Raw genomic sequence first — 72,089 nt, forward strand, 5'->3', positions numbered from 1 at the left:
TTGATAAAAAATGGGTGGTAATAAGAGTGTTTGTGGGTAGTAATAATAGGTAGGTGGTGATAGTATTAGTGGAAAGGTGGTAATAGTAGGGTGGTGGTCATCAATGGATGATGGTACGAGCGGGTAATGGTGCTTGACGGTAAAGTATAATGGTTATCTATCAGACCAAAGCATCCACGCCAGTAGAATAACATAGACAAAGCAATAACCAGTGGAGCACGTGTTCACCCAAGAAAGTTGACACACCCTACAGTGACCTAGGTGAGATTAGAACCTGACCCAAAGGAGGTCAAGGTCACATAGGGAACCAGAATTCTCACTGCCACGCGATTAGATTAACCCGGCGTCATGACCGTGTTAATTCAAGGAACTGCTATCCAGCCAGCACCTCTGTTACCTGACCAAACAGCCGGTCTAGACACACCCAGGTTAGTGTTAAGTAAGAGAGTTCATCTGCCGACTTGGGCTCTCCAATATAAGGGGACTGCTGGACCCGGAGCTGTAAAGACTTGCCTTTTTCTCTGCTGCGTGGTTGAGCAATCTGCAATCTGCAACCATCTTAAACTTAAGCGAACCAATACACGACAAGGTAATGATCAGTATGATCCACGCACATCTGTACAATATCACTGCAACCGGATCATACAATGATGAATTAAGGAAAATTTTTAAATTGTATAACCTACCAGAGATGATATTCCCAGAGAATCTAGAATCTGAGAAATTATTTCAGGCAACATACTCAAGTGAACTGAAAGAAAGGCTACAGCTAGGAAAAAGGTATGAGCAATGAGCAACAGCTGATACACAAGAAATACAAGCGACTGATAGAGACCCCAGACAAATGACTAGAAGTGACAAAGAGAAGACAGAAACAGCAAAAGGACAGTCTACAAGACAAAGGATAAAGAAGAGAGAAGAGAAGATGGAGACTGATCACAACAGACAACCTGAATCTGCTGAAGATATTGGATTGAAAGTCATCACTACACCAACACAGGAGGACAGGTCTCCACTACAACTGCCACAATCTAAGTTTGAGAAATAATGGACAACAGACAAACAGTAAGAACTTTAAGAATAATACAACACAACGTAAGAAACTGGAAGACTGATACAATTAACCAATGTAATATATATCAAGAAATTGATCCTGACATTATACTAATAAACAGTCACGGTGAGACAGACAACAACAACAGAAAACTCTTTAACTATTATGTAAACCAAAGAAATAAATCCGGCGAGAGAAATGACGGAGTAGCTATAGCGGTTAAAAGAAACTTAAAATATAACCTAATCGATGACTTCCAGGATGAATTTATAGCAATCAAAATAAATACAACTCAAGTGTTGGTTATCAGCATATACTTGGATCACGCGCAACTATAGTGATTTACTTGCATATATATATATATATATATATATATATATATATATATATATATATATATATATATATATATATATATATATATATATATATATATATATATATATATATATATATATATACTGTATATGTGTGTGTTTGTGAGTGGCACTTATGTCCCCTCTCTTACTCGCTGAGATGAAGGTTTTTACTCTTGTGAACAATAATTTGTAACATTAAACGTACTGTTTAAAACATACTAATATTAGCATTTATTAAAGTATGGGGTATCGTTTGCAATGTCCTTTATATGTCAGCTCATTTAAAATAAGGACACTGGAATATTAAGTACATCAGGATGAAGAAAATAAAACAAGTTTGTTTAGAAGTGAAAATTTAATGTGAAAAGATAGAACAGCTGCCAAATTTGATCTTACATTTTTTCTATTACTACTATACTGCTAAATCTTGATGCTGTTATTCATCTTCTCGTTATGGTTTTCAGTATTCTTATTGTTCTTCTCAGAATGGGATTTGAGGATCAACATGTTCAGTGAGTAAGGACAGAGCCATGTACGGCTGGGTGTGGTGTAACTTGTAAGGTTAGTAAGGAGGTGATTAAGTGTTATGTACAGTACAGTACCTAGCGAGAAGATGCGTGGAATGAACTACTGGTGTAAGATATTTAAGAGTCACATGTAGAAAGTCATGGGATAAAGAAAGCAGAGGGGTAATGGGAGTATCGCTAAAGTGAAAGTGCCAGTAACGGATGGTCAAAAAGGCAACTTTCCATAGCCTGTCTCGCTGGTAAACAACGAGTAACCTCACGAACAAAAGACGAAAGATACAACAAAACACAGGATTTTAGCTCACAGAGAATCTATGGAAAATTGCAGAGGACCTGTGTAAGCATCTGTTTTATCCATAATAACTCATCAATAAAGAGTGGTTTGTTTAAGAGACGTAGTTAGACAAAACGAAAAATACAAGCTTTTAGATGTAAAAAACTTCCTTTTTTAGTAAACGTGTTATAAACCTTGAAGCTGTATCAATGAGATTAGGGGATATGTAGTTTTAATTGGAGTTAGGAAAAACCTCTCTTTTTGATAAGAAAATTGGAAGAAAGATATTAAGCACGTCTTTCAGGATTGGTTGATGGCCTCAGCCCTTTTTGCCGTTGTACAGATCAAAGAGGATCACCTCACAGGTGAAGAGGAGAGCAGAGAGAAGCAGACCCAGGGCATAGATGTAGAAGACTCCCTGCAGGTGGTGCAAGGTGAGGCTTAGTTGATTCCCCTCCAACACTACCTCCGTCTCCCCCGACAACGCTGCAGCTGCCTGCCCGCGGCCCCAGGAATAACACAGGTGAGACTGTTACATCTATGTTATAACTTACATCTGTCCCTTACACGTATGTTATTATTCACAATCTGTTGGTTCACACCTGTTCCCATACACGTACTGTGGCCCAGTAACAACACAAACCTGCCCTGACCCAACCCTTCAACCCCCTCACACAGACCCTGTACTCCTTGGTATGCCCTTACTTACCGTGGCCTTCCTGCGGGTGGCCAGCGTGTGCTCCTCGATCAGTTTAGACATCCATCTTGCAGGAAAGCCTCCACCCAGCAGCCGCTTGAAGACTTTGTCAAAAACTCTCTGTGAATATGAGATTTATTTCCATAAGTTCCATCACACAGAGAAAATAATTTAGCAAAGCAAAAAAAAATTATTGTCATTCATAAAATGCAATATTGTGGCAATGTTAACTCTCACCTCTTTGACCTCAAGAAACACATTCTGGAATCAGGACACTAAAGTTTCAGCGTCTACTGAATCTTGACCTTGACTTTCAAGATATCACCATTAAATGGTATTACTAATGATTACAACTACAACCATGAGGAAATTTAGTAAAGGTATCGTGAAGCTTATTATCATACCTTGTTCTTAGAGTTATTAGTGATAAAGGAAGTTATACAGTTACGGTTTTATTTTCGTGATTCTTAATATTATCATTATTCTTAACATTATTTATGTTATTATTTGCACCAAGGGCTTACCTTCATGGGTGATCCCTTTTGTGTAGCGAAGGCGACGTCAATTGGGAAGACGCTCTGCTTGGCCAGGTACACCTGTGTGTCTCCGTTCTTGTCAGTGAAGAACATGGCGATGGCGTCCCGCAGGTAAATTTCAAAGGAGATGAAGGCGAAACGTTCGTCCAGGGTTTGCTGTATGCACTCTACGAGCGACGGGCAGAACGTCAGCCCCCTGAAGATCTCTTGGTACAGGGGCACCTGTGGCGCAGACCAGAGTAGGTATTTAAATGGTCCGCAGTAGTGATAGACTGTAATCCTTATAATCTCCACCTTCCAACTTACGCATTATAAATGAAACCCACTATGATTAGAGTTAGCGTTGTAGTCGAGACCACCAAAATCCGGGAACAAGACAGAGTCAAAGACCTACTACCGGAAACCGAGATCCTTAGAAACTAACACGACAATTCTAGGATTTGAATTTGTGGTACAATGTGTTTTATTATGTAAGGCCGTTTTCATCACATATGTGGCCCTGGGCAAACATTTGGTGGTGGACCAGTGTTTCGCACCGCTGCACCCATGGAGGTATAATAGGGTGGAGGCGGCATCCGCACAGAAGAGTGAGGTGTTTTTTTTTGGGGGGGGGAGGGGGGGCACTCCCCTACATCATTGTGTAAGGTGAAGCGCAGAAGCGTTTACAGCGCCCAACAGGGAAGCATGCTAAGTTCATGCTTGCCTTTATGTCTCATGAGTCAAGGGCGTAGAAGCACTCTGAGTTGCTGGCGGCCAATTGTGGTTGGCAAAAGAGGCAAAGTCGCGGCCGTGCCCCGCCAGTTAACAGTCACCAGCTCACGAATGGACATGTTTATCTTTGTGTGTATAACATATAAAAATGCCAGTATCGTGTGCTCTTTATGGATTTACTGCTAGGTTCGACAAGGAAATTTAGTTCAACAGCGTTTAACTAAGCTTCATTCAGTATGTGTTACTGTTACATCCCTAACTTTTGACGGAGTCGCATCAAATTTGTCTCTGATTAAGCACTTTGGTTGCAGTCTCGAGCATGAGTCTAAAATCATCTTTTCCACACCCAGTGACACAGCAGCCAATTTATGTATTTCTTGATCCTTGTCACATGTTAAAGCTTGTGAGAAATTCTCTTGGAGATAAGAAAGCCTTCAATGATGGTCATGGTAAGTTTGTGAAATGGGAGTACATTGAACAGTTGCAAAACCTCCAAGAACGTAAAGGACCTCATTAAGGCAATAAACTGAGAATTGCACAAATAGAGAGGAAAGAATGAATGTGAAATTAACTGCACAGATACTTATTGAATCAGTTAAAAGTCCTTACGCTTTTTATTAAAAAATAAGTGAATTTTAAGACTGTGCAGCTATTATTGATTCCATTAAGATTTCTAATACACTGTTTGACATAATGAACTCAAGATATTTGCATGCCAGTAACTATAAATGTCCAATTCCAAAAAACAATGCTGATGAAATCATAGTTTCCGAGAAAAGCAGAAACATGTATCAGATCATTAAAACTCCCTGATTGTTAAGAGCTACTGAAGTCCAATCGTAAAACTGGTTTTATTGGTTTCATATTTTGCATCCGGAATTTGCAGAGTTTATATGAGAATTTGGTGGCATGTCCTAATCCTGTTTTAAGCTTTTTGTTGACATACAATATGAATCAAGATTATATTGAATTGTTTTCGGAAAAATTAGAAGCATGGGATGATGTAATAACAACCTCACAGTTAGGCAGTTTTCTGCTGCTTATAAAGAGATCATGGTACATAATGACATGAATGATATAGTTCGTGGCAACTGTTTACCACTACAAACTGTACCAATACTCACTGTGCCTAGCAGCTGTGTAAATAATGTTAGGGTAGACACACTCTCTGTGAATGCTAATAATACCTCTGTTTTGAAACAGTTGTAGATAGCGTGTTGTCCCAATGTTACAACAAAATTGTTATTTATATATATATATATATATATATATATATATATATATATATATATATATATATATATATATATATATATATATATATATATATATATATATATATATATGCTGATTAGTTGAGTCTGCTGAAGATATATATATATATATATATATATATATATATATATATATATATATATATATATATATATATATATATATATATATATATATATATATATATATATATATATATATATATATATATATATGTACAGAGAGAGAGAGTTGGCTTGGTTGTGTTTCGGTTAATGAAATCTCTACAATGTGAAGCTTGTGTTGATGCCTTAACAAGCACTAATGTTGCCCAGATGCATTCTCTGATTATGTTGAAATCCAAAGGGGGCCGGAGATATCCTTCAGATGATGTTATAGATATCTGTGTTAATTGTGAAAAAAAAAGTTTAGAGTAACCATGTCATGCAGACAAAATACAGATCTAGCTTTAGGAAGAGTAGATTTTCACTGACTTGTTCATTCAGTGTTATTAAGTTACACTAACAGAGAAGTATTTCCTAAACTACCTCACCACATGTTTGATACAGAACCTATGGCAAATCACATACATTTATTGATTAAAGCAGTTGCCGAAAGCTATTTGCAAGTAAGCTTTGCATAAGCTGCAAATAGTGGACTACTAAGTTACAAATTCAAATTAAGGTAAAGAGTCGACAGATATACACAAAGCTCATTCATTTCAGTGGCCAGTAGGATTATGTACTTTATAGACATCGTATTTACACAGATATTTATTGTATTATTTGTACATATTTTTTTGAGTAATAAAGGTTAATGAATTTTCTCACTTGTTTACACTTTAGCAAATGTATTTATGAATGAACAGTAGGGCAATAATTCATGTAGACTAGCAGTACGCACGTCGTTAGCTGGTGAGGTGTGGAGGCTGGCAGCTGGCTCTTGCCAACCACACTTTGGTGGCAGCCCGGCTGGCTGGCTTCACTCTCGACACGGCTATACACTGCTCACGTTGATGTTGATGTTGGGGATTACTGGCCTCTTCGCCGTTTGGCTATTTCGGCCGAAGCTGATTGGTTGAACTTCTTTCTTTTCTTGTTTCTTCTTTTGCTTTTCACTTTCCATTCTTCTTCTTCCTGGTCTTCTTCTAGAATATTGTCATACACGTCAATAAGCGATGTTAAAGATAGTGTAATGTTATCGGGTTCCTTGATCTTGTTCTTGTCTTGCTTGTTCTTGTCTTGCTTTTTCTTTTCTTGATTTTTCACTACAAGGAGGGCCTCCCTGTAGCTCAGTTTTTCTTTAGCCCGCAGCTTGGCCACCCTGCACTCCTCCCTCCACTTGGGACACTCCCGTCGGAGGAGGAGTGAGGGCCACCACAAGCTGCGCACTTCTTCACGGCCGCCAAGCAGTCAGCGTCAATGTGCCCGGGTGTCCCGCAGCTTGAACACACCTCCCGAGCACGACACTTCCGCGCCAGATGGCCGTACTTCTGGCATTTGTAGCAACGAGTAGGTCTTCGCTGGTACGGTTTTACTGGGATTTTCTCCCAACCCAGCAAAACGGAGCTAGGAAGTTCCTTTGGGAAGCCAACCAGGGCAGCTGTGCTGGTCAGCTTCCTAACTATTGAGAGCTGATCTCCGATCAGCTCAGCAAGTTCTTCTTCTTCGAGATGTTCGATTTCTGTGTGGGAGATGACTCCCAAAACCGAGTTGTCCTTAAAGGAGTATGCAAGTTGGATCTCGATTCCATTGATTTTTTTAATGTGTTTTAATTGCTTGGCCTCTCCCCACTCCGCGAAGGTGACGATAAGGTCACCGCTGTCACTGCGGACGACCCTTGTCACCCCCGTGATTCCCGAGGAGTCAAAAAACTTCCTCAGGACAAGGAGGTTGAGTTCCTTGCTCGAAGGGCGCTTGACCAGAAGCAGTCTAACGACCTTCGCCTGGTCGAAGGTGAACATGGTCACACGGTACCTCGGGAGCAGAGAGAACCTACCTCGCCGAGGTTCAGTTCTCAAGGTCTGCTCACCCCGCCTCCACCCTATTATACCTCCCTGGCTACACCGGCCCTGAACTGACTATGACAACACTTTGTTATATGGGCACGGTTGACCCTGACACGCCTCTGTGTACGGTACCAACGACAGTTTGACACTAAACATGGTGTCAGTAGAGGCCCCATCGGTCTGTGATGACCTGACCACACACTACACGTTACACACACGTTCAGGAAGGCGCCACATGGGCCCCTGACGCTGTATTAAGTTACCCACGTGTACTGTTCATCATAACATTTATAACAAATGAAATCATTTGGTATTCGGCATAACACATACCTATACTAGTTGGTAAACGCTTCCATGTTTTCCTAAAACACTGAATCTCCATCTTCCATGTATTTTAACCCCTCAAAGATATTTGATCACCCGAAGATTAGACACAGCAGCTTATTTCACCTGATGGCTGAACACCTTAACCTTATCAAACATATCATGACCTAACCTGAGATAATCTAATATAATTTTATATAAACTTACCCCGCCATGCAGCGTTAGAGTGTTAGATCTGCAGGTGAAATAATGTGGGTGCCTAATTTTCAGATATTCCAACATATCATACTTGTATAAACCGAGAACCAAATTTCTAACTAAAAAAAAAATACATTTTGGCTTATGCACATGCATATAAACAAAAGCTAAAATTGCATTTAGTATCGGTCTTGATTTTTAATAACCTCGGTCTCAGATGACATGGATAAAATCGTGGCTCACCGATAGAACACAAAGGGTCAGCGTAGATGGTGTTAAATCTCAATGGGGCTGTGTAACCAGTGGGGTTCCCCAGGGGTCAGTACTGGGCCCACTCTTGTTCATAATCTATATAATCAACGTAGATACTGGGATCAGTAGTGACATAAGCAAGTTTGCGGATGACACCAAAATAGGGCTGTAGATTAATTCAGGGCAGGATGCAAATGCACTACAGGAGGATTTAAATAAACTGCAGCAGTGGTCAGAGAAGTGGCAAATGAAATTCAACACCGGCAATTGCAGCGTACTTAATGTTGGTAGAACAAATACTGTCAACGTATACAGCCTTAACAACATCAACCTAGAGAGGTCGACTTGTGAAAAAGACTTAGGGGTACTTGTAAGCCCGAACCTACGGCCTAGAAAACAGTGAGTTAATGTTCCAAATGAGGCAAACAGAGTATTAGGTTTTATATCTAGAAGGTAAGTAATAAGAGTGCAGAGGTCTTATTGCAACTATATCTTGCGTTAGTCAGGCCGCACCTCGATTATGCGGTTCAGTTCTGGTGCCCTTATTATAGAATGGATATCAATTCACTGGAGTCGGTGCAGCGAAGAATGACGAAAATGATTCCGGGACTTAGAAACCTTCCATATCAAGATAGGTTAAAGAAACTAAATTTGCATTCCCTAGAAAGACGAAGAGTGCGGGGAGATATGATGTAAGTATTTAAGTGGGTGAAAGGAAAGAATATAGGCGTTATAGATGAAATTCTTATAATATCCGAGCAGGATAGGACTCGTAGCAACGGATTTAAGTTGGATAAGTTTACGTTTAGGAGGGAGATAGGAAGGAACTTGTTCACAAATAGGGTGGTGGACGAGTGGAACAAGCTTAGCAACTTTGTAGTAAGTGCTGGAACGCTGGAGAGTTTTAAAAGGAGGCTAGATGGATTCATGGATGATAGAGAGTGGTAGTAACTCTCGACAGGAGCTGCCATGCACAGGCCAACCGGCCTATTGTAGACTCCTTATTTTCTTATGTTCTTATGTATGCCTTGGCCTCAGATATAGTGGTCTCGACGGCATCATTGATACATACGAATATATAATTTCTTGGTCTTTTAGTACTTACCTCTCTGTCACACACACAATTCCTTTCATTTTGTCCTGTACATTATATTTAACCCAATTTATGCGAACCTTTATTTTAATGTTATTACTTGAAATATCTTCTTAGTATCATAATAATTTTATTTATCATTATTATACACATACCTTGCTGGTCTTAAAGAGCTGGTAGTCAGCAGCGCCAAAGTCATTAATGCCCCACACAAAGTCGGAGTCTATGAGTTCCTCCAAGCTGTCGACGGTCGGGGAAAGGGCCGGCACAGTGAGGAAGGCTGTCAGGTTGCCCACGTAAGACACCGTCACCACCAGGCAGAAGAGAAGCCACGAGGCAGAGTACACCCGCACTGCCGAACTGGACGGCCATCGTCGACCCTGTCCACGAAATCAAGTTATTTTAGTGAAATGAACTACAATAATGTTCACATACTCGACACACGGGCACCAGTGATCCTGACGTCTCCCGCCCCCCCCCCACCCGATTCACCGGCTCTCAATTCAGAAGACGTCACTTATCAGCCAATCAACTTCGTGTATAGCAAGTCATCGATTTTCCATGTATCCGGCCACCTGCTTAGAAGACGAGAGTTCTACACACAGGCAGGGGCGCTTGTAGTAGAAGCGGTACCGCTCTTACCTCGCAAGCAAGATGTCACGGGTTCGATTCCCGGGCAAGCGGAAGTTGTTTGGACACTCTTCCTAGCCCCCTTGGTCCCTGTTCACCTAGCATTAAAGTAGGTACCTGTTGTAAATCAAAAGGTTGCGAATTCCTATTCAGGGAAAGTTGTTGGAGCTTCTAAACTTGAACTGACACAATCCGAGGAGTGGTGACCCGAGGATCACACACCCAACACAGACAAAACTAAATACGTAGGCTATGAGCTAACCAAATAAACGCAGTCGTGTAAAGCCACGGCACTATCTCTCCCACTACAATTCCCTTCCTAATCCCTGCTCCTTCCTCTGTCATCTTCCCCGCTCTGACTTTCGCTACCAACAACTTTTTGGAGCTTCTAAACTTGAACACACAGGCTGTTGAAGGAAGAAGTCAAAGTCTCAAGCAATCTCTGCCCTCTTCCTTCTTGCCTCAACGTCCAGTGAGTAGAACTGTCGATTCCACATCGTATCAATTACTTTACGGCTAAGTGTTCTTTGTGTATTTTACCTCTATCATCTAAATGACCTTTTCAGCTTCATGTGCTACTTTGATGCTTATTTGTCTTACTTACATGATACTTATTTGCTCATTATGTGACTTACATGCTCTTGCCAGTGAGCCGTTATCATTACTCCTCATCTATTAGTGATATCAGGTCTGAGACTCTTATTGTTGTTCTTTATGAGCGCCATTATACGGGACCACCACAGTGCTCTTATTATTCCGTCTACTTTTGTAATTTATTACTTTAAATTCTTGTGCTTTTGACTATACCTAGCATAGGAATGGCGTTTTGTCCATGACCCAGCCTATCCAATGGATGTTATTTATATATATATATATATATATATATATATATATATATATATATATATATATATATATATATATATATATATATATATATATATATATATATATATATATATATATATATATATATATATAAGACCAATTATAAGCACTTAGCTGTTGATGTCTGTTTAACTGCCCTCTTCATGACTGATATTTAAGAAATACTGACTATTGCTTTCCTGATACCTAAATCCACTGGGAACACCCTACAATTTGTTCACTAGAGGAACTTCTAATTAACATCTTACATAGATATTTCAGAAGGTATTTATTGAAAGTTGAGTAAACTTTAAACTGTTGACTAAACGTTTTCAATACGTGACAGAGGAAAATAATGGCACAGCCTCTAGAGCTACACAGCGTAAATTTAAGAGCCGCTTGAGCACCACTTGAACATGGGAAAAGTGCAGTGTCACTTCAATTTCTTCCTAAGTTAATTTACTCTACCCCACAAGCAAAATGAAACCACTAACCATGCTCAACTGTTTATGTATATACTGTAGGTAATCAAGGCACCACAGCCCACCACACAACAGATAGGAGCCAATGATGTTCGACTAGGTAATCTAAATTAAAACTATAACCATGTAGGATATGCATCCATTCACAGATAGAGGGAGGATTGCTTATTTAGCAAAGCGAAGGTAGTTCTGCCCATTCTGCTAATTTAACTACGCTGTATGCAAACAGTGATCTCAAAAACACGTGAGCCGCTGCACCCTTCATAGAAGGAGGCAACTGTACATCAACAGAGACAAATGGCACGCTATTATACACACACACATACACACACCTGAGTGAGCATGGCACCATACAAATTGAAGGTGGCCTCTAGGAGGGGCTGGGAGCTGCCCGACAGCTTCTCCAGGAGCCAGTAGGTGGGTCCAGTAGCGGCCAGCATCAGCAGGAAGGAGAGCCACACATACGCTTGGTAGGGACGCACCAGAGCCAACCATTGTGGCAGCGGCTACCAACAAGGAAATGTTGACGATATAAACTTAGGAACTTGTATAACCCTTTGTAACTTAAATTACGTTAGTAGTATCATTATCTCTTAGAATATTTAATATTTCCATTAAGGAAAATAATATTATAAGAAGTATTAAAAGTTTTATATAATCTAACATGGATTTATATAAGATATCTATCATTTACCGTTGAATATTTATGGTTTAAAATAGGATATATAAGGAAGGCTTTGGTGGAAGAAGTTTTCATCAAGTTTTAGGTTCGTGGAGGATGATGACGATCTTGTGGTAAACATGAAAAATGACCATACAATCACCTTAGGTTTCCTGGTGACGAAGGTAATAGGATCCGATATGTAGCCAATTGTGCAGTCGGTAACTTCCTCCCTCTCGGCCGTTAAGGAGACACCAAACGAGAAGTCCTTCCGGTAGTGCTGTACATCGCCCAACACCCCAGTGAAGCTGCCGTTATCCAGTTGGTAACCCCACATTCCATCAGCTGGCTCATATACCTGTCCACAACAGTAGCAGATGGTACCCCTCAACCCATCAATAGGTCTGCACAATACCAGATGCCAGAGACTTAAGACTAAATTTAAATGAACCTAAAGATGGCGGAAACAATAGAAAACATTCACTAATAGATTAAGTCAATTTGAAGTTGTAGCCATCAGTGGTCAACTGCACTGGAGAATCGTATTTCAATTTCATGGGCATCCCGGTACTATAGTACTTAACACGTCTTCTAAATATATGTGAAAAGTATTTAACAAACCGATTCTCTTCAATCAAGTTTTACCATAATTGTGACATAAAAAGTGTCTTTTGAAAAGGATGACAAAATTCAACAAACACAGGGTTATGTATGATAAATCGAGTATCTAATTGAAAAACGTGTTCTGCTGAATCACGTCTTATTATATTCACAGATTAAGGGCAATTAATTATAAACCGAAGACTTAGTTTAGTTATGTGTCCTTCACTCATGTACATAATTATCTTTCTGTAATTCTGGAGGAAAAGTGAAGGTCTAGTTTCTACAGCAACTATAATACGATTAACCCTATAGCCGTTTAGAGAGCAGCGGTGCACTTACAGTACGTATTTTATTCTGACTAAAGCCAGAAAATTTTATTCAGCTGAGAGAAATCCCTGCCCTCTAGAACAGCGGGTCTCAGTAAATTTATCCTTATGGGGTTAAAAATCTCATGGCTGGAGTAAATATACCAATTTCAAAATAGTGCAAATTTTAATCCTTTCTCCTTTCACCGAGAAAATAAATTTATCAAATAGATAAAGTGACAAAGGCGAAGCAGTAGCATTGTTCCCATTGGCACTCTTATTGTTGGTGTTTTAAAAGTGTTTGATATTGATTGACAAGAATATAATTATATGTTTTTCTTTGATTACAGTTTATTATTGCTCATCACTACGATAATGAATGCTGTGCACACACATATATATATATATATATATATATATATATATATATATATATATATATATATATACAAGTAAATCATGTAGGTGCGTGTGTCAAGTATATGCTGATAACCACACTGCGAAGGTCGTGTAATTAACTCAGGGGTGAGTACAGTCTGTATCACCCCGAAGATGTGAATTACACGAAAGTGCTGAACTTCGTGTTTTCTTTCCTTGTGGTTATCAGCATATATATATATATATATATATATATATATATATATATATATATATATATATATATATATATATATATATATATATATATTGTTACGACCGTGTCGTATTTTTCTTTTTTTTATATATAACATGCTCCCATGTTCCATATTATTCCTGTAATGATGTGTTAAATTTACTATTATATATTCTAGTCACCTTACCCTGTGCTGTTAAGGTTTTACTGTCATTATTTGTTCAAGCCCATCTTATTTCTTTATTTTGTATTGTAACCAGCATTCTTTGTTCTCTAACGACCATCTGCATCGTTAAACGACCCACCGGCGGGTCGCGTGGCGGGAACCGACCTTATATATAGGACCCACCAACTGACTTGAGTCAGTTCAGTCCTCTTGTCATACAGTACACATCCTTTGAGTGTCACTTGTTACTTAAACTTAATTTATTTGTGTTGTTCCTGTCGCCACCAATGTGGTATATCTATGTGAGTACCTATTTATGTCTCTGTTTGTGTCCATCAGTATTTGCTTAGTTGTATTCAAGTAATTCAGTGTTGTTTCACGTTAGTTAATTTCAGTGATAGTTTTTATATGTTTATGCAGTGTTAACGTAATCCAATGCTTTATTTTTATTCTTTCGATGTTTCGATGTTTTGTATCACTTGTGTCTTAAAAGTTTCGATGGTGAATCAATTTGTTGTGACAGCCTACGAGGCTCTTTATTGTGATAATATTTAATCAATTAAATTCTTAAAGGTTTACTTTATTTATTTTTATTCTCTTATTTACTTCACTTTTTGTTTGGTTACGCCTAGAACCTGGATATTTAAGTAAATTAAGAGACGGCGTAACAATATATATATATATATATATATATATATATATATATATATATATATATATATATATATATAATTTTTTTTTTTGGGGGGGGGGGGGGTTAAAATTGCACAACCAATCGTGAGTTGAAATAGCCCAAGGGGTCGGGGTAAATGGCTGGTCATGCCGAGCTCAAAGGGTAAATGGTGCAAAAAAGGTTAAAAATCCCTGCTCTAGAGGGTTAAAGTTTGGAAATAATATGAGTGATGACACAGGGATAGAGGCATTATGTCTCGCCCTCAAAACTTCAAATTATGAAACGCGCTCCCCGTCGCCTTCCAAAATAAGCTGAACGACGTCCTGTACCATTCCTAAAGTGCTTCCTGAGGTCAAATTAGGAGATTACAATTATCTCTGTAAAGCCGGGTTCACCAAAGCCGTGAACCTCTCCGTGGAGGACTCAAATCGGAACACGAACTCTCCCCAACCATCTAGGAAGAAATTTCATCAACAAAGACTCCGAGATTACATGCCAGCACCTCTATCCTCCTGCATGGCATCCAACGATCTGCTTTGGCGGAATATCCCACGATACTTTAAACCGACTGCATGAGTTAACGATCCAATTTTCAAGTAGGCAGCCATCAAGTACTCAAGACACTCACAGACACATTGGGACAATCCCATCGTGCAGAAGATCACCTAGGACATGCTTGAGAGGGCATAAATAACTTGAAGACATGTGCAGGTAGGGAGTGCCACTATGTTAAGGACTTCCTATTACACACCTTAAATTCCTCCTTGAACACACACCTCATCCCACGGCCCCTCCTCGCTGAAATAGCCCTCCATCTTACGGCCGTTAGTACACACTGTTTACATATTTTTCTGCAGCAACATACAGGTGGGCAGACCAACATGGTAGCTGGTGAGAGAGAGAGTGTGTGCAGGTGTGTGTGTGTGCGCATGCGTGGGAGTGTGCGTGTGTGTGTTTGTGCTCGTTGTAATTTCTGTATTTGCTTGAAATTAATGTTTTTGAGATGCTCGGAGATGAACCACTAACCACGTAGGTGAAATTGTGTACTTGGGCGACAGTGTCGATGAGTCGTTTGTCCAGGCAGTCCTCCATCACCAGCGGATGTGTTGAGTTACCGGACAAGTAGAGGCCCAAGGGAGGGAAACTCATTGTGACGGCCCTGTGAGGGAGATACCACAACTCATTACCGCTATCACCCCGGCCCTATTGTACGGAGACACTTTCACCCCGGCCCTATTGTACGGAGACACTTTCACCCCGGCCCTATTGTACGGAGATACTATCACTTCGGTCCTATTGTACGGAGACACTATCACCTCGGTCCTATTGTACGGAGACACTATCACCTTGGTCTTATTGTACGGAGACACTATCACCTCGGTCCTATTGTACGGAGACACTATCACTTCGGTCCTATTGTACGGAGACACTATCACCCTTGTCTTATTGTACAGAGACACTATCATCCATGTCTTATTGTAGTGAGACACTATCATCCTTGTCTTATTGTAGGGAGGCACTATCATCCTTGTCTTATTGTAGGGAGGCACTATCATCCTTGTCTTATTGTAGGGAGACACTATCATCCTTGTCTTATTGTAGGGAGGCACTATCACCCTTGTCTTACTGTAGGAGACACTATCACCCCTGACCTTTTGTAGAGACAACATCCCCACCATCGCCTGCCTCACACCATCACGCCGTCATCCTCCGTCTAACATTGCTTTAGCAGCAGTAATTCATGATGATGATCGTGAAATTTTACTTGTCAGTTACCTTTCATGGCATATGCATACGGAAACCATCTACGCTCTCCATTTCCTATTTATTTTCACACTATGTCTCAGGTCATCACAGGGCATGGCCACCTCAGTATCTGTTGTAGGTCAGTTTGGTAAAACCTCTCTTAATCCAAGTGCTAGAATTGGATACATTTAGCATGTCTTCGCTTAGAACTAGGACCCATTAAGACGGAAAACTATTACAACTGGTGACCCTCAGCACCTACCTGAAGACGTGGCCGTTACAGTCGCGGAAGAGGTCAGGGAAGAGGTTAGTGTTGTGTTGAAGGCCGTGCCAGGGACTCCACTTGTTCCGCAGGATGACCTCTGGCTCCCCAGACCGACAGAACGGGCAGTTGGCTGTAATGATTACGTCTCATTCCCAAAATAATTTTTACAGATGAAGAATGAAATCTGTTGTTTAAGATAACGTGAGAATGAAAATATTTCAACTCAATTATGTAATTTTCTAGAGTTGATAGATGTGTGAGATGAGCACAAAGACCAGCGGTTCCCAATTACTTTTGGCCATTACCCCAATTTTTCCAAAATCATGCATAGCAACAAGCTCATTACCCCACAACATTTTGTTATTATTAGTTACACGCTAATGTGCAATAAATATAACTTTATTAGGTTGAACTTTCCTTTATTTTATAGAACAATAATGACATAATTGCAGTAATTACAATTACTCTTTCTGTTGGAAATAAATCAATTATTAATTTCAGGAGTGCAATGACACCTTCACAGCTATTGAAATAAATAAAACAATAATTGCAACGTACAATATGAGGAATGAAATCTGTTGTTTAAGATAACGTGAGAATGAAAATATTTCAACTCAATTATGTAATTTTCTATAGTTGATAGATGTGTGAGATGAGCACATAGACAGATGCACGTATGGATACGCAAAAAGATTCACGTGGATATGGAAAAATTAAATGAATATAAATATATATATAATTGGACAGACAATAAATAAATAATTATTAAAGACCATTAAACATTTTTTACGAACACAGACGGTATGTATTGATTCACTATGTCACTCGTTCATTTTAACAAAAAGTATGTGGGGCTCTGGTAACTAAACCAGTTTAATTATTAATAAACCTGGTGTAGAGAACTGGCTCAGCAGCTAGACAATAATTTTCATTCAAGAAAAAGAGCAACAATAAGAAAAGACTGTTGGTAGGAAGGAAGACAGACTACGTACAGAGGAGGTTGAGTGACCACGACCTGTTGTCCTGGGGGTCGTGGTAGGGGTTGTGTGAGACGTAGAGCGTGTTGTAAGAGGCCAGGATAGAGGGTTCCTCCTCCAGGGTGTTGATGGCCAGGCTGCTGCTGCTCCCAGTACAGCAGACGAAGTACCTGGTGGCCCCGGAGAACCAGTCTATTCATGCCCGGGAGAGGAAGAGAAGCAATTAAGTCATGAAAGTGTAACAGGGAGTACGGGAACTGTCTTCTTATAAGGGCAGGAGATTTGGGGGACGAAATCATTGATGACAAGAACAAGAATAAGGAAGAACTGACTTTTCATACAACACAGACAGAGAGGGTCTTGGGTTATTGGAGGCTTTGGTAGATTATGACTTAGTATATATTAGCATAGGGTTGGATTAGTGTTTGGTTTCGGTTTTTCGGTTATATTAGTTTAGGAATTTTAAAGGTGGGTTAGACTTAGGTTGAGTATACTCTTTGCTTAGGTAACCCTAGACGTGGCGAAGCTAGGCCACGTTAGGGTAAACCACAAGAGGTGGGGTTTTTGTGATGAAAGATGTGAATACAACAGCTCACCTGTCTTAGGAATAGCGGAGAGTGCGGTGGCGAGGAATGGAAGGGGAGCAAGAACGTAGTAGGCGACGCAGTAGGTACCATCAGACTCTGGGGGTTGACGTCGGAATAGCGGAACACCTGGCGGGAAGCTCCTGAGGTAGGTCTCTACATCATATATGAGGAATGCATTGGTCATGGACTGCTGCAGCTGCCGAAAATGAGATCCAACGTGAACTCTTTTATTACTATTATTATCCTCGGAAAATCTTCCCACGCTCCCCACACATCATAAACAAAATTATATATATATATATATATTGGAAGATGGAAAAGTAAGGTACTTCCAAATAATTATATAAGAAAACCACAATAGAAAACAGAAAACAAGAGAATGTACTGTATATGGAATGTTAACTCTTACACCAAAACCGACGAAGCTTTTGACTATTAACCGACTGGATGAACAACTGTGAGAGTTGTAAACAAAACTTTCCCACTGACGTAACGATGCATTAAGAAAGTGGAAATTACAAAGGAACTGGGATTAACACTTAATACACCTATTGTGAAGTTAATAAGTCAATTATCGGGTTGTGTTAGAACAGTAATTAGAATAAAATTTAATTTGTTGATTTTATAAAAGGAGGCAGTTTTTTAACGACTAATTGCAATCCTAAAAGGAAAAATAACCCAACGCCCGAGTGTTAACAGCAGAAAAACTTATAATAATAATTGAGTTTTAAATAACAATTAACCAAATAAATGAGCTCATGATGCCCGCGTCTTACCCCGAGAAGTATGGTGTGTAGGCGAGGTGAAGCAGTGATGTTATGTGTGAGGATGATGGGATGGCAGGCAGCGAGACGCCCCCCAGCCACCTCATCCAGGAGACTCACCACGTCCTCCTGCTGCTGGACAAGTGCCCCTGCTGCTGGCGGCTGAGACTGAGTGATACTGAGAGGAACAGCAGCCTGTGTCGTCACCACCAACACCACCAACACAGCCGCTACTACTGCGACTCTCCCAAGTGCCTGAAAGTGTTGGTACTCAGTTAAGACTCCCAAAGACTCTTGTGTCACTTTCTCTACTGAGGGACGTGAAGACATTCCTCAAAAGTTACAAGAAATTTTGGAACATATAAATATATGATAACTCGGATTTACATTCTCGAATATTTTTTTTCATATTTGTATTTTTTTGTTGATAGGATGATAAAATGTACCCAGATAAAGTGTCAGTGTAACTGCAGTGGTAACTAGGTGTATATAGTGTTCATATACGAGTACACCGACAGTTAACAGGATAATCTAGAAAAAATTAAGATTCCGCTACCGGGACTCTCTTACATGCGTAAATATATTTCTTATGTGTTTGGCAGGACAGTATTATCCTGCTCATCATTTATCTTCTATCAGTCACATCATCAATTTACTGTGAGTTAGGCTAGATTAGTTTTTTTCTATAAAACTGTTGATTTACGTATACAGTATGTAACGTAGTATGATTTAAGTGGTCGTTTATATATATATATATATATATATATATATATATATATATATATATATATATATATATATATATATATATATATATATTGCAAATTTGAATTCCTTGTGGATCTTAAGGCATAGCAAATTTTTATCATGACAGCGAGGTGACTTACCATCATGAACATGGCGAGGTGCTTCTTCCTCCCTATCCTTCAGCAGTGGGTCACACGCACTGTCACCTTCATCTCATGCCACCTGCTTCTATAATTGTTCAAGTTATATATTTTTCTCGTTGTAGATATAAAAGATATTAATACAAAAAGTTAAATTCTAGACCAGGGCTACCGAACCGTTTTTCAAAGAAGCTACTTTTGATTATTAAAATATTTCAAGAGCTACTAAAATATAAATTGGAAATATATGAATTGATAAGGGTACATAACAAATTACAGTTCATTTACAACAATACACATTTAAAGTTAAGGAGCATTGATCTTTATCTTTACTCTGGTGTGAAACTCAACATTGCATGTTGTCTACCACTGCTGCGTAATATGGTGTGTATCCCGAGAGGCAACCGTGATGTGGTGTTGGTTGGGCAATTATATTTATAATAAAAAGCGGTCATGCTTTCTGTCACAACGCACACCCTTGCTTCATTCCATGCGCCAGTTTGTTTGGCCATGCGAATGCAGCCTTTTTCCATGTTTTAATACGAGATTCTTGTTGGCAGCCAGCGAACTACCAGTCTCTGGCCATCGACGTGTTGGTGAACCCTGTTCAAAAATATTAACGATGTAGACAAACCTCATTCCCTAGAAAGACGAAGAGTACGGGGAGATATGGTAGAAGTATTTAAGTGGGTGAAAGGAATCAATAAAGGAGATATACCTGTAGATAAAGTTCTTATAATATCCGAGCAGGATAGGACTCGCAGCAACGGATTTTAGTTGGATAAGTTTAGGTTTAGGTTTAGGAGGGAGACACGAAGGAACTGGTTCACAAATAGTGTATAGACAAGTGGAACAAACTTAGCAACTTTGTAGTAAGTGGAAAGTTTTAAAAGGAGGCTCGATAGATTCATGGATGATAGAGAGTGGTAGTAGCTCTCGACAGGAGCTGCCATGCACAGGCCAACCGGCCTATTGCAGACTCCTTATTTTCTTATGTTCTCTGTGGGTATTTACATCTCCAGGAAAAACTGTACTCCCTGTACTGTATATTATTTACTCGTGAAAGATATAATACATTCCTAAACGAATTAAGTGTAACTTTTGTATTCATGGCTGACACACTGACCTCTAGGTAGAATAGTGTAGGTTGTACTCTATATGGTAATGTATTAACAAACGGGCAAACTAGTTGTACTTTGACTGGACAACTGAGGCAGTTTTACCTCAACATGTAAATGAGGAGGGGGTGGTGGCTTAATGAATACAAGACTCGCCTCCTGTCCTAAGGGTCATCTGGCCGCGTCCAGGGCACCTCCAGGTCACCCAGCTGTGAATTGGGTACCCAAACCTTATATTTTTGGGGAATGAAGGCGGTCGACTACAGTGCCGGTCACGTTGCCTGCTAATATACCGAGAGTTTAGCAGACACTGCTCCGTATCCACACTGTCCCTAATGGGTTGATAGGATCCGCTTTCGTCATAAAAGAAGTAAGAATGGCAGTCTAGAAGAAATGGGTTGTGAAGACACTGACGACAGCGGGTAGAGCGGTGAGAGGTGCCTCTATTGATTGAGCAATTATTTAACAGTTTAGCAATAAGTAATTTCCATTAGTTTCTTTTCCTATGAGCGGCTATACTCTCTGGTCCTACTTTTAAATGCGTCAAGTCAGCGATTTTCGTAAAGACTCGTTTATAATGTCAAGCTAGCAGAGGTCATTACGTTTATTTATTTTAGTGAGTAACAATCTGTTTTCGACATGAAACCAACATTAAAATACATATTCCAGGTATATCGCTGTTACACTCCTTCCGACTGAGGACGCCACGGAACTCGTGTACACTCGCTACAAAGAGTATCTGCTATTTTTTTTTGCTCGACAATATGACACAACGGACGAAGGACTTCGACAACCTGACTGACACAATAGGAGTCGCTTGTTCATTTTGAAATTCATCGGACCCCACCTGGCAGGTAATTTCTGAAACGGTTGTAAACAACGCACACATTTAAAGTGATTAGGAAAACGAGTCAGAAAATTTATTTTCCGAAGAACTGATCTAGTTTTAGGAGCATTTAGGACTCGTCGCCCTTGTCTGTATGACCCTGAATATTTTGTTGCACTTCAACAAACTAGTATATGTAAATATTTCAATACTGAATTTTAGTCAGATTAAAACCTACCATCAAGTAAACTAACTTAACCAATATTATTTTACTTTCGGGGATCACGGGAATCTTTGGAGTTTCACCTTCACAATCAATAGTTTAGCTTCGACAATTCTAAGCCACTTTTCTTCTATGACGTTTCCTTCGCAAACATCTTTTACTGTAGTGGTCCAGGAGGGCGGAAACCTTGGTTAAGACATTAGGTTAAGTAATTTTTAGGTCAATTGCGAGGGAAAGCCAACTTTACCTAATAATGTAAACTATCTTTCCCCTAAAAATGTAACATGCCAGCGATGCGTAATGCAAGTTTATCTAGTATAATGTAACTTAATCAGACCTAATCTGACGTAACCTAAAACCCGAGGTTGACTTTAACTACTAGATAGTGGCTACTAACACACAGCAAAGTTAAAGTGTGTTTATAGTACTACAAACCCTTCACACTACAATACAGTCTGCCATAACAACTAACACACTCAGTGAGAATTAAAAGAAAAATGAAAGTGGGTCCCATAGACGTGACTGCTCGTTAAGCAGTGTGGATACATCACACTGTATACTAGGAGTCAGCATGGCCGTTACTGCACTCGATTGCACTCACTTCCCCAAGTTGTAAACTTAGGTACCCATTTACAGCTGGGTGAACTTGGGGTACCCTGGATCGAACCACTGACTCGATCACCACAATCCTCAACCTACATATTAACATGAAATAAAAAGAAAATGAAAACGATGCTACTATAGTATGCGTTCTACCGCACACTATAGTAGCACCGAAAAAGTAGACATCCAACGTTCACTCAGGATGTTATTAAGCGTTCAGATTACCATCAAAATTATCTTGTTTTACTTCTGTGTTACCCACGAGACAAGAAATCATAGAAATAAATAATATTTAGGTGTAAAAAGCGATTTAGTAAAGCGCGCTATGCATGTGATGCATAAGCTCTGTAGTGCTCCTCTGGGGAAGTGTTCAGTCACTCCACCCAGAGTCGGTAAACTAACCGGCATCACCCGTCACTGGTAATAATTTCTAACAATACACAGCCGATAAGTCTATCTAAGAGTACGCTCAAAGTCGCAAATTTGGTTATTGTTAACATTGAATCTCGGATGTTTTTGTTTGTCTGCATCCATTACTTAGGGCATAACGTTAACGTCGGAGAAGAGGGAAAACAAGTGAACAAGCAGGAGAGCACCTCAGCACTTACAGGCAAGTCCTCCAAACTGTAAATTAATGGAGCAGAAAATATTGTGATCTACTTCAGTGTGCGTGTGGCTTTACAAGAAACTGTTAAGTGTTTACTATAAAAAAAATACACCCTAAAAGTTTCATGTTACCTTACAAAAATATCGCTTCGGCCTCTGACCATAAGCACTCAGTAGAAGCAACTCAACAAATTCCATTAGTGCCAATTGTTTTCATTGAAGTACCTGTACTTGGGTAAGTAGACTCTAATCTTTTGATCAATATGAAGAAAAACTTCCTGCCAGCTTTAAAACGATTATCACCCAGCAGTGTCGATTAATAGTGTCACATTTATTATTATTCGTTTCTCGGACGAGATACAGCAATTACTTTGTTATTCAGGTGTGCAGCACGCAGGACAGGGGCTGACCCATGGGATACACTCCGCCTCCGACAACTACATTTACTCTCACTCAAAACTAACACTCACAACCACTGTAAACACCACTTTAAAAGACCCATCACTTACACTTGTGGAGTTGTTGAGTGAGTTGCGTGTTGTGTCACCACCACGACCCGCTCCTTACTGTTTCACACACGCAACAAACACTTATATTCATAGCCTTACCAACAACACACACGAGTAAGCTCCTCGATGATTGGACACAGCCGTTGAGTACCACAGGCGTGGATTGTGACTGGATGATGCATTTACAAATTCTTAATATGGGTGCGCTGGCGGATGCGTAGCGCAGTACCTGACCATCGGGAGATGAATTGTTCACACAGCAAATCCCAGTTTTAAATACCACCCGAGGTGCACCAGCTGTGTGTGTGTGTGTGGTATGATGTAACATGGGTGGTGGAAATAATGATTAATGGATGGTAAAACGTCAATAGTGTGTGATGGTGGTAGATCTGACCTGTGCGTGGCTCTCTTAAAATACTGATTGTGGTAATCTATAATGATTAACTTATAATTGTGGTCGTGGTATGTTGATAAGAAATGGGTGGTAATAAGAGTGTTTGTGGGTAGTAATAATAGGTAGGTGGTGATAGTATTAGTGGAAAGGTGGTGATAGTAGGGTGGTGGTCATCAATGGATGATGGTACGAGCGGGTAAGACGGGTATAATGGTGAACTTGCAATAGGGGCCCGGACAAAAGCCCCCTAGGACAAAAGCCCCTAGGACAAAAACCCCTCAGTAAAAGTGCAAAATAGGACAGAAGCCCCCTGTTTCTATGTTAAAGAGAGGGTCATTAGAAATATTAAAAATAAATAGATTTAAATATTAAATTATTACAATTTAAATAATTAGAATATTATAACTCTTTCAATTTTGATATAGAACATTATTAAATAAATATAAAAGAAAGAAGACGACATATTTTACCTTCGTGTTCATTCTGTATTTACTGAGGTGACCCGAGGGCCCAGTGAGGTCACTGAATGTCAGGGGAGTAATTACCCCAGTAGACAAAACATACGTCATTGCAGATTTAATAAACATTCCTTGTATACTTCTTTATAACTATAACAGAATTCCCGAAGCTTAGGTTAGAGAAGTGTTCATAAGCTGTAAAAAAAAAAAAAAATTTATTTTAAAAATTCTTATTATTTCTCGTGGGGGGCTTTTGTCCTAGGGGGCTTTTGTCCTTGGGGGCTTTTGTCCTAGGGCTTTTGTCCTAGAGGGCTTTTGTCCTACACTCGTTGGCCTGTGCATGGCAGCTCCTGTCGAGAGTTACTACCACTCTCTATAATCCATAAATCTATCTAGCCTCCTTTTAAAATTTCCCATCTTCCCATGACTTACTACAAGGTTGCTAAGCTTGTTCCACTCGTCTACCACCCTATTTGTGAACAAGTTCCTTCCTATCTCCCTCCTAAACCTAAACTTATCCAACTTAAATCCGTTGCTACGAGTCTTATCCTGCTCGGATATTACAAGAACTTTATCTATATCTCCTCTATTGATTCCTTTCACCCACTTAAATACTTCTATCATATTTCCCCGCACTCTTCGTCTTTCTAGGGAATGCAAGTTTAATTTCTTTAACCTATCTTGATATGGAAGGTTTCTAAGTCCCGGATTCATTTTCGTCATTGTTCGCTGCACCGACTCTAGTGAATTGATATACATTCCATCAGACCAAAGCATCCAGACAAACCAGGGAAGCAGGTGTTCACCCACGGAAGTTGACACACCCTACAGTGATCAAGGTGAGATTAAAACCTGACCCAAAGGAGGTCAAGGTCACAAAGGGAACCAGAATTCTCACTGCCACGCGATTAGCTTAACCCGGCGTCATGACCGTGTTAATTCAAGGAACTGCTATCCAGCCAGCACTTCTGTTACCTGATGAAATAGCCGGTCTAGACACACCCAGGTTAGTGTTAATTAAGAGAGTTCATCTGCCGACTTGGGACCTCCAATATAAGGGGACTGCTGGACCCGGAGCTGTGAAGACCTGCCTTTTTTCTCTACTGCGTGGTTAAGCAATCTGCAACTTCGTTGTGATTGGGCACTCAATCCTAAGGATTGACCTTACCCATCATAGCGACTGTGCAATTACCATATCAGATTGCACGAGAAACAATCAAGACTCTGAAAATCATATATTTGGGCTCCCAAAAACTTGACTACTTCCCATGCGTCCATGTCCTGGATTGGCCAATCAGCTGTGCGCCACGGCGGCGTGATACATGCACGTTTACTGCGGTGCTCTGATTGGCTGACCGAACGTGGCATGGTAAGGAGACTGTCCCTACTCTCTAAGTCCCCCTCTTTTCCTTCTTTCCATCCCCCTCATGCAGTCCGTTCCTTGAAGTGGGAGGGAAAAGTGCGGTTACCCACCCACCACCCCCCACCTGGAACCATCTGTGGATCACGTTTTTTATACAGACGCCCTAACTCCTGTATTAGGTATTTAAAGAGTAAAATACTTTATACACAGTGAAACTCCATATGAAATAGCTTCTTAAGTGCTTGTTACAAGTGGTGAAGTGGTGACAACCCAGGTAGGTTGTTACATACACTAACAGTCATCTCACCATATACACAGTTGGTAAAGGTAGAGGAATTATGTTCTCCCCATTACTGTGGCATACTGTTTTAGAAGAAGAACGTATATATATATATATATATATATATATATATATATATATATATATATATATATATATATATATATATATATATATATATATATATATATATATATATAAAATAAGTGTAAATATGAAATAGCAATCAAAGATATCGTTATATGTGTTACATTTACTAATACAAGGAAGATGAGCTGTTACATCTGCTACACGTTGCATTTATGTCCATAACCAATACTGAGTTATTAAAAGTTGCTGAATTATGGCAACAATCCTGTGAGCTGAAGTGAACATTAGTTTCTGCAAATGATTCGTTCACTGCCCAGGGTGTGACAGGAAGTGACTGCAGTTGTTGTGACTACTCATCAATCAACATCCTGTCAACAAAAATCTTTCGTATGGCGTGAGACACCCCCAGTTACCAGCACCCCCACCCCCCCTCCCAGTGATGAAACATCTCATGTCTGAGAGATGGTCTCAGCATTCTGAGGTATGGTGTGGTGGATGACCTAGTGTAACCAGGAGCGGTAGTTTGCTGTATTCATGATTTTCGTGAACAATGACCCAGTCACCGGACCTTGAATCAGCTGTGAGTGACACACGCAAGTCTACGGGATTGCGGCAACAATTTCACATTGTCAAGAATTTCTAGAAAGGATTCTTCAATCAAGCCTACAAGGAATCGGTAGTATCTAGGTATACATTAAATATATACACACATTTACATGTTCGAGACATGCCTCCACACTGATATGACATCGATAGGTTATGTCATTGTTATAAGTGCTTACTTATTTTAATATATACTGACGTGAAATAATTCCCGGTATTTATTAGACATAGAAAAATGTGGACATTTTCTTTTGATCCCAGGGAAGATAAGAATGTTCATAATTTTCAAACTAAAATATTTTAATGATGTCAAAGACACATCTTCTTAAAATAAAAATATTATAGTTCTACAAAAGTATCACAGACTGTAAATTTTCAGCCATGCCATGCTGAACCCTTCACAACTCAGTACCATTGCTCTCCACAAAAATGAATGTTTCGTTGAAAGAGTCTTGAGCACCACACACTCATTCATCTAGCGTGATTACAGTAGCAAAAGTTGTACATTGCTAAGAAGGTGCGTTCTTAAACACGAAGTAGGCGAAGATTATTTCTGCCATGTTGCTTTTGATATTGGCAGTAATGTTTGTGATTGAAGTCATGTTTTATTTCTGTTATTATAAGTCAGTGTCATCCAAGATGAAAATTGTTCATAACATTTTAACCCAAAATGCACTAAAGTATAGGACCCCTGTAGTAGATAAAACCCCTACAGTAGTAGAATCCCCAGCTTAGTGTCTACACCTATGTTTACAACATGGTTAGGGTTGTATAGGATGTATTGTACTCTGTGAGCTTATTTAGGCCTCACGGAGCTTGGCCGGTAGGTGACCGAGCGATGTAATGGCCCGTCTCATCAACAGAAGTATTATATTAATGGGTTATTTACATCTGATTTATATTCAGATTATCCCCTGTAACTTTTCACTGGCTATGAGGTGACATGTTCAATGCACGTGATAAGGTGTGCCCACGGGAAGCTGCGTCATACTATGCTGAGTAAAGGCATAAGTAGCCGGCTCTCTGGCCACCTAAAGCGAGCAGTAGTTTGATATCCTTGACTAGAGGAAGACGTTATTTGAGAGCCTCAGTGAATGGCTCCGTCTTCCCTCGAGGGGGAACGACGTACCTATTCCGTTCTCCCTCGATGGGTCACTACTCAAAGTCTCACTCACAACTTAATATCGAACGGACGTTGATTCACGTCTACTGTATTTACATAGAAGCCGTCCCTTTCTCACCACACTCATAAATAGTGGAACTTACGGTTGATCTACACTCAGGAATTATACAAATAATACTTTTTAATAAAAGAAGAAACTTCAATTGTGTTTCGTTATTAAAGTCCAATATAATAAATGTGTGAACAACCTGGTTAACTTGGAATTAACCAACTGGTTCAATGTAAACAGGGAAGATGACCACAAACCTTAGGATTAAACATAGAGATAAGGGACACCCTATTGGAAGATGAAAAGTGGCAGAAATCAGCTATAACAAATTACAAGTCCCATTAACAAAAATATTTAGTACCAGCGAAGGTTTCAAAGTAATCTGTAAAGATGACTTTAATTCAAACAAAATCCTCTCAAAAGAAGCTAGAGATGTTTTTTACAATGAAGGACTTGTTGTTGTCATGCCACCAGAACAAAAAGCAGAAAGATCAGTTTTTGTTCGCCAAGTCGACCAGGAGATCGGGAGAAAGACATCTGAAGATCTGAAAGATGAATTGGAACGTCAAAACACTTGGATGAAGATCGAGGAAGTTATCAAGATAAAAGACTACACACATGTTTTCAAGATTACCTTCGAAGAAGTTTCAATGGCTGAAAAAGTATTAAAACAAGGTTTTCTAGTCTTTAACATGTCAGTAACACCTCATCAAATAAAGAAGGAAGCATTCATCAATCTGCAAATTTGTTTTTCTTGTTACAAGTACGAAGAACACACAACGAGAGACTGCCCAGAAAAAGAGAAAAGGTATTGTTCAGACTGTGCAGGCGACGACCATACCTACACTGAATGTAAGAACACACATGTTGACTGTCTCAACTGTAAGAGAAACCGGAAAGCACATATAGGACACAGGACGTTAGCAATGGCATGCCCAATAAAAAAGCACATGATAAAGTACAAGGAATAAGAAACTAGGAAAGGAACAAGAAAAGAAAGACACGACATACGTTGAAATAGCCAAGAGGCTCACTGACCAGAATCAACCATCTTAAACTTAAGCGAACCAACACAAGACAAGGTAATGATTAGTATGATCCATGCACATCTGCAGAATATCATTGCACCCGGATCATACAATGATGATTTACGGAAAATGTTTAAATTGAATAGCCTACCAGAGTTGATATTCCCAGAGAATCTAGAAACCGAGAAATTATTACAGGCAACATACTCAAGTGAACTGAAAGAAAGGCTACAGCTAGGAAAAAGGTTTGAGCAATGAGCAACAGCTGATACACAAGAAATACAAGCGACTGATAGAGACCCCAGACAAATGACTAGAGGTAACAAAGAGAAGACAGAAACAGCAAAAGGACAGTCTACAAGACAAAGGATAAAGAGGAGAGAGGAGAAGATGGAGACTGATCACAACAGACAACCTCTATCTGATGAAGATATTGGATTAAAAGCTATCACTACATCAAAACATGGAATCCAAGCATCGAAACCAACACGAGAGACAATAGCTAAAAGCTGTGGAGGGATATACAAGTGGATAAGTCAAGAAAAATCCCAAAACGAAGAAAATGTTTGGACACAAATCATTATGGACAAACTAAAGATGACGACCAATGACTTTAAAATAGACCCGTCAGAGTTTAGAAGAGCCACAATCCAAGTTTAAGAAATAAAGGACAACAGACAAACAGTAAGAACTTTAAAAATAATACAACACAATGTAAGAAACTGGAAGACTGAGAGAATTAACCTAAGTAATATATATCAAGAGATTGACCCTGACATTATACTAATAAACAGTCACGGTGAGAAAGACAACAACATAAAACTCTTCAACTATTACGCAAACCAAAGAAACAAATCAGGCGAGAGAAATGACAGAGTTTCTATAGAGGTTAAAATTAACTTAAAATATAAACTAATCGATGACTTCTAGGAAGAATTTATAACAATAGAAGACCTATTGAAATTGGTTAACAATAGCCACCTATGTACAACTGAGGAGACTTTAACGCCAGACTTTCGACAATACAAATAATAACGTCGTAGGAAACGCCCTTAATGAATTAGTAAGCCTAGGGGAAATCAATCATCTAGGTCGTAACTTTCCAGCCTGGAGAAATCACAATACACAATCGACACCAAACAAAAATTTTACCAACAACAAAGCCTTTTTCAATTACCATATAAAACAAGGACCTCTCAGAGGCAGCGACCATCTACCAATTATACTAACACTGTCAACAATAAAAAAAAAGACTGAAAATAAGCAAAACAGACTGGGACAGCTACAAAGAAGACTTAGGTAATCACCATTCGATTAATCTACAAGAGAAAACAACAGAAGACTGACGCCCGTATTATTAAACACCATCTTCCCTTGAAGAGTGTCGTCGTGTTTCAACCCGACTTCTAAACTAAATGAGTCCTGAGGGACACCGCAGTACTGTACTCTAACGAGGAGTTGTGGCGGTAAAATTAATTAATTCCAATAGAATTAATTTTTAGTATTGGAATTAGTTAATTTTACCGCCACACCACCCCGTTAAGTAATGTACTGCGGTGTCCCTCAGGACTCATTTAGTTTAAAACTCGGGTTGAAACACGACGACCCTCTTCAAAGGAAGATGTTGTTCAATAATACGGGCGTGAGACTCAGAAATTGACAGACTGCACTCAGCAATAAAAACATCTATAACCAAATACACACATATTTCACACTTCAGAACAATAGACTAACAGAAGAAGTTAAATTAATCCAAACCATTACAATAAAATAAACAGGTATATGGAAAGACACGGCAGTAACAGATGGCTATATACGACGCAGACAGCACTACAGATATAATTAAGAGACGCATGTAAGGAAGCAGACAACAAATAATGGAATGATATTATAATGGCGGCCGACAAGACTAAAGACACAAAAACATTTTGGACTTCCATAAACAAGATGATGGGGCATAACAAACAAAAAACACCATACATTAAAAACCTTAATTGAACATAACTGTACGAGGAAATGAACAAGGGAATGGGCAAAAGTCTTTAAAATATCAAATGAGGAAGATGAAGATGAAATGGGAAGACACATACATAGAATCACCCCTAAGCAATATATAGACTATAACTTATTACCTAATAATCAAATAATAACTATAGGAGAAATGATGCACTGTCTGACTAAGTTTAAAGAAAAGGCCCCCGGTCTCATAGGTATTATGCGAAATATGATCATAAATCTACCGGAAAACGTCTTAAAAACATTATTGAACATCTATAACGCATGCTTAATAACGGGTTACTTTCCAGACAAACAAAAATATGCTGAAATGATATTTATTCCCAAGGAGGGTAAGGACTAAAACTAACAAAAAGAGGATAACTTATATAAAAGATAAAGAACGACAGACAAGAATAAGTCTATAACAAATAAAACGATTTAAGAATCTTAGCATAAATAACAAAAGAAAGATTTATATGGCCCTTGTCAAATCCATTATGGACTACCCACACATCCCATCGAACACCCTTAGTAAAACGAGCATTAAAAGGTTACAAACAGTACAAAATCTAGTCCTCAGATTTATTTATAACATAAAATATACAGACCACATCAATAAGGAACAGCTACACAAGAGAGCAAACCTCCTAGCAATCAATGTAGAAATACACAACAAGGCCGCAAATATTTGGAACAAAGTGACTGAACTCAACACAGAACTTACCAAAACTGGATAAATAATATAGATAATGAGGAAATCCAAGAACATGGTTGGTTTAAATCAGCCACAAAGAAAGTAATTGAAACATCTCCTATCCCAATATACACATAAAACATTAGAGAGAATAAAAGATGAGAGTGACCTACCAGCTCCACTAAGAACCTGGCAGGCCTCTCCATACAGTGTACCTTTAGAGAAAGTTTAGACTAAAACAACTAACATTTAACTAACACTTTAAAAAAAAACGTGTCTACCCTCTCAACCACACAAGGACCTGGGAGGGCTCACTAACTCCACCACAGTAAAAAGAAAGAAAGAACGAAAAAACAAAAACAACAACAACGCGGAGTAAGAAGTATAATAAGGAGCATCATATAAATAAACCAATACTAATACAAAGGTCTGACGACCCAAGGGAGCAAAACAAAGATAAAAAAAAAATGGATAAAATGAACGATCTGGTTGAGCCCAGATTCTTTCTACTCCTACTGTATTTCAGCTTCACCACTTTTTCATCAATCCCTAATAATCTTCTTTTACCTCATAACTCATGACTCCAATGCCAATGCCAGTAGGAGTATTCTTATAAACGTGAAGGGGCCAGCAACACTCATCCCGCTAGTCGTCTCACCAGCTGCATGGAAGAAGTTCGTCACTATAAGTGCAACGAGGTCTCAGCCCGGTCCATCAACGGTGTGCAATCCACGCGTCGTGTAAAAGTAAGTGCTGGCTGTGTAGACGGTAGTAGTGAGGTGATCCTGAACCTCCCCAACGATCGACTTAGTGGAAGTGCCCATTTTACTTGTTAGGTAATCGGAATATATCATGGTCTATTATATATTGTGTACGACCCGATTAATCCTCCCCCCGTTGAACTAGTAAAATAAAGCTGTAACACGCATTTGTGTTTTAAATAATACACTTATACTTAGTGCTGTGTTAATATATAATATTATCTTCACACCTTCGAGTCACGTTACCTACTTTCCTCACTCTACGACTCTACTACTATAAACTCCTACCTTACCTCCTCATATGAGATTTAACTTCATTATAAATGGTTGTTGTGGTGGTTGTTTTGGTGAGTGGTGGCAGTGGTGGGTGGTGGTAATGGTGGGTACTGCTAGTGGTGGGTGGTGGTAGTGGTGGGTACTGCTAGTGGTGGGTGGTGGTAGTAGTGGGTACTGCTGGTGGTGGGTGGTGATAGTGGTGGTAGTGGTGGGTGGTGGAATTAATGGGTGATTATAGTAGTAGTTAGTGGTTATGGTAGGTAGTGGTAGGTGATGGTAGTAGTGGGTGATTGCAGTGGTGGTAGTGGTAGGTAATGGTAGTGGTGGGTGGTAATAGTGGGTGATTGCATTGGTTGGTAGTTATAGTGGTGAGTGGTGAAAGTAATGGGTGATTGCAGTAGTGAGTTGTGGTATCTAGAAGTAAGTAATAAGAGTGCAGAGGTCTTATTGCAACTACAGTATATCTTGCGCTAGTCAGGCCGCACCTCGATTATGCGGTTTAGTTCTGGTGCCCTTATTATAGAATGGATATCAATTCACTAGAGTCGGTGCAGCGAAGACTGACGAAATGATTCCGGGACTTAGAAACCTTCCATATCAGGATAGGTTAAAGAAACTAAACTTGCATTCCCTAGAAATACGAAGAGTGCGGGGAGATATGATAGAAGTATTTAAGTGGGTGAAAGGAATCAATAAAGGCGATATAGATAAAGTTCTTATAATATCCGAGCAGGATAGGACTCGGAGCAACGGATTTAAGTTGGATAAGTTTAGGTTTAAAGGGAGATAGGAAGGAAGTGGTTCACAAATAGGGTGGTAGACGAGAGGAACAAGCTTAGCAACTTTGTAGTAAGTGCTGGAACGCTGGAAAGTTTCAAAAGGAAGCTAGATAGATTCATGGATGATAGAGAGTGGTAGTAACTCTCGACAGGAGCTGCCATGCACAGGCCAACATGCCTATTGCAGACTCCTTATTTTCTTATGTTCTTATGGTAGTTGTGGCCAGTTGTAGTGGTGGGTGGTGGAAGTAGTGGATGATTGTAGTGGGTGGTAGTAGTGGTGATTGGTTGTAGCGGTGGGTGTTGGTAGTGGTGGATGTTGGTAGGTGGTAGTAATGGTGGGTAGTGGTGGTGGTAGTATCGGTGGGTGGTGGTAGTGGTGAGTTGTTGTAGTAAAGGGTGTTGGTATTGGTGGGTGTTAGTAGTGGTAGATGGTGGTTAGTGGTAGGTGGTAGTAGTGCCTGGTGCTGGTGGTAGGTGGTAATAGTGGTGGGTGGTGGTAGTGGTGGTGGGTTGTGGTAGTGTTGGGTGGTGGTAGTGGTGGGAGGGTAGTAGTGGTGGGAGGGTAGTAGTGGTGGGAGGGTAGTCGTGGTGGGAGGGTGGTAGTGGTGGGTGGTGGTAGTGGTGGGGGGTAGTAGTGGTGGGAGGGTAGTAGTGGTGGTAGTGGTGAATGGTGATAGTAGTGGGTGGTGGTAGTAATGAGTGGTGGTAGTGGTGGGTGGTGGTAGTAGTGATGGGTGGTGGTAGTGATATACTGCAGTCCAGTAGCAAGAAATTTTTCTTTATGTTTGAGAGTATTGGAGAATGGGGTACTGATGTCTGTGTACAGTGTTTGTGTGTCCATGAAACTGCTACTATCTGCCAAGACACAGTACTACCCACTGTGAGAATTTCACCCGAATCCTTAACAAATTATATTTATAGTTTATTCACCTAGGAAAATACAATGAATTATAACTAAAGTATATACCAAGTTGTAGGTTTTAACAAAATAAGAGTGCAAACTAGTGCTTTCTGTCTTGTGGTGATGGTTTGAAAGAGAGTAAATCTGATGAACGCTACAAACCTTGAACTAAATAGATTTACTATTTCGTTGAAAAAGTGAATACTGGTCTTTGAGACCCGACGGTCCGTTAGGGTCAGTGTGGTTACAATAAACTAAATGAAGTCAATGAAAGTAAAAGCCCAATTTTTGAATGGTTATATTAATTTTCATGAAATAAGTGACTTACAATTGTGTTTTTTTCTTTTGAATATTAACAAGTTGTCGAAGTTTTTGTTTCCTGTTTTTGTAGCGCTAGTGTTACGAGTGTACACTCTCACCAAAAGGTATGGACCAAGTTACCCCCATCCATCCAAGCAAAGACTACGCTCCCTTCCTTTAAATCACCTCTAAAAAATATCTATTGTCTAAGTATGAATATTTCTTGTAATACCTACAGTACCTGCTTTTATTGTACCATCAAAACCGTTTTATCGGAAATTATCATGTAAATAGATAAGAAATTACCATTGCAATAAATATATTTGCCAACCAGACACAATCCTGACAGCTCTGTCCTCTTGTTCAATCTTAATACTGTACAACCCATGTTGTACTGCTTCCCCCATTATATTTATGTTTTTCAATTCCACTGTAATTTTTTGTATACTGTATACTTATAAAAAAATAATTATATATATATATATATATATATATATATATATATATATATATATATATATATATATATATATATATATATATATATATAATAAATAAATATTGAAGTGATAACCGTGGTAACATTTTGAAATGTTCTTATTACCACCATGCTATTGTACTATTCCAGATGTTACTAATGTTACATAATACTTCCCTGAATTAAATGTATAGTATATATCAGGTGTCTACAGGAGAGCTCAGGTTCTCAACTGGCTCAGCCATGTTAATATTGTTATTATTATCCACTCTGTATCTGTGTTTTTCTGGTTAAATAAACTGTTTGAATTCAATTCAATTCAACGCTATAAGCACTATGGAATCTGTAACCATTCCGAGATGACAAGCTCCATTCTGTTCATTCTCACATCCATCGTCCCCAGGTGTTTGAGAAGTTTTGGTTGAGAGTGTACGTGAGTGCAGATATCATATCTGTAGTCAAGCCCACTTTTGCCCCATATCGATGGTGGCCGTTCAAAGGAGGGGACATTGCGTGTTTTGGTATGCTCAAAGCTAATAAATCGTGAGTGTACAACGTAATTTTCTCCATGCTTCCTAAACAGATCCTCCTGATCGCAAAGAAAACTCCCCGCAACCACCGCAACTATTACGCCAGACATACTGAGCCGAGTATAAGCAGAAACTGAATATTACCTGGATGTCTGTCGAGCAACATGAGGTCCATTAAAAATGGATTGTAAACTTTTGAAATGCTTTGACATTCGAAATTTAAAATTACCTTTGTAAATCAATTATTTCATGAAATATAATCATTCAAAATTTGCCTCCGGTATAAAAGGTTATAGCTGATACTGCACTCAACCACCTACACTTCTCTAACTGTGGAGCTAGGAACCCATTCACACGTGGGTGGGCTGCAAGTGCCCTGGCCTGAACCAGCGACCTTCGGTCAAGAGGGGAGAGCTGTATTCGCTCGGCTGCTACACCCCTTACTGCTTCTTTAAAGCATAATGAAGTATATACTCTATGTAGATTTGCTATGTGTAATAAAATCATTAATATGATTTGATTATTAGAGAATAAGTTGAATTACAATGTCACTGAATGAAATTTTCAAAACAAAGACAGTTTCTTTCTTGGCAGATTTAAATTTTCTCTTTAAGTTACCTTCGCTGCCACTCGACGCTGTTTGTATCTCCCGCCTTTTGAATTTACGCACAACATTTTCACCTTTAACCCAACACTAATTACAGTCTTAGAGTGCAGCGACACAGGAAGCAATACTCGCCTCCTATTCAAAAGGATCGATGGTCCACAACAGACAACCCGAATTCCACCCATTTGTGAATGAGTATCAAAGTTTACACAATTGAAGACGTGAAGACAGTCAAGAACAATATGGACCACATTGTTTGCTATGTACCGAAGGCTTGGTATTCGGTGTGCTGCATCCACAATGTCTCAGGCCTGTGGACTCACTTTCACAACAGTCCTCCGTGATGAACAGCTTTAAAATGAAGCTCATTTTAGCTCGAGTGTACACGTTGCTGGAGTTCCCCTTCGTGCTGATCCCATTTGTAAACCGTGTGTGTGTGTGTGTGTGTGTGTGTGTGTAAACAGTGACGTCAGGATAGAACCCGAGGTATTAAACACCGAGGAAGCAGAATCATACTATAAGATAAAGTAGTTCCCTACTTTATTAATTATATTCTACTCATTTACTAGTCTGAGGAAATCTAGATTTACTTAAAACAAATGCCTACACACGCGTAGTCTGGTTGAAGTTTTTCACGAAAAGACATATTACTTAAATCCCCATAAACTTGATATTGAATTTGTTATTTTCTGGAGTTGATAAACTGTGATGATGTTTTAAGGGGAAGGTAAGTATCTGAAGAGGTACTTAGACAATAATATTAGTTAAATACGGGTCAGAGTCTAAAATCTTACAATTAACATCATGTATTTTTTCTTCTTAACATCTAAGGAAAAACAGGAAGTTTGTAGCCTCATACTGATAAGGTTTATAAATCATTGAATGGATTTACAAAGGATCACATTACGAGTTTTTCCCGTAACTAGTGAATGTTATTTACGACGCCTTTGGCCTTTATATTTACAAGTTGTTTACAGTCAGTCAGGATGATGTACTGTAAATTGTTCATTCATGTATCAACGATTATTTTGTTTATCTATAAGTAATGTTGTCCTTCTTGATATAGATATACCCATTTGTTACTGTATTCGCTTTAACTTTCTTCCCAGAAATTTTCGAAAATCTTACTTTTTTGTTTCGTCATTTATTAAAAATGGATATAATTCTATATATAAAGCATATATAAATTCATCTTCTTAATTACGAATCCAGTTTGGTTTATACGTATAGTGCTAAATAGTTAAGGATAACAGTAAACGTAATAATAACTACAAAGGTAAACGCTTTATATAAGTATAGAGCGGATTAAGTTATACTTTGCTGTAAACTTCAGTGAGTATTTAATGCTAGAGAATTTAGTAAACACGTATGTTTACCCAACTAAAGTTCTTCTCACCCAGATATGACTAAACCTGAAATACACCAGCATGGCCGAGTGTCTCTCGTTAAAGTTGGCTGTGTGATGGGCTAGTCACGTCAGAGAATGATATCAAATACTATAGAGAGAGATGAAGGGGAATAGCATGGTAGAAAGTAATTACTCTTGGTGTAAACATATTCAATAACTATGTGGCTGCCGAGTCGTTCAATGAATGGGTCTGCTGTCGTCGTTCGTTTATTTATTTCCTATCATTAACCCAATGACTTCCATTACTAATACGAGAAATGATAATTATAATATCTTCTATGTCATATTCGTAATTAGTAACTCACCGTTTACATGTTTGATCTTTACCACCAGATTTCATTTGAAGTTACTGATATCTATGTATTACTTTAGTTCAACAACAATAGTCAATGTTAGTTCATAAGTAAACTTAATTACTTTATTTATATACAAGGGAAGGTGCCGTGTTACTGTTAGGCGTCCATACCTGGCTGCCCGACTGTCACAAATGTAGAAACCTCATGTCAATTGTGTCTACGGAAGGGTGAATATGTCGAGAGAGCATAGTTCTGATGTTTCCTTGACTGTGATGACTAGTATAAACGGAACTGAGTGCCTGTGTGTGTGTGTGTGTGCGAGTGTGAGTGAATTGGGTCGCCCTCTCTTACTAACCGTGAATAGTTGTGTAGACAATCAACATTTGATCCTAAATGGTATAATGAGCTATCTGGTTAAATTGTTTATTTCCACCAGCTATTTTTTGTTTAATTCAACCAATAGAAAATAAAGACATCAGGTGGTGATAAATAAAGCAAGTTGATGAAAAGTGAAAATTTAATGAGGAAGAATAAAACAGCTGACAAAGACAGATAATAAAGGTCGGTGTCTTCCTCTTTATTTGTGTTCCTATTATTTTTTTGCTGCTGGTAAAGTTCTTCTCCTACTTCTAATTATGTTCTTCGCAGATGGAACTTCAGGATAAAGGTATCCAGTGTGTAAGAACAGTGGTGTAACTTGTAAGGTTAGTAAGGAAGTGATGAAATTTATTGTCCACCCCCAAAAGCATCGATGTGGTTCGTGATTCTGTGAGCAGTGTTGAACCAATGCTTTCGGAAAGAACTGCCAGAATATCAAAATAACCAGTAATTTAAATTTTATTCCTTAAGATATTTTACAATACATATGTATATATATATATATATATATATATATATATATATATATATATATATATATATATATATATATATATATATATATATATATATGAATACTGTTACCAAAAATGGGGAGCAGGCATACTAACATATGACGATGGACTGGATAATATACCAAAGAATTTCGTCCTATGTTTCATATTGTAAAGACGGAAAAAAGTTAAAGACACTTTTTTATTAGGGGCTTATACAGTACCTTGTGAAGACTGTGGAGTGAACTACTACTGTAAAGTCTTTAAGAGACGCCAGTGTAGTGATGGGTAAAGGGGATGTGGAGGTGGTGAGGGTGCCAGTATGGTGAGGGTGCCAGTATGGTGAGGGTGCCAGTGTCAGTGTAGTGAGTGTCGGTATAATGAGTGCCAGTATGGTGAGTGTCAGTATAGTGATTGTCAGTGTAGTGAGTGTCGGTATAATGAGTGCCAGTATGGTGAGTGTCAGTATAGCGAGTGTCAGTATAGCGAGTCAATATGGTGAGTGTCATAGTGAGTGTCGGTATAATGAATGTCAGTATAGTGAGTGTCGGTATAGGGAGTGTCTGTATGGTGTCAGTATAGTGTCACTATAGTGTCACTATAGTGAGTGTCAGTATAGCGAGTGTCAGTATAGCGAGTCAATATGGTGAGTGTCATAGTGAGTGTCGGTATAATGAATGTCAGTATAGTGAGTGTCGGTATAGGGAGTGCCAGTATGGTGTCAGTATAGTGTCACTATAGTGAGTGTCAGTATAGCGAGTCAATATGGTGAGTGTCAGTATAGTGAGTGTCGGTATAATGAATGTCAGTATAGTGAGAGTGTCAGTATGGGGAGTGTCGGTATAGTGAGTGTCGGTATAATGAATGTCAGTATAGTGCGAGTTCCAGTATAGGGAGTGTCAGAATAGTGAGGGTGCCACTATGGTGAGGGTGTCAGTATAGTGAGGGTGCCAGCATGGTGAGGGTGCCCGTATGGTGAGTGCCAGTATAGTGAGTGTCAGCACAGGGAGTGTCAGTATGGTGTCAGTATAGCGAGTGTCAGCATAGCGAGTGTCAGTATAGTGAGTGACAGTATAGTGAGTCAATATGGTGAGTCAGTGAGTGTCGGTATAATGAATGTCAGTATAGTGAGAGTGCCAGTATGGTGAGTGTCGGTATAGTGAGTGACAGTATAGTGAGTCAATATGGTGAGTGTCAGTATAGTGAGTGTCGGTATAATGAATGTCAGTATAGTGAGAGTGCCAGTATGGTGAGTGTCGGTATAGTGAGTGTCAGTATAATGAATGTCAGTATAGTGCGAATGCCAGTATGGCGAGTGTCAGTGAGAGTGCCAGTATGATGAGTGTCAGTATAGTGAGAGTGACAGTTTGGCGAGTGTCAGTATAGTGAGAGTGACAGTATGGTGAGTGGTAGTATAGTGAGAGTGACAGTATAGTGAGTGACAGTATGGTGAGTGGCAGTATAGTGAGAGTGACAGTATGGTGAGTGTCAGTATAGTGAGTGACAGTATGGTGAGTGTCAGTATGGTTAGTGACACGAGGATAAGAATACCTCTACGATAAGAGTGCCACTATGGTGAGAGTACCAATAGAGTGACTCAGTGACAGATGTTTTAAGGAATAAGTCTTCATAGCCTCAATCTTTATGGTAAACAGTAAGTAACCTACCGAGCACACGTACACACTAACAACCACCAGTAAGATGTATCTCTCTTAACTGTTGATTTCTAGTAATGTACCAACTATCCTAAAGCACCTACTTAAAGACCTTCGTTGTTGAACTCCAGCAATACGTAAACCATCAACAAAAGATATTACATTCTAGAATTTTAACAATCCAAGAATTCCTTTAAATATATGTAAATATACAGAGTACATATATGAATTCTTATTTGGTCCAATCTATTTCATTAATAAAAAGTGGTTTGTTTAATGTATTAAGTAAAATAAAGCCATCAATTTATAAAATTTTAGTATATACATAAACACAGAGTGCGTATGATGGATACATTACTTGCCTGATATGTAAATTTGATAACCTACTATAGACAGATCACTAAAAATAAAGGTACTGTACTGTACATCTATTGTCAGTAGAGATTAAAAGAACAACTCTGTTGCATACGAATAAATTGGAAGAGAGATATTGAGCACGTCTTTCAGGATTGGTTGATGGCCTCAGCCCTTGTTGCCGCCGCTGTGCAGGCCAAAGAGGATCAGCTCACAGGTGAAGGTGAGAGCAGAGAGAAGTAGACCCACGGCGTAGATGTAAAAGACTCCCTGCAGGTGGTGCAAGGTGAGGCTCAGTTGATTCCCCTCCAACACTGCCTCCGTCTCCCCCGACAACGTTGCAGCTGTCTGCACGCGGCCACAGGAATGACACAGGTGAGAATGTTACACCTGTGTTATGACTTACATCTGTCTTACAATTATGATTCACAAACTGTTGCCTCACACCTGTCCTCCATACAATGAATCCCAGCATACGCGTACAGGTGGCCCCGTAGCTACACAAACCAACCCTGACTTGACCCTTCAACCCCGTCACACATACCCTGTATCCCTTAGTGTGCCCCTACTTACCGCGGCCTTCCTGCGGGTGGCCAGCGTGTGCTCCTCGATCAGCGCAGACATCCACCTAGTGTTGAAGCCTCCACCCAACAGCCGCTTCAAGACGCCATCGAAAACCCGCTGTCAATATATAGTTCATGTACTGAACATCACAAGAAGTAATGCTCCTATTTAACAAGTGTAACATTTCAAAAATAAAGAAGGAAGTTTAGATACAAATTTAACCCTCAAAGCAGGTTGGTCAAGTTTTATAATAAGAACTAAAAAGCATTGTTAACCTTCGCCCTTTAGTCTTTGCCCATGAATTATAAAAAGTCCCTACCAGGTAAAATTTACTAATTTTTACGACCAAGAAACTTAATGATACTATTTATAAAGTAACGCACACAATAATTAAGTTATCCTTCCTCGTACAAAAAAAAATGGAGGAAAACCATCGCGCTAAGCCTTAATTATTAATTATTCAATATTTTCACCAAGATATTTCAGAAAAAAAATTTCCGTGAAACTCTACACACAATCATTTGTCTAATCTTAAAACCAAATGCAAGATGATCTTATTCATTAATTGCATTAAGATCAAAGCAAAATATCAAAATGCTGTTATTATGAGCTTATCAACCGACCTAATTTGTGAAGAAAAATTTGCATAAGACAGTTAAAACATTAGAAATAAATGTTTCAGACATTTGTAAATGATTCTGTTGGCCAAGGGTATATTATTGTTATCATTTATGTTATTATTATAATAGCTATACTTATTTTCATCGTCATTAAATATCATTAGTATTATTAACACTCACTTTTTCATGAATTTACCTTCATGGGCGACCCCTTCTGCATAGCAATGGCGACAGATGCTGGGAAGAAGCTCTGCTTGGCCAAATGCACTTGTGTGTCTCCGTTCTTGTCAGTGAAGTACGTGGCGATGGCGTCCCGCAGGTAAGTCTGGAAGGAGATGAAAGCAAATCGTTCGTCCAGGGCCTGTTGGACACACTCCACCAGCGACGGGCAGAAGGTCAGTCCCCGGAAGATCTCCTGGTAGAGTGGCACCTGTGGCGAAGACCAGGGTTTGAAAGTTAAGTGTGGAGGCTAAGGAAATATTCCTTCCACGGAAAATTTTCTAAAATATTCTACTATATTTTAGATAAAAAACGGGTTATCGTAAAAATTACAGGTTCATCCACATTAAATGGATCCCAATAGCAATATGTCACAGTCCTAGTAAACTTTAGTCTAACCTAACACAAACACTAGGACTAAGGCCATTATAATTGAACCTCATTATACTTTAACCCAATAGGACTGGGTACTACAGCATTTAACCTAGAGTTCGGCAAGTCCAGGACACATGAGGGTCGAGGATTATTAGAACTATAACTGATTACGACTAAGGATAATTTAGCCCGTGGGAGAGACGTGGAGAATGTGACGATACCGAGTGGAAGGAAAGAGGGGGGAGTGAAAAAGCAAGTCGTTAGACAGTGATATGGAAAATAATACAGAGGTTGAGAGAATCAAATATCGAAAGTTATATGAAAATTATAGAAATAAGAGTAATTCGAAAAAATGGACGAATCTAAATATCAATAGCCAAAAAATTAGTTAAACACACACACATACCTTGCTGGTCTTAAAGAGCTGATAGTCAGCAGCGCCAAAGTCATTAATGCCCCACACAAAGTCGGAGTCTAAGAGTTCCTCCAAGCTGTCGACGGTCGGGGAAAGGGCCGGCACCGTGAGGAAGGCTGTCAGGTTGCCCACGTAAGACACCGTCACCACCAGGCAGAAGAGAAGCCACGAAGCAGAGAACACCCGCACTGCCGAACTGGACGGCCATCGTCGACCCTGTCCACGAATTCAAGTCAATCAAGAGAAATAAACTACAAGAATGTTCACAGGGTAATAGGAAAGAAAATTCATTCATAACCTGCAGAGCTACACCTGCTTAAATACCGTCCCATTTCGAACATTAAGAACATTTAGTACCACTTTAACTCTTCTTGAATTAGCTTACTCTACATCACTCTCTGTGTGACTATTCCTCTTTATCTTGCCTTGTAATCTTTCTTTCTTACAGACATCATACTTGAAATACGTAGCTTTCGAAGAAATATTCTTTATGTTTTGTTGCGGGTGACGTACTCTGTGTCTTGCGGTATAAAAATGCTGACACGGAGGCCACAAAACTCACAAAGAAAGCTATCTATGTTCTTCACCCCATACAGGATGAAACCCACAAGCAGCTGAAGCACTACTCATGTATTACCGGTACTGAAACGATGTGTTCAAACGCCATATGCAGCAAGATACACACACACACACATACACACACACACACACACACACACACATACACACACTATCAAAAAACAACATTATTATAGACATGTATACAAATATGCTCATGAGCAAATACACAAATAACTCGTAGACACATAAACACACCTGCATGAACATGGCACCATACATGTGGAGGGTGGCCCCTGGAAGGGACTGGAAGTTGCCTGACAGCTTCTGCAGGAGCCAGTAGGTGGGTCCAGCAGCGGCCAGCATCAGCAGGAAGGAGAGCCACACATACGCCTGGTACGGACGCACCAGAGCCAACCATTGCGGCAGCGGCTACCACCAAGGCAATGTTGACTTAAAACAAACTTTGCAACTTATACGTCATTTCATATCTCCCAAAAATCTCTTAAATAATTGAGATTTATTTATCTATCCATATAACATACGATGTAATTTAATAAAATTTTATGTCATCTAGCACGGCTTTATATAAAACAGTCATTTACATTCGAATGATCTTTTGGTGCCATTTTCAGCCCCGTCACGTGACACGAGAATTCAGGAAAAAGACCAACTACGAGGTGGATAAGGTTCAGGAAGTGTGGAGTTAACTAATGGGCAGGAGACGCTCAAAAGAGAATAAAAATATATTAAAAGGGAGGCCATCATCCAATAGTGGACTGAAGCAGGTTGATTAGGCTGGTGATGAAATACATAGGGTTGTTTTACACTTACCTGTGGCTTACTGGTGACGAATGTTAGAGGTTCCCAATAGTAGCCAACAGTGAAGTCGATTACCTCCTCCCGCTCAGCCGTCACAGAAAGGTCGAGGGAGAAGTCCTTCATGTAGCGCTGCACCTCACCCACCACCCCCGTGAAGCTGCCGTTCTCCAACTGGTACCCCCACATTTCATCAGTTGGCTCGTACACCTGCCGACCACACCACCAGTTAACAAATGAGTACAACCAATCACTATTATTAAAATAACTAATATATGGCCAACAGTCTGATTGCCATCAAATCTCTATATTTAACCTGAACCTTTTTTTTTCATGTGCATCATGATGCTACAGTACCGTGCACGTGTACCGTTTGACTTATATGGCAGACGGACGGACAGGTAAATTGTGATAAGCTTAGCATCACACGGGGTTTGAACTAGTATGTAATCAGATCCTGAATAATATAATATGTGTGAACCACTGACCTCGTAGGTGAAGTTGCGAACCTGAGCGACGGTGTCGATGATCCGTTTGTCCAAACAGTCTTCCATCACCAATGGGTGTGTCCTATTACCTGATGAGTAGTGACTGAAGGGAGGGAAACTCATTGAGACGGCCCTGTGAGGGAAATAATATAATCTCACCGTCACTTCCACCATCACCTACCCGTCTCACAACACACACCGTCCTCGTACAGCAAGAAATGTTTATTATTATTATTATTATTATTATTATTATTATTATGAAAATATGTGCTGTATAGTCTTTCCAGTGTCATAAACATAATGGATTCCTCCTGTTCTGTACCGTCAAATTTTATTTGATATTTATATTCACACTGTGTCCCACCATCGCACTGGTTGTAAGATAAGTGGGCCACAGTCCAAATAGGCACTACCCTTGCCAAACTCATTGGGTCTTTTAGAATTTGGGTACATTAAGACCTGGACCTATTATAACTGAGAACCCTCAGTACCCACCTGAAGACGTGGCCGTTACAGTCGCTGAAGAGGTCAGGGAAGAGGTCAGTGTGGTGCTGAAGGCCGCGCCAGGGACTCCACTTGTTCCTCAGGATGACCTCTGGCTCCCCAGACCGACAGAACGGGCAGTTGGCTGTAATGATTACGTCACGATTAGTGTTGAAGCATATCAATAAAAAGTGAGCTGTATAGAATTATATACAATATATTTAAATCCTACATTTAAAGTCAAGTATACTTTGTAATCCCATCCATAGTTTTCTTTTCATAATTATTTATTTTATGATTTTTTTTTATAAACTGAAAGTGGTTGATTGACAGATAAATAGATAAAGGGATACATCGACAGATAAACAAATAGATATATAGACAGGCATACAGATAGATAGACAATTTAGTGAACAAGTATTTGGTATCCAAACAATGAATAATGATTCAATAAACATACATTTCCTCACAGAAGAATAAATGGTACGCATTTTGTGAAACGTGAGGCCATGACAACTAAACCAATATAAGGAGTTAATGTTCTTCCTGGAATATAAAATTGGCGAATCGGTTAGGCAATATAATAATTTAAGAGAAAAAAAGAGCAACAATAGAAAAGAATGTTGGTAGGAAGGAAGACAGACTACGTACAAAGGAGGTGGAGTGACCACGACCTGTTGTCCTGGGGGTCGTGGTAGGGGTTGTGCGTGACGTAGAGGGTGTTGTAAGAGGCCAGGATAGAGGGTTCCTCCTCCAGGGTGTTGATGGCCAAGCTGCTGCTGCTCCCAGTACAGCAGACGAAGTACCTGGTGGCCCCAGGGAACCAGTCTGTTCATGCCCGGGAGAGGAAGAGGAGACGCAATTAACTCATGAAAGTGTAACTTGTTTAATATTTAATACAAAAAAAAGGCTACCTTATTTTTGTTTAATACTTATCCTGGCAGTAATACAACCGAAAATAAATCCACCTACCACAATCCCCATTACAAACAGCCTTACTTTACCAAGTATTGCCAAGTAAAATTGCGAGTACGTAAATCCGGGTGGGGTTAGTGTATCTTTGGTTGACTGTACAGTAGCTAAAACAACTATCGGTGCAGGTAGGAGTCGATATGCTCCGAAATTTTACGTGTGACTAGTGACAGCCCTCATATACCAAAATTTATCGTCCATGGTCTCATATTGTTTCCCACAAAGTATGCACATAGTTGATTTAGCTATTGTACCTTTATCAAAGACAGAAGTAATGAGGAACCCACCTTACTCATAATAGAGGGAGTACGGATGTTAGGTGTGGTTAGGGTTGGGTAGATTAGGAATTAGGATGAATTATCTTCAGCTTAGGCTAGGATAGGCGTTGGGTCTAATTAGGTTAGCTTTAACAAAGCTAGATTAGGCTAAGTTAGGTTAGGTCAGACTATAATAATGTAAATTCGATTTCTTTTATGACCAGTAAGAACGCCATAGCTCACCTGTCTTAGGAATGGCAGAAAGAGCGGTGGCGAGGATTGGGAGCGGGGCGAGGACGTAGTAAGCGACACAGTAAGTACCATCAGATTTTTGGGGTCGATGTCGTATGAGGACGCCAGATGGGTAGCTCCTTAGGTATGTTTCCACGTCATAGATGAGAAAGGCATTGGCCATGGATTGTTGCAGCTGTCGTAGAATACCACTCATATATGTATGTATTTATTTTCGGCTTAATGGTTTAAGAAGTAAGCGAGGATGAAACCATATTAGACCTTTGAACTTATTAACGAATTATTTATATACAAGATGGTAAAAGACTGTTCATAATGATTATCTAGTGGAGTGAGACAGGCTTCTATGGTGTTCCTCATGGCAGTGTTCTTTGACCTTCCTTAATTTGGGATTTACATAATTATTTTTTTTTACAGTGATCTTAAGAACACTTTGTTGGGCTATGCGGATGGTTCTACATTATTAGGTCTCATCTGTTGTTGCCTTCATCAAAGATTCTAATAAAACCAGCTGCTGATATAAACAATGGTGTCCCACGGAACAGTAAATTTTGAATATAATATCCGACACATTCTTCCTTGTGTATAAATCTAGTAATAAGAAATTATGATCAGGTTATAATGTTTGGTGTAACCTTTGATCCTAAATTAATTTTCAGAAAGTGTTTCATGACTCATTCTTCAATGTTTTAAGAAAATTGGGAACTATTCATAAAGATATCTATATTTATTAAAATTTATCTAGCCTAATGTACTATTTTTTATCGAAAACAATTTACTTTCTGGGACTCGAACATCAGCCTTAAACTGTTGGACAAAATATGAGTTACAACACTGAACCGAGATGGAATATTTCCTCTTTATATTATTCCACAAGACTTTCAACAACTTTCATCCATTCTGAGACCAGTACATTGTTGGTCCTTGAGTGACTAAGATATAAAAGATCACAAAAGGAGATCGTTTTTGCCTTTAACCCTTTCACCGCGTGTCACGCACTTGCCATTGTATTCTGGTTACCGCTAGACGATTTTATTCAGCTTAGGGTAACCTCCCGCTGTGAAGGGGTTAATCCGGGAATGTTATTTCACTGCATGTGTGATCAAGAGCTTGTTCATTTTAAGAAAACGTGAGGTTGGAGGCTGTTATTGTCTCATAATAACTGACATTTTATTCTTGATCTTTCTCTGGCGGTTTGATTAATATTAATAATAATATAAATTACTGTATTATAGACTAGTTCGGATAAATTTCATAATAATTTTTGCGAAATTGAGCTTTTTTCTAATTACCAGGTCCTCATCAAAATATATACAGTATATTTATTATTAAATACGATAAATTAGTTATGTCAAGTTGCAAACACCAGGCAGCGTTTAGGGAATCCAGTATTATTCTCGAAAAACCTATTCTTTATATGGTTTTACAGCCAATAAACCACGTATAATGGACCCGTAGGTTAAAAAAAAATTTAATTAATAAAATAATAGATATTAACATGTGTTTCAATTTGGCGCTATTATTCTTTGACTCCCCAACTCCCATCTCCACCCAACGTAATAGAGAGATCTGAGAAGTTTAACAAAAACAAAGATAGTTGTACAAAAGCGGAAAAATTTATTTAAAAGTTCACAAAAGTCAAGCATTAAACTGCCGAAGCTCGACTTTCAGCTGACGATAAGAAAGTGGGAACACGTAGAGAGGAACTGAGAATAACATTTAATAAAACTACAATATTTTAAGTTTGTAAGTCAGTAACGGGTTTGTTTGAAAAAACAGTAATCAAAATTAAGTTGAATATGGATATTTTGCAAATTCGTAAAATGCAAGTTATTTACTATTAATCTTATTGGGACCTTGATAACTCCTGATGCCACATGTTTTTCTTATCAACTAAGATTAGATTAGATTTAATTTAGAAATAACCACTTGTTAACACATTTTCCATAACTACGACAAAGTCCACTATATATCTATCTATATATATATATATATATATATATATATATATATATATATATATATATATATATATATATATATATATATATATATATATATATATATATATATATATATATATATATATATATATATGGTAATTATTTACGACTTCACAGCCGCTGATTTTTCAAAGAAAACGAATTTAAAATCGCCGCAATTTCACTGTGTTTTATAGTGGACGCTGTAGTAGGTATGGAAAATGTGTTAACAAGTAGTCATTTCAAAATTCAATCTAATCTAATCTTAGTTGATAAGAAAAACACGAGGCAGAAGCATTGTTAGACCACCTGACCAACTAACCAAAGAAACCTACCTAACCCTACGTAACTTCTCAGCCGTGAGGCTTAACCTCCCGCATATTAAACAGAAAGAACTTACTATTATATGGTGCAATTTTACGTGTTTTGTGGACGTGAGAGAAGCCATCCGACCCCTGCGGTTCATAAACATACACTGACGACTGGCGTCGATTGGAGATGATTGGCTGGGTACCACAGCATCACGCCAAGAAAGACAAAGTAGTGTGCCCCTAGTCGCCTAATTATCTACCAAACGAAGCAATTTCCATACAAATTATTATTATTTCAAAATTCACCGATTGTTAAAATAATATTAAAAACTTGATGAGCTCATGCGTCTTACCCCGAGAAGTATGGTGTGTAGGCGAGGTGAAGCAGTGATGTTGTGTGTGAGGATGATGGGATGGCAGGCAGCGAGACGCCCCCCAGCCACTTCATCCAGGAGACTCACCACGTCCCCCTGCTGCTGGACAAGTGCCCCTGCTGCTGGTGGCTGAGACTGAGTGATACCGAGAGGAACAGCGGCCTGTGTCACCACCATCATCACAGCCGCTACTGTTCCACGTGCCTAAAAGGTTGGCACGTGTGCCCGTCAACAAAAGGAAAATTAGTAAACATACATATCCCATACATCCAGAGCAGCATTATTATTATCATAAAATACAGTCATGTCGATCACATCATCTAAAATTTCACTCATTCATACATATATATCGCTGGAAGAATTTTTTTTTTCGTCACAGCGAGAAGTCCGACTTACCATCATGAGCATGGAGAGGCTTGTAAAGTGGGCGCCTCCTCCCTCTCTCCTTCACCTGTGGGTCACGCGAGTGCTGTTACCTCCATCTCGTGCCCTCTACCTGTATAATTTCTGAAGTCATATATTTAATTCTCAGAAAACCTAAAAAGTTGCTACAATAATGAAGATTACTCAGTCCCCCAAAAATTGACTGAAAACAATATTCTCAACTGCATTTAACATTGGTGACAGAAGGACTTCCAACATGAAATTATCGCACATAAGTATTGTATCACTGATCTCGATGATGATGATGATGTGTGTATGCATGGAACATCTCATTATTGCTCTCCACAACCGAAACACAGTTTACTTGCTAAAGCACTTATCACTTTTTGGGAGCATTAGGAAGAGGGAATTTATGGAAAGAGGCATACTGGACAAACACGAGTTAAATACGAAACACCACTAGATTTCACAGGTCTCGAGCCCGCGGCCTTAACTTAGTATACCGTAAGTTACTTTATCATCATCTCAAGAGTCCCCCACGCACTGTGTACATTGTAGCTGACTATGTTACTTACTCCCGGGTGATGGCGAGACATTTAACAAAACTCACCTGATGTGCTCTGTGACGGTATAAATTACCTAGATCTTTATGCTAGACATATAGTGAGCTACCTGAGGATGTCTTTTTCCACGTTTCAGTAAAGTTTTTCAAGTGCGAAGTAAGTTGATCACTGAACAGTACTTGGTCACTCGTTCAGTTACTAAGCAATAATGACTTGTTTTATAGAAGGCACCGGCAGTGATTCTTCCCGAGCGTGTGTCTTGCTGACAATAGCATGGTAAGTGTTATGTAGCCACCAGCACCGGGCGTCACCGCTTGTACCCTGTGAGGTGTGGAGTCATATGCAACTGTCCAGGAAGAATGCTTATAAGTTGTGTTTAAAAAAAGTTAAAGGAGGTTTGATTTAATATTTTAATCTAACAGGAAGTGGCTTTTATATTTTGACAGTGTCTTCTCACTATGCAACTACTTTTAATGGATAATCTTTATGCTTGCCCGATTAGTTAATTAACTTCCGCTAACCAGAATAAATCATAAAATTAAAAATAAAAGATAGACCAATTTATATATTTGCTTGCAATACAAATTTAAAGGCAATAAGAGTTTGTTGTTTTAGTATTTTCCAAAGTCACCTAATGCATAAACTTACGAACCTCTTAATGCTTTACATTAATTACACAGACTAGAAATAAGAGATTACCTAAATTTTCTCAAAGCTGTAAGATGAAAATCCAATTTTAAGACTTGTTAGCACTGGTTGAGGATAAGGGAAGAGCCGAGCACAGTGTAGCTGAACATAAGGTGCGACGCAGTCAGTAGAGCACGACACAGCAGTTAGTCTGATGTACAGCACGACACAGCAGTCAACCTGGTGTACAGCACGACACAGCAGTTAATCTGGTGTACAGCACGACAGAGATGTCAGTCTGGCCATTAGCACGACACAACAATCAGATGTACAGCACGACACAGCAGTCAGTCTTAAGTTTAGCACGACACAGCAATCAACCTGGTACACAGCACGACACAGCAGTCAATCTGATGTACATCACGACACCGCAAGTCAGGTGTGCAGCACGCAGGACAGGTGTCCCACTAAGAGCTGACCCACGGGATACACACCACCTCCAACAACCACATTTACTCTCACTCAACACTAACACTAAACCAACACTCACAACCACTGTAAACACCACTGAAAAACACTCGTCGCTAAATACACAACCTCTAAGGCGAGGAGCAGCACTTACACTTGTGGAATTGTTGAGCGAGTTGTGTGTTGTGTCACCACCACGACCCGCTCCTTACTGTCTCACACAGGCAACCAACACTCTTATATCCGTGACCTCCTTTGGGTATCACAGGCGTGGGTTGTTCGTGGATGCTTGATTTGGGTGCGCTGGTGGGTGCGCAGCACAGTACCTGACCTTCTGGTGGAGGAGGGGGGGGGTACTTTTCCTAATTACCATTAACATCAGTTGTAAAGTTTGTACAGTAGGCAAGATAAATTCTTGACCCTAATAAATCTTTCAATAATAGATCTACCTTTTATGTTATGAAACTACTTCTCATATTATGGCTCATTGACGGTGAACTGTTTGTGAATATGTGTATGTCTCTCGCATGTCTGCGATGTGTGTGTGTGTGTGTGTGCGTGTTTTTACAATACGTGTATGAGTTCGCGTCCATGAGTCAGAGTTACTGTATTTCTTATTCATGCACTCGTGTGCGTTAATATGTACATTTCGATGACAATGTACAGTAATTATATTTTTGTACTTCCTCGCACTCTCTACAGGCAACATGTACATGTAGTAGATATTTTGTTTGGGATGATTCACATATTATTCTGTTTTATATAGTTTTTAGTTGGCAATTAATGAGACTAATATTGAATATCACAGCTGAATTAAATATGATTATTACATAACTAGAAATAAATGGTGAATTCTAGTCTGATACTTGGTTGAAGGTTTCTTTAAGAATAGGGATGAAACATAGTGTAGTGTACTTCTTTGACTTGTCTTGATAATATTTGGAAAGAAAAACTTAAATCTAATGAACAGTATAACACTTCAACCAATATTTTTTAACTACTTCACTGAGGCCTGACAAAAAATATAATGTTTAGATAGAACATTTATCGTAATTGAATCACTATTGATAATTAAACCGGTGGGAAATATATCAAATTTACAATTTTTACTGCATACACACACGCTACTACTTTGCTGTCACTCGGAATCGAGTATGACGATCATACAGCTATGAGAAAATGGTATGAGTTATTAAGCATGTCACCTTCGTTGGTGAGCTCTGAGGTGACTAAAGAGGCCGATAAGGAAATGACAGTGTCGTCCACAGATGTTGCACGTGTGGAGGGCAACGTCTGGTGCGGTGGGGGTGTGGTGGCAGCGTCTTTCCGGCATTGGCGCTTGTCTGCCTCGGTATGCAGTCGGGCTAACTGGAAAGTATTGACACCTTCTCGTGTGGTGCTCCTCCAAGCATTACGGTGTGGAATAATCGTCTCTCAGGTGAGGAGGTCGATTTGGCACTTTTTCAGATTTGTCTTAAGACTATCCTGATACTTTTTCAATTACCCGCCAGCTTTATGTTTACTATTCGTCAGGTGACTGTAAAATAGGTGCTTTGGCAGTCTACTGTTGTCCATGCGGGTAACATGGTCAGTCCAACGTAGTTGTTCATGGATAATGGTAGCCTCGTTGCTCCTACAGTTGGTACCAGCGAAAATACTGGCATTTGTTTTCTTCCCAGCGATCTTGGAGGATGGAACGTAAACTACGTTGGTGAAAGTTTTCAAGTACTTTGAAGTGCCTCCTCTATGTGAACCATGTCTCGCTGCCATATAGCAGGGTGGGGAGGACCACTGCTCGATATGCATGCAACTTTGTGAATAATTTCAGTTCCCTACAGCTGAAGTTACGGGTAAGGAGTCTGCCAAAGACTCAAAATGCACATCTGATCCGATGTTGAATCTATTCATGCCCCTGGTGGTGGACAGGTGGGAGTCGAGATACTGAAAGTGGGTAATATTAAGGAGGGTAGTACCGTTAAGCTAGATGGATGATGGAGGTGTGACTGAACCAGGGGCAGGCTGAAAGAGAACCTGAGTGTTACGTACATTCACCTCAAGGCCGAAGTGTGCATAAGCATCTGCGTAGGTGTTTGGGATCTCCTGTAAGTCACGTTCAGTGTGAGCGACAAGGGTGAGGTCGTCTGCATATAGAACTTCAGTCATGGAAGCTGCAGACACCTTTGTTCCTGCCTGGAGTCGTCTTTTGTTGAAAAGACCCTTCATCTGGTGCCGAATCTCCACCCCGCCGGCTATATTAGTACTGGCACAAATAAGCAAGGCTCGGGGATTTCCTCCTTTTCCCATATATTCTCTAGGAGAGAGTGGAGAGTGGAGAGGTGGGTCAACTCTGTCCTGGTTAGTCAGGACATCCACATCGGAGTTTCGATTGAGCAGCGAATGGTAAAGCTCTTTCCATTGCTGAAAGAAGCATTCTTCATCTTTAATTAAGGAGTTAACGTCGGATGAACGGAGGGGGCTGCACCATGAGTGATTGGCCCATGAAGTGTTTTAGTTGAATTAAAAAATTCACGCATCTTGTGTTGATCTGCAAGTTTTTTGCATTTCTCATGCTTTATTTTTAAGCCACTCGTTCTTTAAATTGCAAAGTTCGTGCTGGGCAGCAGCTTTCATGCTGCAGTAGGTATCAGCTTTGGTTCGAGACCGAGGGTTGTTCTGCCTGTCAGTAAGAGCAGCACGTTTACTATTGACAAGTACATAGATTTCCAGGTCATTTTCATCAAACCAGTCCTGGTGTAGTGGTGCATTCTTTCGATCTGGCCGAAGGTCTCTCTCCAGGTTTTTGTCATGACAGTGTCGAGAATATCCCATTCAGAATGGAGATTTGGGTTGTGTGTTGTCGGGTTGTTTATCAGCCCATGTTGGAGCTGCTCTCTGAAGGCAAGTGCTACCGCTGGATCCTCCAGACGCTTAGTGTTAAAACCTTTTCTGGAGGCTTGTTGCCTTCGCCGTTTTGGGGGTGACGTGAAGTGAGAGCTTGGCTCTGACGAGCCGATGATCAGTGTCACAGTGATTTAAGCCATGCATGGCTTGGGTGATGAGGACTTCTCGGCTATTTCTTTCTCTGACAATAATGTAGTGAATGAGATGCTAGTGTGTGGATCGTGGGTGATGCCACGAAGCCTTGAACTTGACGGTTTGCCTAAACAAGGTATTGGTGATAGTGAGGTTGTGTTTAGCACACTTGCTGAGGAGGAGTAGCCCATTGGGATTATACTTGCCTAGTGCATTTATCTCTATGATTCGTTGCCAATTGTCAGCATCTCCTCCAACTCTGGCATTGAAGACACCTCGGAGCACAACCTTATCTTCTCTGGGGATAGAGGTTAACACTCTGTCAAGGTCAGAATAAAAGGCCTCCTTGATGTCATCCTCTGCATCCAGTATTGGAGTGTATTCACTGACGAAGAAGGCATGACGTGAGTGATTCAGTGTCACTCTGAGTGTCATGAGGCGCTCGTAGTTCCCAATAGGCATTTCAGTTAGCCTATATACGATGCATTGGCGGATAGCAAACCCAACTCCATAAATGAGGTTTCTCTCCACAGCATGCTTACCCTTCCAAACTAATGGCTGCTATGTCGATGTTATACCTAGCCAACACATTTGCCACAAGGGCAGTTCTTCTTTCAGGACACTCATTTGTGCCAGTATCCAGAAGGGTCCTGACATTCCATGCAGCAACCATAAGAGGTTGTATAGTTCGTTTTTGTTTTGATTTGTGATTATAATTGTGTTTTCGACCACATAAGGATGACCTTACTGGGTGCAGTTGCCTAGTCAGGTTTGTTCTTTAGGCAGGCCATGTTTAGGGCACCTTTTCTAGCCCCCTCCCCGTGCGGGATGAGCAGAGTGGGTCCTCGAGAGGGTTGCTCAGTCGCACAGACAGGACTGGATTGCACTGTTGCCTAGATCCCAGAGAATAAACGACCATCTTATCTATGCCGCCCGTGTGCAGAGTTGTGACTAGAGACTCCCGGCAGTCATCTCTGCCTGTCCCCGTCGCCACTCGTCTGTCGCCAAAGGACTTTTGGGAGTATAAGGGTGTTGATGATGATGATAAATATGATGAACTGGATGATGGCTATGCATGAGTTGATTTATGTGCTGAGGCAGAAGTGCAGGTTGCAACCACACATCTTAGCTCTCCCTTTTCCTGATCCAGTGGTGCAAGTGTTGCAACGACTGGGGAGAGAGAGAGAGAGAGTTGCAATGGACTGCTGATAGCCCAGTTTCTTGGGTTTCGCCTTAGTAGCCTGTCCATCATGCATTGCCTTCATCCGCCGGTGTAATCGTTGGGTTCCCATGTTTGTCACCTCTTCTGTCTATACCTCCATCGAGGTCTTGTTAGAGCTCTGTAAGCATGTCTGCCTGATGCGGGGCTACACCACAGATTTTCGTTCGGGGTTTACTCCAGTAGCCTTATACCTACCAAGTTAATCCTCAAGTCAGCGGGGCAATGGTTGATAGGAACCACGATGTGTCCACATGCCCGTGGGCCTATGTGCTGTCCCTCTGAGACCGCTGCTGCTCTGAGATCCCCTGCTGGCCTTGCCTGGCCCCACGAGGCACCCATTACCGTGTGTTGTCATGAGGAGGCACAGCAGGAGTCTCGATGGTGAAGAGGCTGAGTACTAGCAGACGAAGACTAGTGCAAGTTGCTTCCCTGTTCACCACGAGGGCAAGCCACCGGCGGTAGCTGAAAGTGAGAGGGAGCAAGCAGTGCTTGTACCTTAACACTAACATAATGCTGCCACACTAGACGCATTACACCATCCTGTGCACACACACACTTCCTTCAGAGTATATATATATATATATATATATATATATATATATATATATATATATATATATATATACAACTTTTTCTTTTTATAATTCACCATGGGTGCTGAACATTATCCTTTTGAATTTGTCTTTAATTTTCACATTTAACCCAACACTTGTAACAGTTTTGATGATGTTAACTGTACGTATTGTTTAGACTACATACACTAGGATACTGTGTAAACAATAAGGTTATGTTGGAACTCTCCCTCGAGACGACACTAAAACACTGAGGGAGTAGAATCATACTACAAATTATGGCAATTTCCCCAATTTTATTAACCATGATCTACTTACTTCTAAGTCTTTGAGATAGATTTTCTTATAACTAAACATGCTTTACATAATGTTACAGAACCTCTATATAGAGTGACTTAATTTTACTTAAAATTCTATAAGATTTATATGATTTTTGGATTTGGTCCTAAAGAATTTGACTGTTGTGCTGGGTAGCAGGTGAGCATTTGGGTTGATACTAACATAACAGTTCAGTTGTGTAGGGAAGGCGTATGAGAGGAGAAGGTGGATAGTATGAGGGAGAAAGAGAGATAGGGGTGAGGAGTGACGGAGAGGGAAAGTAAGGATGAAAGGAAAGGGAGATGGATAAAGTTGGGGGAGGGAGGAGGAAAGGGAAAAGTTCCCCCAAAGAAAATAAATAAATAAATAAAATAAAATAAAACTAGAAAATTTCCAACAATTAAAAAAAAATCCAACTGCTGTGATGTCATCACCAAATGCTGTGACGTCATCTCCAACAGCTAAAACGTCGTCACCAATGGATGTGATGTCATCAACAACGGCTGTGACGTCATCACCAACTGCAGTGACTCCATCAATAACTGCTGTGACGTCATCCCCAAATGCTGAGACATCCTCACCGAGCTGAGACGTCATCACCATCACCAGTTCTCATTTGAAGTTACCGATTACAATGCAATACTGTAGTTCACGCAACAATACACACACCGACAAACAGACTTTCTTTTTCATTATTCTTGAGGCTACTCGTGTCGGTGTTTACTTCTGTCACCTGATCTTTCAAAAATAAAAGTAATAAATAACAGCTCATGTCATAAATACCACAACTCCGTTTAAAAGTGAATATGTGGAATAGAAGAACAGCAGTGAAACCAAGTGAGCAGAGAAACTTACTTCTGTCTTTGTATAATGTTACTGCAAAAGCTGCTCCTTGTTGCTCTTCTTCGTCTCTTCCCTACTGGTATTATCCCCATTCCTTTTTTTTTGGGGGGGGGGGATTTAGGAACCTGCGTGTTCAGTGAGTCAAGAGAGAACTATGTACGGCTGGGTGTGTAGCTTGTAAGGAGGTGATGAAGTATTATGTGAGAAGGTGTGTGGAATGAACTCCTACTGTACGGCATTTAAGAGAGGCAGATGAGTGTAGTGATGGAGTGAAGAAGGCGTGGAGATGGTGAGAGTGCCAGTATGGTGAGCGTCAGTAGAGTGTGGGTGCCAGTATGATGAGAGCCAATATGATGAAAGTGCCAATATTGTGAGTGACAGTAAAGGCGGTGGTACACTGGGCACTTTCCTCTAAATACGTTGCCCGTTTTGCTGGTCGTTGGCCTGACGGCCCACCAAGCTACAGGATTTCTGCAGTTGCGAGAAATGAACAACTGTTGGCAGGGATCTTTGCTGGCCAGATTAGTGCTCAGATGAACTTTATATAATTTCAAGTAAAATGGAAATAAATCATGAAACAATAATAATGTTTAAAATACAACACCTAGGCGGAGACATATTTCTATATATTCGTTACTTTAAAACTTCTTCAGCATTATTAAATCATTACTCAGGGTCTTCTTTGACCCGCCAGCCGCCACCGCTTTTAAAGAAACTTCACGACGCACCCATTATCTTCAGCAATTGAAGAACTATAACATAATCCTGCAAGGCCTCAACTGTAGTAACGGTGAACCTCGTCTCGAGGCTTTTTTGTTGTTTTTGTTGCGTTGGGCAGACGAGCCAACAAAACATCCCAGTGTGACACAAAACGTCTCTTTGTTTAGCTGGTCGGACCGTGTTTGCCAAACATGTTGGGAGGAAAGTGCCCAGTGTGTCGCCGCCTTAAAGTGACCTGGTGACGAACGTTCTAAAGAATAACTCGTCATTACCTTGGTCACTATGATAATCACTACTGAACACAGAGATGCAGGAAAAAGCAAAGCTTTAGCACGCTGAGAATTCCTTAAAAAATATACAAATGTATGGAATACACATACAATTATATCCACCAGTTTGCCAACTCTAAACGCTCAATAAGAAAATGATTTTTTTTAATACCCTGGCTTATGAATACACCATCTTAAATTCCAAAGCCAAATCACTAAAAGTAAGGGTACATCTATTCTCAGTAGAAGTTACAAAAACAACCTCCTGCCACGGGTTAGTAAACTGGAAAGAAGTGATCTCATCTTTCAGGATTGGTTCATGGCCTCAGCCCTTGTTGCCGCCGTTGTGCAGGCCAAAGAGGATCAGCTCACAGGTGAAGGTGAGAGCAGAGAGAAGTAGACCCACGGCGTAGATGTAGAAGACTCCCTGCAGGTGATGCAAGGTGAGGCTCAGTTGATTCCCCTCCAACACTGCCTCCGTCTCCCCTGACAACGCTGAAGCTGCCTGCCCGCGGCCCCAGAAATAACACAGGTGAGAATGTTACACCTGTGTTAATGACTTGCATATCTCTGCCTTATGATTATGTTATGCTTCACAACCTGTTGCCTCACACCTGTCCTCAATACAATGAATCCCAACATACGCGTACTGTGGCCCCGTAGCTACACAAACCTACCCTAACTTGACCCTTCAACCCCCTCACACAAACCCTGTACCCCTTAGTGTGCCCCTACTTACCGCGGCCTTCCTGCGGGTGGCCAGCGTGTGCTCCTCGATCAGCGTAGACATCCACTTGGAGACGAATCCTCCACCCAGCAGCCGCTTCAAGATGCCATCGAAAACCCGCTGTGAATACACAATTCACGTGAATCACAAAATGTAATACTCCAGTGAAAGATAAAATCTAACTTTCAAAAATATAATGGCAACTTTTGTAACGTGTTAATTCCTTCCTCTATGTTCTTAACCAGGGGAAAAGCCAAGAAACGGGCTGGTAAATTTCTATTACAAGAGTAAACGCCTCTAGGCCCCTCAATATTGAGCTTGACAAATGATCACTATCCAGCGCTTCTTCACTTGGTGTTTAAGACTAAAACTATTCAATGGTACAGTATTCTTTAAGGGTTTACCCACGCAGAAACACAGTATTATCATATTTCGTCCTTTTGGCTATTAATGATGAAGGAAGAAACGTTGTCATCGACTCGTCTACACAACTAAGTAAATTGTTTCTTATATAGACATTTTAGATACAAATAACCTTTTCCACCGAGACTCTAAACACTCTTTGTGGAAGAATCAATTTGACAAGACGAGGCGATAATGTCAGTAGTTGTACTAAGGTTACAAAAATCAAAACATCGTTATGAAATGTTTGTAACTGACTAGAGCTTTCATTATTATTATTATTATTATTATTATTATTATTATTATTATTATTATTATTATTGTAGTTGTCTTTACCTTTATCACCTTTTATATTTTATGATTTACATTATCACTGGTTCCCTACATTTATTCTGAACCTACCTTCATGGGCGACCCCTTTTGCATAGCGTAGGCGGTGTCAGCTGGGAAGAAGCTCTCTTTGGCCAGGTACACTTGTGTGTCTCCGCTCTTGTCAATGAAGTGCATGGCGATGGCGTCCCGCAGGTAAGTCTGGAAGGAGATGAAAGCAAATCGTTCGTCCAGGGCCTGTTGGACACACTCCACCAGCGACGGGCAGAAGGTCAGCCCCCGGAAGATCTCCTGGTAGAGTGGCACCTGTGGCGAAGACCAGGGTTGACGATTGAATTAGCCCCAGTAGTAATAAGCCCGAATCGTAATAGGATTCAACCCAGCCTAATCCTTAGGATTGGATCTCATTATGACTAAGGGTCAGAAGTCCTGGATCCCATTAGAGCTACTGCAGGGCCAGAAGGAGAGGAGCCCACTAGTGCCGGAATATATTATGTACTACCTAACTCTGAAACCCAAGCATTATTATTAGTCTTGTATTATTTTTTTAACTCATACCTTGCTGGTCTTAAAGAGCTGGTAGTCAGCAGCGCCAAAGTCATTAATGCCCCACACAAAGTTGGAGTCTACGAGCTCTTCCAAGCTGTCGACGGTCGGGGAAAGGGCCGGCACCGTGAGGAAGGCTGTCAGGTTGCCCACGTAAGACACCGTCACCACCAGGCAGAAGAAAAGCCACGAGGCAGAGAACACCCGCACTGCCGAACTGGACGGCCATCGTCGACCCTGTACATGAAATCAAGTTAATTTGGTGAAATAAAATTCAAGAATGTCCACAAAGAGAATCAAACCATAATTCGTAGCATCAAGAGCTACGCGAAGAAATTAAATGAATCTCTTTGACTGCAATAACACAACTTAAAATCCTGCAGTACCACTTTAATCCCATCTAAAGTCAGATCGCTCTCTAGCAAATGCTTTGTGTGACTTATATATCCTCTGTAGTCTGTGTTTTGATATTTCTTAACAACCTCGTATTCATGTAGCTTCCTGGGAAGAACACTTTATTTTCTTAGTAATTCGTTAATCAAATTTCATTCTATAGACGTTAAAGTAAGCCATTAAGGGCAGTGAAGTTACATCACACTGAAGACTGAAAAATATTTCAGTACACAGATCGGCAGTGTGGTAGACTTCACTACACAACTGTGAAGTTAGAAACCCACTCACACCTGGGTGGTCGACATTTTATGGGTGTACGACGCCCTTAAGCAAACTAAAAGATCTCTTTTTGTACTTCTGATGCTTAAAAAATATTTTTTTTCATCTACAAGACATACAAACATACCCAATAACAAAATACTGCAAAGTTAAGGACATGTACGGTATGCCAAAACGTACAATACATACACCCACATCAATGATGTGAATATATACACAGACCTGTGTGAGCATGGCGCCATACATATGGAGGATGGATCCTAAAAAAGAATGAGAGCTGCCGGAGAGCTTCTGCAGGAGCCAGTAGGTAGGTCCAGCAGCTGCCAACAACAGCAGGAAGGAGAGCCACGCATACGCCTGGTAGGGACGCACCAGAGCCAACCATTGCGGAAGCGGCTACCAACAAGGCAATGTTAACTTCATTTAATATAAACTTTGGATCTTATAAGTCACTTCACAATATATCTCAATATTATAATCTCTCTATCATTTGGAATAATTCATATAACCATATGACATATTATGAACCATTGCTTAACGTTTTATATCATCTATTTCAGCAGGTCAGTTGGTCACAGTTCAATGGCTTCTTGATACTATTAGAGATTTAACATTAGGAGTCAACTTTTTTTTGTTTGTCTAAATCAAGAAAAAGTCTCACGGCCAAAGACGGATAGATTGTAGGAAGTTTGGATGCAACCAGCGAGCAGAAAACAAACAGAAAACTGTGAAAGCTTATGAGGGAGACTTATCCTGCAGCGGACGGATACAGGCTGGTGAAGAAGGTAAAGATATTGAACTATTACAGAAGACTTCATCCAGCAGTGAGTTAATAAAGATGACGACGACGGAGTGACCCTAGACTCACCTGAGGTTTACTGGTGACGAAGGTAAGAGGTTCCCAATGGTAACCAACGGTAAAGTCGATCACAACCTCCCGTTCGGCTGTCACAGAGAGGTCGAGGGAGAAATCTTTTATATTACGTTCTACCTCGCCCAACACCCCCGTGAAGCTGCCGTTGTCCACCTGGTAGCCCCACAGTCCATCAGCTGGCTCGTAAACCTGTCCAAAACACTACCAGTGAAGACAGATGGTACCCACACAACCCATAAGCTGGCTCGCACAACTACTGAATCAGCTGCCTGTGATTTAGACTAACTTTAAGCACAATTAAGGTTAAGCATCGCATCCATCACTGAAGCAAGGAAACTAAAAGCCATGGTCGTCTGTGCTCAGCTGTGCCGCTTATCTTTATTTCTAATCTAATGAAAAATAATTCTTTATAAGCATTAAAGTATTGTAGTAGTTTATACTTGAGACGACAATGTACATGACATATGTAAAGCAGGTGATACACTGATACTGTCGAAGGAAATACCAGAGAAGAATTAAACATTTTATGGTAACTTTCAGTATCACCAAAATTAATTAGGTCAGTAAGTTTCTCGCAAAAATTATTAAAAAGCTCTTGTTAATGTCTCAATAACCTTCTGGATTAAGAATTCGAGGGACAAGTCGTGATGATATAAACTTATAGTCAGAAGATGGACGAGCTATAGAATAATGTGGTGCGTCCTAAACTCAAACAAGCGACACTTTAGTTTTGAGGACATTACTTTTATATGGCCGAGATTCATCTAGGATTGAATGTGTGTCTGCAAGAACTACGAGCTCGGCCATCTAGCCAAACCACAGACTCCGTTATAGAGGTACAGGGTGAGCCTAGTGTTACACAATGCATTTAAAAGCGGAGGAGGTCAAGGTGTGGAAGCGGCCTCTGTCTCGTCCTCGCCTATTTTTGTGACTGTAGCTCAGCTGACAGAGTTTATCCTCCCCAAGAGGAGAGTCTCGGATTCAACTCTCTATATTGGAGTGAAGGCTTTGGTTATCTCGTTGTACGCAGCTCTTGTGCACTCAGGAATAAATGGTTAGACTATCGTGTGTGTGTGTGTGTGTGTCAATACTATCGAGTTAGCCCGACTGTATAACAAGAGCCAACGCCGGAAAGACGCTGCTGTGGGCCTCCCCTCCCGCAATAGATGTAGCCCCCCACATGTGCAACATCTATGAACGACCCTGTCGGTCCCGTATCGGCCTCTTTAGTCGCCTCAGAACTCACCAACGTTGGCGACATCCTTAATAACTCATACCATTGTATCGTAGCTGAATGATCTTCATACTCGATTCCAAGTGACAGCAAAATAGTAGTAGCAGTAGTGTGCCCATACCTTTATGTGTGTCTTGTCTTGTCTCTGTACTTGCAAGAAATCAATATCTTGGGAAGTAGAAAGGCGAACCACTGACCTCATAGGTGAAGTTGTGAACCTGAGCGACAGAGTCAACGATACGCTTGTCCAGGCAGTCCTCCATTGCTAGTGGGTGTGTTGAGTTGCCTGACGAGTAGTGGCTGAAGGGAGGAAAGTTCAGTGTGACGGCCCTGTGAGGGAGATATACTCATTATCATCTTCATTCTCTGCCTTATTGTACACTATCATCCCTTGCATTAATAAGAGTTACACCTTCACCATCAGATCTTCTTTGTTATGAATGAAGACCATCACCAAGTGTATTGTTGTGAGGAGACAATTTCACTATCACCATCATCAGCTGCATTATTCCGAGGCACACTATCATTCACTATCTTCGGGTAGAAAGACACTATTACTGTCAACTTTGTCTTATTGCGAAAAGATATCATTATCCATTATCATGATTACTAACCCAGACCTTTCATGACGCTGGAAAGAAATATTACTCTTATTGTCATTGATATTATAATTATTATTAATAACACTATTTTAATTTCCATCAGTATTATTATGCTGAAGTTATTGTGATTTTGTAAATATTTTACTTGTAGTCTACTTGTGGATTACCTTTTTTCTGCATCGTCTATAATACCTGTTTTATCCCCATATTTTCACGGTCTTTATGCAAAACAGTGTTATAAAAGAAGACTTCTCAACTCAAATAGTCACAGAGTACGCCGTAAGCCTCACCTGGTGATCTGTATGTTACGCTCTACCAGTCTACTTCCCAGTGATGACTTGATATATGAAAAAGGCTTTTATTACCAGCACGATCGAGTAGAAAAAAAATTATATCAGGAACTGTGTTGTCAGCCAGCAATGTCCATCAGGTCAACACAGGGCACGTCCACCCCAGTATCGGTCGCAGGTCAAATGGGTCCCGCAGCCCTGACAGGCCCGAGACTACCTTAAGTGAACATTAGGGCTGGATCCTTACAACTGGGACGCATTAAGATCTGGACCAATTATAACTGGGAACCCTCAGCACCCACCTGAAGACGTGGCCGTTACAGTCGCTGAAGAGGTCAGGGAAGAGGTCAGTGTGGTGTTGGAGGCCGCGCCAGGGACTCCACTTGTTCCGCAGGATGACCTCTGGCTCCCCAGACCGACAGAACGGGCAGTTGGCTGTAATGATTACGTCATCATGGGTTTTCTAGTACACTGTGTTAAACTTTTCTACTTGACGTTTTAAAGCGGTTGACTTATTGGTGAATAATAGATAAACAAATACTAACAGTCATAAAGGTATATAGACAGATACACATACAGATATATAAATAACATTTAAGTAACACAGGTGATATACAGTTTAATTATTCATCAGAGGTACTTTTCTACTAAGCAGGATTAGCGATTCAAATACGAGCCTTGATAATCCTAGCGTGCAGAACTGGTAAATCATTTTAACAATATTTATCATTCAGGGGGAAAAAGGCAATAAAAGAAAAAGACAGTTGGTAGGAAGGAAGACAGACTACGTACAGAGGAGGTGGAGTGACCACGACCTGTTGTCCTGGGGGTCGTGGTAGGAGTTGTGCGTGACGTAGAGGGTGTTGTAAGAGGCCAGGATAGAGGGTTCCTCCTCCAGGGTGTTGATGGCCAGGCTGCTGCTGCTCCCAGTACAGCAGACGAAGTACCTGGTGGCCCCGGGGAACCAGTCTGTTCATGCCCGGGAGAGGAAGAGGAGACGCAATTAACTCATTAAAGTGTAAAAACAAACAAAAAAAATAGGAAGCTAGCCTCTCAAAAGTCAATAGTAGTCTTCGGGGACGAACAGTAATACTGGTATACCTATAAACCTCACAACACTGCACGACATATTAGGCTGGGCAAGATTTGGGTAGATTAGCACACAGATTAGAGACGGCTAGGATTGCTTAAGAATAAATAAATTTTAGTGGATAGGATAACCTTAGACGTTAAGTGAAATTTAAACAATGATGGGTTAGGCAAAGTAAGATTAGGCCAGACTAGGCTAGGTTAGGCGGGATTTTTTATGACCGAAGTCCAAAGAGAATACCATAGCCCACCTGTCTTAGGAATGGCAGAGAGGGCGGTGGCGAGGAGTGGGAGTGGGGCGAGGACGTAGTAGGCGACACAGTAGGTACCGTCAGACTTTGGTGGTCGGTGCCGTAGTAACGGCAGACTGGGCGGGGAATCATTGAGGTAGGTCTCTACGTCATAGGTGAGGAAGGCATTGGCCATGGATTGCTGCAACTGCCGGAGAGTAACACACAGATGCTATGACAAGATCGAGTGTCGAGTGCTTTGTGATGCTTAGTTGCTAAGTTTCTTAAATTACCAGTTAATTTTGGTCATGTCTGTCGTTAGTTCAAAGAACTCTTCATCAACCAAAGGTCAATATTTGCACTGAAATCCAGATGTGACTCACTTTTGTGGAAATTTGACCGTGATGTTGACTATAACTTGTCCTTTTTTATCGATTATACTGAATAGTGTTTTGTAACTTCATTTCCGATTAATTGTTTAAAAAGCAATGGAGGATGAAATTCACATTAATTCTTAGGTCTCGGTATTCCCCAGACATATTTAAACATCCCTCCGCCTTCCAGCTGTGGTGTAATGTTCAGCATTCTCGCCTCGCAAGCGAGCGGAACCGGGTTCGATCCCGGGTATGGTGAAACTATGGGCAAGTTTCTTTACGCCATTTGCCTCTGTCTACCCAGCAGTAAAAGGGAACCTGGATGTTAATCGATTTGCGGATAAAGTTCCGGGGTAATGGTTAACCAGTGCAGTTGGCGAGTTGTCCCGTCTTCTCGGACTATTCCTTGACACTGGGTCATGCAGCTCGTTAATTTAGGGTGTGGTTGTTGTCTTTGCGACAGCTTCTACACCTAAAACAAATTCACGCCTAGGTGGCCCTTGGATCGGCCATCCTCGTTTCACGATGGGCAACCATTACTTATTAATAGAAACAAGTGACAACGGTTCCTGGTACAACGAATCCTTCACATTTTCTAACATACTGGTTCACGTTATTATTTTTTTGGGGTAAGTACAACTTTCAGATCATCAGGACCCCATTCCAATATATGTATTACCTATAGAGCGTGACAAATTGATAATATCAAGGGCATCTGATTTATCTAAAACAAAAAGCGTGACGCTCGATCAAGCCTTAGATTCAACATCCAGGTAATGTAAGCAATATGTCAACATTTAGGGAATCTGGTTTTATTGTTCTCGGAAAGTCTCCTCCTTAATCGTAATTAAGAAATTAGATATCGAAGGAGAATGGAAAAGTAAACTGCTTTATGTAATGAATTTTTCTTAAAAATATCAGATAAAACATTATGCTCTAAACTAGAGAAGTTTCGACTTTTAGTGTATTGATGAAGGAACTTCATAGTCATATACAGAACTTATTTACTAATGTCACAAACCCTGAAAGTGGATATTCTGCCAAGTGAGCAGAGAATAACATTTGCTCAAAGTATTGTTAAGTTTATAAGTCAGTGAGGTAGTGGCAACCAGAATAATATAATAAAACTGAATTTCTAGATTCTCATAACTTTTACAGATATAACCACTGAAAAACAACTGTAACACAGAAAATTTGTGATAACTCTCCTATCATAAAACATAGTTGTGTCCTACCCCGATAAGTATGGTGTGTAGGCGAGGTGAAGCAGTTATGTTATGTGTGAGGATGATGGGATGGCAGGCAGCGAGACGCCCCCCAGCCACCTCACCCAGGAGACTCACCACGTCCTCCTGCTGCTGGACAAGTGCCCCTGCTGCTGGCGGCTGAGACCGAGTGATACCGAGAGGAACAGCGGCCTGTGTCACTACCATCACCGCCGCTATTGTTGCTACTCTCCCACGTGCCTGAAGGGGGTTTAGAGTCGAAGGTCCAGACCATAAGACATTTAAGCGTATATTTCCCTACTCCACATAGGGATAAGAGAAAGGATATAAGTGTTGTAGCTCCCAATGCAATTTTTCGTCACAAGCGTTCCCAGGTGCAGCACAATTGAGCTAATTGGAGACTTCTTAAATCGCCTCTTTTGTTGAAACGTATGACCTGCCGAGAATCGGAAGTAGGATTCTCATCAACTTCTTCCATGATTGATGATGCAATAATGCGTCTAGCTACAAGCCCAGGGCAATTTTAGTGCCATTTCAGCTGCCATATTAATGCCGTAGCTTATAATTATGAACCAGTTACACACGTTCTTACTTCTCAAGTTAAAACTGATAGGGGGATGATTTAAGATATTAACCAATGAACAACCTCTCGCCCAGGACTTTCATTTAACAGTTCTGATGCTGGTAAAGGCGTTTCTGTGTTCCCACCGGTTATTACAGAAATTGTTCAAATTGTACGTTCAAATTTAAATCTCGAATAATAAAGTTAGTTATCCGGACAGCGAGAAGGGCGACCTACCAAGAGGAGCATGATGGGTCGTGTGAGTGGTGGACCGGGTGTTGGGCTAGCGCCTCCTCCCTCTCCCTCAGCAGTTGGTCACACGCACTGTCACCACCATCTCATGCCACTTGCCTGTATAATTTTCCAAGTTATATCTTCTTCTCAGCCGCTAAAAAAAATTATATATATATATATATATATATATATATATATATATATATATATATATATATATATATATATATATATATATATATATTTATATATACATATGTGTGTGTGTGTGTGTGTGTGTTTTATGGTCAGTATTTAGTTTTACAATTAACTGAATGAAACTAATAGTGTTGTATATAACAAATGAGGATACTACTTGGGAAATTTTAAAAATATCAGTTTACTTTGTAATTAAAGAATATATCAATACAGATTAGTGTGAAGGTTTGAGTAGTCACATGTGCACAAAACTGTGTATACTGCATACAGTACAGTAGTGTGCGTACGCGTACAATGTTGCACGATTCTCGCAGCTGTTACAACCTCTCCTGCACCTTCTCACAGCAACTCCCCCATAATTAAATTCACTCTCAAAAACTAAACATAATCATACAGTCATCTAATGCTACCTTCTGTTGACGGCTGGGAGTCGCATGTTACTCTCTCTAACACCAGCCAGGATAAAAAAAAAGTCAGTTTAAAACAATCAATAAAACTTGTACTTAAAAAAAAAAAATAACGTGAAAGTTCTCAAGTCATGGTGATACTTTACTATGTTATCAACTGTATTTAAATTTAATGGTGCTCTCTCTCTCTCTCTTAATATATTATACACGGCTTCATCATACATCACAGCACACATCTACCTCTGGTAATTTTAACTCACACATCTACACAAGAACACAGTAAATAAAACAAACAAATAAAATCACATCTTCACACTGTCTCCTCATGTTCCAATACGCTCCTCTGCTTATATCAATTTTTATTCAACAGTCATATTACATAAAACATTTTGGCATATGAATACTCTTGACAAAATTATTCATTATTTTTTTGTTTTTTTTTCAATTTCCCGGAAATCAGAAACAAAATCTACTCGGTAATTAATCACAAATTAATTCCCGACTTAGAGAAACCGTGAAAACGTAAAACAAATATGCCCTAAATATTTCTATAGGTAAATAATCAAATTACATTTGTTGAACAAGGTAAAAAAAGAAATGCATGACACATCATTCACGTCTACCAGTATAATTCAGCCACCAATATATTACCCTGCAGTGATGGTACCATCATTATTTTCCACAACTGATGTCCTCTTCACAAGTAATACTCTTACCGTCTTTTTGCACCAACTTGTAAAAGTTATGGAAGAGAACAAGCTATGAAAGATACTTGAATATACACTAAGATCCCTGCAGGGTTATATTTGCATCACTGTGTGTGTTTTTGTGGTTACATCACATGTTTTTCATATATGCAATTGTGATTTAAACTTAACTTAGTGTTTCTAAGTGATAGAGAGACGTGTCGTAATACTTGTTTGTTACACTTTGTGAAAAATACTCTTTGTTAACTTCCTTGGGACTCTCGCCCTTACACCATTTTTTTTTCTCAAACAAGACCATCACACCAAAAGGATTCTCTGATACATAAAGAGTAATGTTTCCCGCTGGTAAGAACCTGCCATAGTTTGTGAACCAGGACAACACACTGGCCTCAACCTAATATGCAGGCAGGTTTCTGTTTATGGGAGGGGTAATACACAGACACAGGAAGTAGGTTCCCTAGACCTGGTTTAGATATACAAAGACAGCATTACACTTGACCACCTTAATTTCTCCAAATGTAAAGGTAGGTACAGGTACCCATTTGCAGCTGGGTGGAACAGGAATGCCCCGGCATCCAACCAGTGATAGCAGAAAAGCCCCGTATCCACCTGGCTGCCGCGCCACTTACGTAGCATGTAGGAAGTATTAAATACACAGATAGAGTAATTGTAACTGTCCTGGGTAACAAAGAATGTTTTAAGTAAAAAATATTTCAAAGGTACAGTGATGGCTGTCTAGTTAAGAAAGAATTGTAGCGACCTATGGCCACACTGCCAGCGGGTGAAGGGCAGTGTTAGGTGCGTTTATTTATTATATATATACAGTAGAAGGTACATTGTTCAGTCATCACTAACTTTTGCAGTACATAACTTGCAGTAGTTTCTCCTTATATCCAACAGGTTTACTAAATGTCCCTTCCTGTTCTTAAAGTGTCGTCCCAGAAGTTTAAAAAAAGTAAATTTGCCTTTACAAACTAGCAGAAACAAAAATCGTGTTTGATTATTTTTTTGGTAACAGTTCGCATATTTAGTGTAAGCAACTGTGGACGTTTCTATTGCATTTTACCTTTTATTTATTTTTTTATTGAAGTATCAGTGAGATACTCCTTCCGTTTGATGACATTGAAGATTATATTAGCTTCAGTCAGACTTACTTCAGGATCTGTATAACGTTTGTTTCCTTATACACCTCCTTGATTATCTAATTTATGATCCTACGAGAATTAGACAACAAACAAAAGTTATGACTACGTCCTACACAATCCCGTAAGGTTGAGACATAATAACAATACATGGAGGCCTACCGTGGGCTTCTCTCTTAGGACGTCATGCAATAATAACTGGAATGACCGAGATCAAACACCCAGTTGGAACAATTGAACAGTTTTCATTCGTGACATTTGTGGTTCTTTACATTTCATAAACCTATTGTGTATGTATTGGCTTTTGATTTATATGAAAAAAGTCTCTGGTTCCTCACTTTAAAGACAGGTACCACACACAATATTGTATTAAAAGTAAATCAAGAATAGTCCTTCACCGTCACACCGTTCATTCTGCACTTCTCAGTACTGCTTCAGAACAGATACAGAAGCTGCTGGTCTGCTCGTTAGGATGGATGGAGTCAGAAATGGCTCGATATATATACTGTATACATATTTTTTTTAGAGTTGATCGGTGGCCCGGCATACTGCTGTACTTACTATATTATTCTATGAGTAGATATTCTCTTAATTGGTAATCTGAGTACATTATGTTAGATAATATATTCTGTTGAACTTGAAAAACCCTTGGAAACACAATAGGCAAAGCAAAATGTTTAAGAAAAACAACAATAATAATAAGAGTAATAAGGCAGTATGTTAACACCGAGTTACTATTATTCATTAAAGCAATAAGATAAGGCGGTGCTACTATAGTATGCTGTCTACCGAGCTGGAGTTGTGTCTACAGAGATTTGTTATTTTATTTTATTTTTTTACGAGGATTAGCCCATCCGGGTATAATGTTACTGGCCCACATCGGGGCCTGAGGGGCGAAAATTTAATAATAATAAATAGTTAAAATAATAATAATAATAATAACAATAATAATAATAATAAATAATAATAAATAATAATTAATAATAATAATAATAATTCACAGTAAATCAAATTTATAATAAATAAAAAATGAAAATAAAATAATAAATTAATAATGATAATCATAATAATAACAACACTGTAATAATAATAATAATAATAATAATAATAATAATAATAATAATAATAAAGAAAAACAGAAATGAAATAAAGAACAATAGTGAGAAACAATATATGTATGTTGTGTTATCAATAGTAAGAGAAACAATTGAGACCGTGCAATTGTGTGTAAATGAGGCAGAAAGTCAGAAGAGCAACCTGGGACTTGGTCGTAATTTTCGTGATGCCATATGGCAGCAGGGTCTACCATTAGACAATACATTATGCTACACTGTACAAACCATTAACCTAACCTAATATAGGTTAAGATTGGTTAGGTTGGGTTAAGATTGGTTTGGTTAGGTTAGGTTAAGCTATATACGATTAAGTTAGGTTAGGTTAGATTAGGTTAGGTTAAGATATATTAGATTAAGTTAGGTTAGGTTAGTTTAGGTTAATAGACGCTACAGTGTAAATATCCCGGAAGATCAACTCCAGCTCGGTGTACCATATACTATGTTAACACCGACAAGGCTCTTCATAGCTTCCTTCATTTCCTAGTAACGCCAAGACCCCCAGGTACAGCCTCCATAACTCTCTCTAACCCTGCCGACCTCACACTGTGCTGGTCACATCAGGACAGGTATTGAAGGGAAACTCCTCTAACTAGGTATGAATGCACAAGATACTGTATTTCTAATGCAAACGCGTCCTGCCTTACCACATAGAACTTATATACATACATGTCTTGAAAAAGCTCACAGGAAAAGGGAGACACTGGATCACCTAAGCTTTCGTT

General features: G+C 39.8%; 3 protein-coding genes across 3 annotated transcripts; all 3 read right to left on the reverse strand.

The window, feature by feature from the left end:
- Window positions 1–1,747: 1,747 nt before the first annotated feature.
- On the reverse strand, window positions 1,748–19,581 carry LOC121872578 (glutamate receptor ionotropic, delta-2-like). Its single transcript, XM_042375410.1, has 12 exons — window positions 19,514–19,581; window positions 18,639–18,881; window positions 17,872–18,058; window positions 17,291–17,467; window positions 16,296–16,428; window positions 15,314–15,446; window positions 12,091–12,285; window positions 11,599–11,772; window positions 9,443–9,667; window positions 3,436–3,669; window positions 2,924–3,031; window positions 1,748–2,710 (listed from the first exon to the last, which is right to left on the reverse strand). Exons 1-12 carry the CDS (start codon window positions 19,523–19,525, stop codon window positions 2,534–2,536), a joined length of 1,998 nt encoding a protein of 665 aa, XP_042231344.1. The 5' UTR covers window positions 19,526–19,581; the 3' UTR covers window positions 1,748–2,533.
- A 19,198-nt stretch (window positions 19,582–38,779) lies between these two features.
- LOC121872579 (glutamate receptor ionotropic, delta-1-like) lies at window positions 38,780–49,883 on the reverse strand. The gene is made up of 12 exons (XM_042375411.1): window positions 49,784–49,883; window positions 49,367–49,591; window positions 46,712–46,895; window positions 45,891–46,067; window positions 45,252–45,384; window positions 44,757–44,889; window positions 44,284–44,478; window positions 43,708–43,881; window positions 42,883–43,107; window positions 42,079–42,312; window positions 41,272–41,379; window positions 38,780–41,046 (listed from the first exon to the last, which is right to left on the reverse strand). Exons 1-12 carry the CDS (start codon window positions 49,793–49,795, stop codon window positions 40,867–40,869), a joined length of 1,980 nt encoding a protein of 659 aa, XP_042231345.1. The 5' UTR covers window positions 49,796–49,883; the 3' UTR covers window positions 38,780–40,866.
- Window positions 49,884–56,927: 7,044 nt separating this feature from the next.
- On the reverse strand, window positions 56,928–65,605 carry LOC121872580 (glutamate receptor-like). Its single transcript, XM_042375412.1, has 10 exons — window positions 65,424–65,605; window positions 64,876–65,052; window positions 64,386–64,518; window positions 63,389–63,521; window positions 61,952–62,146; window positions 61,306–61,479; window positions 60,424–60,648; window positions 59,938–60,171; window positions 59,146–59,253; window positions 56,928–58,911 (listed from the first exon to the last, which is right to left on the reverse strand). The coding sequence occupies exons 1-10, from the start codon at window positions 65,596–65,598 to the stop codon at window positions 58,732–58,734; spliced, it is 1,734 nt and encodes a 577-aa protein (XP_042231346.1). The 5' UTR covers window positions 65,599–65,605; the 3' UTR covers window positions 56,928–58,731.
- Window positions 65,606–72,089: the final 6,484 nt, after the last annotated feature.

Source organism: Homarus americanus, unplaced genomic scaffold, assembly GCF_018991925.1.
Source record: "Homarus americanus isolate GMGI-L3 unplaced genomic scaffold, GMGI_Hamer_2.0 scaffold39155, whole genome shotgun sequence".
Lineage (NCBI taxonomy): Eukaryota > Metazoa > Arthropoda > Malacostraca > Decapoda > Nephropidae > Homarus > Homarus americanus.

Excerpts from the sequence above, each read along its gene's own strand:
- LOC121872578 (XM_042375410.1), bottom strand. Across the intron at positions 17,468-17,871 it reads CTCCGCTATTCCTAAGACAG|ACTGGTTCTCCGGGGCCACC; the intron begins GTGAGCTGTTGT and ends GGGCATGAATAG. Across the intron at positions 15,447-16,295 it reads TGTAACGGCCACGTCTTCAG|GGCCGTCACAATGAGTTTCC; the intron begins GTAGGTGCTGAG and ends TCTCCCTCACAG.
- LOC121872580 (XM_042375412.1), bottom strand. The coding sequence starts at position 65,598 with ATGGCCAATGCCTTCCTCACCTATGACGTAGAGACCTACCTCAATGAT. Across the intron at positions 60,649-61,305 it reads ATGGCGCCATGCTCACACAG|GGTCGACGATGGCCGTCCAG; the intron begins GTCTGTGTATAT and ends TTTCATGTACAG. Across the intron at positions 60,172-60,423 it reads AGCTCTTTAAGACCAGCAAG|GTGCCACTCTACCAGGAGAT; the intron begins GTATGAGTTAAA and ends TCTTCGCCACAG.
- LOC121872579 (XM_042375411.1), bottom strand. Across the intron at positions 46,896-49,366 it reads TACACACCATACTTCTCGGG|CTGCAACAATCCATGGCCAA; the intron begins GTAAGACGCATG and ends ATTCTACGACAG. Across the intron at positions 44,479-44,756 it reads TTCGCAACTTCACCTACGAG|GTGTACGAGCCAACTGATGA; the intron begins GTCAGTGGTTCA and ends TGTGGTCGGCAG.